The sequence below is a fragment of the Sorghum bicolor genome, chromosome 2 (assembly GCF_000003195.3).
Source record: "Sorghum bicolor cultivar BTx623 chromosome 2, Sorghum_bicolor_NCBIv3, whole genome shotgun sequence".
In the NCBI taxonomy this organism is placed as follows: Eukaryota; Viridiplantae; Streptophyta; class Magnoliopsida; order Poales; family Poaceae; genus Sorghum; species Sorghum bicolor.
Window position 1 is genome coordinate 18165886 of NC_012871.2, and position 72089 is coordinate 18237974.

At 42.5% G+C, this 72089-nt stretch overlaps 2 protein-coding genes and 2 long non-coding RNA genes across 4 annotated transcripts; 1 reads left to right on the top strand and 3 right to left on the bottom strand.

The window, feature by feature from the left end:
* LOC8059772 lies at positions 9693-11008 on the top strand. Its single transcript, XM_002459771.2, has 3 exons — positions 9693-10344; positions 10448-10513; positions 10614-11008. Exons 1-2 carry the CDS (start codon positions 9771-9773, stop codon positions 10510-10512), a joined length of 639 nt encoding a protein of 212 aa, XP_002459816.1. The 5' UTR covers positions 9693-9770; the 3' UTR covers position 10513; positions 10614-11008.
* On the bottom strand, positions 34093-52136 carry LOC110432384. The gene is made up of 3 exons (XR_002449823.1): positions 51843-52136; positions 34356-34577; positions 34093-34263 (listed from the first exon to the last, which is right to left on the bottom strand). It is a non-coding gene; the product is annotated as an uncharacterized LOC110432384 (long non-coding RNA).
* On the bottom strand, positions 55594-56433 carry LOC8061661. The gene is made up of 2 exons (XM_021453414.1): positions 55765-56433; positions 55594-55658 (listed from the first exon to the last, which is right to left on the bottom strand). Exons 1-2 carry the CDS (start codon positions 56363-56365, stop codon positions 55594-55596), a joined length of 666 nt encoding a protein of 221 aa, XP_021309089.1. The 5' UTR covers positions 56366-56433.
* Positions 64751-65394, bottom strand: LOC110432272. Its single transcript, XR_002449688.1, has 2 exons — positions 65109-65394; positions 64751-64965 (listed from the first exon to the last, which is right to left on the bottom strand). It is a non-coding gene; the product is annotated as an uncharacterized LOC110432272 (long non-coding RNA).

The window sequence follows — 72089 nt, forward strand, 5'->3', positions numbered from 1 at the left end:
GTGTAGTTGAAAGAAAGAATAGAACCTTGATTTACATGGCTAGATCAATGCTTAGTGAATACAATGTTAGTCATTCATTTTGGAGTGAAGCTATCAACACGGCTTGCTATTGTAGCAACCGTCTCTATTGCCATGGGAAGCTTGGGAAGACACCATATGAGCTATTGAATGGAAGAAAGCCCAACATTGCATACTTTAGAGTGTTTGGTTGAAAATGCTACATTCTCAAGAAAGGCACTAGATTGAGCAAGTTTGAGAAGAAATGTGATGAAGGGTTCTTACTTGGTTATTCCACCACAAGCAAGGCAGATAGAATTTGGAACTTGACAAGTGGGACATTGGAACAAGTCCATGATGTGGAGTTTGATGAAACTGAGGGATCTCAAAATGAAGCTCAAAATCTTGATGATGTGAGAGGAGATCAATTGGCAAATGCAATGAAGAACATGGATATAGGTGACATAAGGCCAAGGCAAGTTGATGATGATAATCGTGACATTCACATGATCAATCAAGAAGTGCAAATTGATTCAAACCAAGCTAGTACTAGTGGCTCTCATGATGATGATCAAATCAAAATCAAGCAAGTGGAGGCAATCAACTCCCAATACTCCAACCTACAAGCATAGCAAGGGATCATCCATTGGATCAAGTCATTGGTGGTATTCAAAGTGGTGTACAAACAAGATCAAGGCTAGCATCCTTTTGTGAGAACTATTCATTTGTGTCATTTGAAGAACCAAAGAGAATAGAAGATGCATTGAAGGATTCCGATTGGGTAAATGCCATGCATGAAGAATTGAACAACTTCACAAGAAATCAAGTGTGGGAGCTTGTTGAGAGGCCAAAGAACTACAATGTGATTGGTACCAAGTGGGTCTTTAGAAACAAGCAAGATCAAGATGGTATAGTTGTGAGAAACAAAGCAAGATTAGTAGCACAAGGTTACACTCAAGTTGAAGGTCTTGACTTTGGAGAAACTTATGCACCGGTTGCAAGATTGGAGGCAATTAGAATATTATTAGCCTATGCTTGTGCCCACAACATCAAGCTTTATCAAATGGATGTGAAGAGTGCATTTCTCAATGGATACATCAATGAGTTGGTATATGTTGAACAACCTCCCGGTTTTGAAGGTTACAAGAAACCCAACCATGTTTACAAGATCAAGAAGACATTGTATGGTTTGAAGCAAGAACCTAGAACATGGTATGAGAGATTGAGAGATTTCCTTCTCTCTAAAGGGTTCAAGATGGGAAAGGTTGACACTACCCTCTTCACCAAGAAGCTAGGCAATGACTTGTTTGTGTTGCAAATCTATGTTGATGATATCATCTTTGGATCAACCAATCAAGATTTTTGTGAAGAGTTTGGAAAAATGATGGCAAATGAGTTTGAGATGTCCATGATTGGAGAGCTTAGTTACTTCCTTGGTCTTCAAATTAAGCAAATGAAGGATGGAACTTTTGTAAGTCAAGGCAAGTACATCAAGGACATGATCAAGAAGTTTGGGTTGCAAGAAGCTAAACCAATGAGCACACCTATGGGCACAAATGATCAATTAGTAAGTGATGCAAGTGGCAACATGGTAGATCAAAAGCTATACCGATCTATGATTGGAAGTTTGCTCTATGTCATCACATCAAGGTCGGATGTGATGTTTAGTGTGTGCAAATGTGCAAGATACCAAGCTTAACTTAGAGAAAGTCACTTGAAGGCAACCAAAAGAATATTGAGGTATCTAAAGGGCACTCATGATGTCGGATTATAGTATCCCAAGGGGTCTAACTTTGAGTTGATTGGATATTTGGACTCTGATTATGGTGGATGCAAGATTGATAGAATGAGCACAAGTGGCACTTGTCAATTGCTAGGAAGGTCTCTAGTTTCATGGTCATAAAAGAAACAAAATAGTGTGGCACTATCAACCGCCGAGGCCGAATACATTAGTGCCGGTAGTTGTTGTGCACAATTGCTTTGGATGAGAGCTACCTTGAATGACTTTGGAATCAAATTCAAGAATGTGCCTTTGCTATGTGACAATGAGAGTGCAGACAAGATGACACAAAATTCGGTTCAACATTCAAGAACCAAGCACATTGACATAAGGCACCACTTCATAAGAGACCATCAACAAAAGGGTGATATTAGCATTGAAAGCATTGGCACCGAAGATCAACTAGCCGACATCTTCACAAAGCCACTTGATGAGAAAAGATTTTGCAAGTTGAGGAATGAATTGAACATACTTGACTTCTCCAACTTGAGATGAGTGCACCCCCACATGTACATATGACATGCCTCTCCTCCAACAAAGCAAGGTAAAGTTGGTTGACATAAGCATTCATACTTTGCTAAGGACATGGTTAGAACATATAGACATGTTTGCATGACAATAGGCTCATTCATGAAAATCAAAAGAATTTGATGTATGTATGGTACCACTATTGCTTCTTTGTTTGATTGATCTAGTGGTAGCATATGACATGTTTGTAAGCTTGCAAGCCTAGTGTTGAATCTAGAATATGAGCTTATGATGTGTAATTCAACATGGTCAAGATAACCCTTATACTTTATGAGGTGTGAAAAAGCTTGTCCTTGGATCAAACCGAATTACATGATCTAGGCAAGTGATCTAGATTGAACCATAATTTGACCCTCACATTGATTGACTTAATTCTCACTAAAAGTTGAACCCTTGTGTTCATTGATGACAAAGGGGGAGAGAAACAAAGATTAAGTCAAAAAGGGGGAGAGAAACAAAGATAGGGAGAAGAGAAAACTTTTAAACTTGAGCACACAAATAGGGGGGAGCAAGCTCATGAACCATTTGTTGCATTTGAATGTGCACTAACAAAATGAGGTGTTGCATTGCAAGTTTAAATTCACTACTCTTGTTTGATTGATGCTTGCTAGAGATAGAACTTGAATGATGTTTTAAATTCTAGCATAAAGTAATATTCACATGTGGTATCTAGATATATAATGTGATCTCATGAGGTATCTTGAGTTTTTGATGTATGTCTAGCTACATTGGTGCTAAGGATGGTATATTGGCAACTCCGATTGATATCACGCTTCAAAGGTCCATTCTATATACCTTAGCATCATTTTGGTAGTAATAAATCTCCCAAAAATTTAAATCCATGCATATGTGCAAGCTTGAAGCAAACTCATGGAAGCACATATGTAGGGGGAGCTAGTACTACCAAAACCAAAATTGAAGTGTTTGTCCAATCTCATTTCATGGTCAAAATGCCTTGGACAAGAAATTCAAGTTCACTATGGTTTCATTTCATATATTTGTGATGGTTGTCATCAATTACCAAAAGGGGGGAGATTGAAAGCCCAAGTTTGGTTTTGGTAATTAATGACACCAAGTTGCTAATTCTTTGTATTTAAGTGAATTGAGAAAGGCATAGCAACACATATGATAAAGGTGCAAGGTGGCATGGAAAGGTGGCCACATGATCACAAAGAGATGAAACATGAAGTGGACATCATGGTGATAAACAAAGAGTAAAGTGAACAAGGCAAAGGTATAAACATAGGGTTCTGCTTTTGCCGGTCTTAGTTGAGTAGAGAAGTGATTGATCGGATTTAGGATTGATAGCCGACTATTAAGAGGGGAAATCACGGTCATCTCTCGAATCAAGTGCTACTAGGTCCATATCTTGAGCATATGCATTAGGATCTACTAAACTGCTTACCTAACTCCTTTGGGAAAATGTTTGTGAAATGCTAACACACATGCACATTAGTGGTGGACACTTGGTAGTGTTAGCACATTTGTAAAGGAGGTGGAGTTCCTCGGGTTGAGAGGGGTTTGGGTTCCTCTCTCCCAAAATATTTGTGAAATTTTGGGAAGTCGCCGGACGCTTTTGAGAAAATTAAGTGTATATTTTCTATTGCGCCGGTGGGAAATTTGGGAAAGTCGTGGGAGTCACCGGACGCAGTGCGCGGAGGCACCGGACGCTGGCCTGAGCGTCCGGTATGCTGTCAGTGCTTGGCCCGATTAGGGTTAAGCATCGGACGCACTGCACCGGACGCAGGGTATTCCCTGTTCGCGCGTCCGGTGTGGCCTGTCTTATGCTGAGATTTTCTAACAAGACACCGGACGCACCAAAGTGAGTCCGGAGCTTAGCGTCTGGTGTTAGTGCGGTTTGCAGACCTCTCTGTGCACGAGTCCGGTGAGGTCATGAGTTTGACAGACTCTCTGCGTACGAGACCGGTGAGTACCGGACGCATCCGGTGCTCACTTGGTCGCGTCCGGTGGTCCGTAGGTGACCGTTAGAGTTCAACGCGCAGATTCAAAGTTTGACATGTGGCAAACTACCGAGCACCAGACACAGGGGGTCGAGCGTCCGGTGGTACCCTCCTGAGCGTCCGGTGCCCCCGATTTCAGCCCAGTGAAAGTGGCCAATGGCTCTTTTGTTGTGGGGCTTATAAATAGAAGGTGGCCAGCTTTGGGAGGTTCTCTCTTGCACATTTGATTACTTGAGGCATACATTGAGCTAGAGAACACTCCCTCCACTCATCTCCTTGCTTGATTGCTAATCCTAGTGAGATTGAGTGAGATTCAAGTGCATTGCATTGAGAGTTGCATCTAGTGGCACTTGATCCTTGAGTTTGTTGTAGATTTCTTGTTTCTCTTGGGTGTTTCTCGATGCCCTAGACTGCTTGGAGTAGTGGAGGTGTTGAGCTCGTGATTGGAGATTGTTTCGAGCCTCACCAAGTGATTTATGTGGGGTTCTTGAGCCTTCCCCGCGAGAGATCACAATTGGCTACTCTAGTGGATTGCTCGTGGCTTGGAGGATCCCCATCTTGTGAGTGGATGTGTGGCACGCGCTGAGGGTTTGGCTTTGAATTTCCAATTAGCTCGTGAACCATCAAGTGGGTGTATCGCCACAACAAGGACTAGCATGCCGGGAAGCAAGTGAACCTCGGTACAAAATCTTGTGTCATCTCTTGCCGAGGATTCTCTCGTGATTGTGATTAATTGATTGCTTATATATCTACTCTCCAACGTTGGTATAACAATCACTCTCCACTCTTTTATATACTTGCTTTTCTTGCTAGTTGTTTAGTTTGTATAGCTTAGTTCTTATTTAGAGTAGATTTGTTGTGTAGCCTTCTCTTGTTGTTGTGGTTTAGTGTTCAGCCTTGTGCTAGTTTGTATAGGTGGCTTGCATAGCTTAGTTGAGCTAGTGCTAGAATTGCTTTGTCATTTGTTTTACTAACTCACTTTCTTAGTAAAGTTTGTTGAACATTTAAATAGGCTATTCACCCCCCTCTAGCCATTTAGACATTTAAGGGTGTGCACCTAGGAGGCTCTGGTTGCGCCCACCTTGGACGCCCTGCTCCCAGCCGTCAGGGCTGGGGCCTTGCTGCCAGCCACCGCCTGAAGGAGCACTGCCTTGGGAGGCCCATGGGTTGTAGCACAACCATGGTCCCATGGGGCGGTTGCCCCGCCCTGGGCATTGTGGCCCTGCTGCTAGCCAGTGCTGCCGCTTCCCTGGCCATGCCAGCCTTCTTGCTTCTTGCCGCCCTTGCCTTTCTTGCTGCCTCCGCCCTCGGAGCCCTTGAGAGGAGCATCAGACGAGGAGGAGCGGCACCCTATGGAGGTGCAGGTGGAACCAGAAGCGGCCACCGTGGCGGATGCCGCCGTGGTCTTCTTGTCATTAGCGAGACGCAGCTCTTTGAGAGAGAGCATCTCACGGGCCCTGGAGAAGGAGGGCAGCACAATAGAATTGGCAATGTTGTTGGCGGTGCCGCTAAAGCGCGGGTTGTGGCCGCTAAAGCCGGGCATCCTCGATGGTTTCGCTGACGTCCCAAAGAGCGGCGGGCGTGAACTTGAGTTTCAGGCAGTACTCATCGATCGTCGAGTCACCCTGCTTCAAGGAGTGAAACTCCTCAATCAGGAAGACAGTCCGGGGTGCGCGGTTGGAGCAGAAGAGGCCTTCAATGGCCACCCACAGCTCGCGGGCGGTCTAGTTCTCATTGGTGAGGGCCAGGTCAAGAACGGAGTCATCGACAGTGTTCAAGATCCAACCGCGGACGGTGCACTCAGCAATGTCCCACGATGGATCAACAGGAGAAGGAGTAGACCTAGTGATGTGTGGGAGAAGACTGAATTTCCCACACAGGGACTTGAAGAACGAAGCCGACTTGGTGAAGTTGGGGGTTTTTCATCTCCAAGACCACCGGGATGTGGGTCTTCACATTGGCGGTGATGTAGGGGTGGATGACGACGGCCTGCTGTTGTGCAGGAGCGGGCACATTAGCGGCTGGTTCGGCAGCAGCCATCTTTGCCGTGAGAGGTGGATAAGAGAAGGAGGCGGAAGCAAAAGCAGAAGGCCAGGATCTAATTGATCGCTGATATCATGTAGAATGATAGAGGGAATGGGAAAACACCACACACCCAACATGTTGGGTGACCTTCATATATATATATATATGGCCAATATGGCTGAGTATACTGGTAATACATGGCAGGTGCTAATCACACTGATTGTGGACTTGCCTAATATAAACTTTCCTAATATACACTTGCTATATATATCTATATACTTGCTGTATATATCTATCACTTGATCTAAATCCTCAATAGGTTTGATGTAATTTTCATTTTCTAGATATTCTTCTGGAGCTTCTAATTCCTCTAATGTAGTGATAATATCCTCTTGAAGAAACTCTTCAATTACTCGTTGTGGAGGATCCCTGCATGTGATTTTACAACACAAAGCACTCTCTACTTATTACTAGGAGTGAGTGCTAAAGGTTGTCTAGAAGAGTGACTTTATGCTATGCTTGCATGAATAGAGGTTGTCTTATGAATTAACGATGATTTACAAAGCTTAAATAATAATATTCTCTTGTGATTAGTACAGCTACCTATATTGGATCTAACTTCAAGCTCTACCACTGGTCTTGAGGGATATGGGTGTTCATTGAAACACGTCAAAAGAGTTGTGTGTCGTCCATTATTAAGATAGAAAAAGATACAACAAGCCAAGTTTAGAAAGGACCCAGACTCGAGGTCCCCAACAAATACATAAAACAAACTATGCCGGTGACCAAGAGAAAGGAAAACACGAGCACCCAACCACATTGGTGATTAAACCGAGGTCAGTGACCTGTTAAGAGGTCACCGAGCTTTGAAGCGCCTGCCATGCACGAGAGATTATGTTCATCCCCCACGGTTTATAAAAGCTCTTGAATGTTTGGTGATGCTCCCTCAAACACATATGAGTGAAGTCAACCCCTTCTTGTGCTCTTTTGGCACCCTTCTTTCAATAAGTTGATGGTTTTAGGGTGTTGGCAGGCCGCTAGCTACCTGCTGGCCATCGTCTGCTTGGCAAATCTCGCACGCACGCGTCACCAACAAACTTACCCGTCGGTGGATCATAGGACGTACCTGGTGCCGGGAATGCGGTGCTTCAGGCTTCAGTTCGCATGATCACACTTCAACTCCAGCGACGGAGGCCATGCCCGTCTTCGTCCTGGTTGCGAGAGGTTTCGGTGCTTCAAGACGACACAACGCCTATTCGATAAGCTGGTGCCTGGTTTGCTGTGGTTGAATGGCCTGGTCTGGCGGCGTCTTGGCATGTGATGGAGGTGGCATGGAGTCGTCGCGCCGATGATGGAGGGTGATCGATGATGGAGAGGGGGTGCACGGAGGAGGGTTGGTGGTCACGGTGGTTCAACGGCCTAGTGCGGAGGCGGCCTGGCGAGGATGGCTTGGAGACGACGGCCTAGCGACGGTGGCTTGGAGGTCGCTCTGATCACGGGGGCTCACGTTACGGTGTCGTGCGAGAGCGGACTGCAGATCCGTACGTGTTTTTTTGTTTCCTTTTGGATCTGCGTCTTCGATTGGTGCAAGCGCGTGATTGTGGGTGATTGATTTTGTTTTCTTTTGGAGAGAGCGGAGTGCAGGTCCGTACATGTTTTTTTGAGTTGTGTCTTGCATGGCAGCACGTGATTGTGCATGATAGATTTTGTTTCTTTTTCGAGCCGCGTGTGGGATCAGAAGGTGAGATGACACCTAGGTTACACCAAACCAAAGTTGCACGAAAAAATATCTTCCTTTTGTTCTTTTGCGTCTTCGGTGCGAGCGCATGATTGTGCGTGATTAATTTTGTTTCCTTTTGGAGAGAGCGGAGTGCAGGTCCGTATGTGTTTTTTGGTTTCCTTTTGGAGCTGTGCGTGGGATCAGAAGAGGAGATGACACCTAGGTTACACCAAAGCAAAGTTATACGAAAAAAATATCTTCTTTTGTTCTTTTTAGTTGTAAGAGATTAGAACTTTATATTTTTATAGCATGTCAAAGGAAGTCACAAAACTCAATGTTTAATTGTAGCAATATATGCGTAATATGAAATTAAAATTACAATATATTTACATCTAAATATTTCTATGATTTTTTTGATTCGATACATGTTTAATAGGACACTATCGTATTATTGCAACTAGACGACTATTAACTTAGTAATATGGGTGTCTTAATACCATGAAATAAATTATAAAAAATTATAGAAAGGATAAATTATAAATAAACATGTACTATTTATGTCTTTGTTCTATCTGTTTTTACTCCTGTTGCAATAATTTTGCTAGTTTATCTATGTCTACCCAACAATCAGTTGTTTTAGCCTTTTTCGTCAACCAAATTTTTTCCATACACTTACACTTTTTTATAGATATATTTACACCGTATTATTATTATATTTACATTGATTTTTTAGTGTAATTTATTGGACACAGTGATGTAATTTAGGAATATAACACAAAAAACATGTCAAAATTTTTAAAAGATTTATAAATTATTTCTATGGATTCTAGACATCAGAGAAATATATGACAAATTATTCACAAATTCTTCAGACATTTCAAAAAAATAAAACAAAATCCACACAAGGAGGTGAGAGAGGAGAGATTGTCGTAGGGTGTTGCATGCTCGAGTTCGTGTATCAAGCAGGGAGTCAGGGAGACAGGGACGCACGCACAGGGCCGCATTACAAGAGTGCGTTGAAGCCGAGCACGCGCACGCACGCATGCATCAATATGAATCTGATCAGGGGGAGGGGGAGACCGTCTCTTCCGTTTCACACGGCCCAAAAATCCAGTGTTGATCACAACCAGCAAATCAATCTGTTGATCCTTAGCTTTTCTGTATCTAAATATCTACAATTAAACTCCACATGAACTCTTAACTCAAGTCTGTTGCAAAGCATTGACGATACTTTTACTAATTTATCATATCTACAATTAAACTCCACGTGAACTCTTAACTCAAGTCCAGCGCGTCTCCCGCACGGATGTTGAAGAATGGAACATATGTGCAAGGTTCATTTGTGATTATTATGATCCTACAGCTTGCATTGAATTTCATTCGTTGCATGCATGCATCGTGTCCTTCTCCGGATATATTAGCAGAGTCCTGCTCCACATTGATACCTTCTGTTGTTCAGATCGTGTGCATAATAACCGTGTAAATATACAGCAACAACAGAACGTAAGTTAGCTGCGAGTTGGATTAATTACAACTGCTGATATCTACACAAGATGCCGATATCTACAACAAACAATCTACTTACGAGAAGAATTAGAGAGATATCTCAACGGCATGCCAACCCCAAACCCCAGGCCACTCCTATAAGTTGACCCTTTCCTTTCGTTCAAGGCTCATCTCATACCACAGAAGCCAACCAAGCCTCTGTTGGTTTACGCGCCCATCCATCCATCCATCCAAAAGACCAAAGCATAGATCGATGGCGCCGTCCAGCAAGTACACGCTGATCGCGTTGCTCGTCGCCTTTGCTATCATTGCGCCCAGCCTGCTGCACCAATCTGCGGCCGTCAGAGACGGTGGAGCAACCAAGGCTCCTGCACCGTCATCTGCCAACGGCGAAGTCGTCTTGCACCCGACGGCGACGTACGAGATCCCTGACCTGCCATTGCCGGCAATTATACCATGCCCTCCCGCGTTCCCCAAGATCCCGTTCATCCCCTGCTACAACGAGACGCCGCCTGCCCCGCCGCCGCGGCCAATGGAGTGCGGGCCGAAGCTGGTGATGCTGATGCCTTCGTGCTCCGGTTTCCTCACCAACAGCAGCATCAGTGCACCGGGCAACAATTGCTGCGAAGCCGTCAATCGATTCATCAACGTCACGGACAGCGATCCGAACACCTATGATCTTCTTTGCCTCTGCCACATCATTAACGGGGACGTGAACCAGCTTCTGACGGCGCCGGTAGACCACGCGCACGCGCTCTCCCTCTTGCAAACGTGTTTAGGAATAGACCCAAACACAGCTTCCGGCATCTGCAACGACGACGAATTGAGTAAGTCGTATCGTATATACAGTTTATTTCCAAGAAACTATTAATCCTTGTAATAATGCAGCAACTAATTGAGTAAGTCGATATATACCATTACACTGAACAGGGGAACACATACCAGCGATGGATCTTCCCAAACCTCCAACACCGGCGCCAGGGAAGAAGGCCTAGGGTATTTGCCTTTTTACCCTTTCATTTTTTTCCAGTTACTGTTAGAGCCAATTGTTGTCACATAACAGGCTTTTATTTATTTATTTTTGGATTTTTTGCAGGTCGTTGATAACCATAAATACGTAGCAGCAAGAGGTTGATCCATTCTTTCGTCAGGAGCTGGATTTGGTGGATTCATCAGAAGCATCGAAGTGTCTTGGTGCATGCAACAACCGCGTCGTCATTAGATCAGTTTAGTTAGAGCGTCTTGGTTAAGATGTCACCGGGCCATGTATCATTAGAAACAACCGTTCTTGCTCCATGCATACTTCGATAATATATATGTCTGCAGTTTCTCTCTACTCGAACTCTGATTTTATTTGATTTTTTCTTGTTTAATAAAAATAACGATAGTACTGCTGCCATTCTTTAGACCCAATTTCTAGTAGTATGTAGTATACTACCTTTGCTTCTTTGTAATAAACAATAATATGATTTCAACAGGTCATTTAGGTCCCGTTTGGTTCCCCTTGCTAAATTTTAGCTAGCTAAAATTATTTTAGCTACTCTCGAGTGACTAATGGAACTAAACTATTTTATCTCCTTTTAGTCAATGTTTTTGGAACTTTAGCTACTAATAAAGTGACTAATGTTTAGCTAGCTAAAATTTAGCAAGGGAAACCAAACAGGGCATTAATCTAGTGCACAAGAGTTACACGCATCAATCGAACATCTACTTTTTCCAAATTGATGTATTACAATATATAAACTAATAATGCTCAAAGTAAGACTTTAAAATCCTAATATTTCTTAAAGGTAACTTTGAGATCGAGACATGAATTCTGGATAATATCTGCAGATGTGATTATTCTCTGTACTTGAGCGGCATCATTTTAATTTGCTTTTTCCAATTTATTGAAATATATAAAGATAGTAGATCTGCCGTTTATTAGGTCCAGTTTCTATGCAGTAGTGTGTATAATCTATCCCTAACATTAAAGAGGCAAAATTATTTCTACCACTAATTTTTTTCGTCCAACCCTTTCTTTCCTACTCTTTTACAATTACAATAATCTGAACTTGTGGCCTAAAGTGTACTCCCTCCATATCGCTAATAGAGGTCGTTTTGCAGTTTGAACAAAGTTGAACAAAAGATGTCGTTCTGCTACATAAACGCATCTTTGGACGCCGCTGCCCCTGCGCTTGGGCTCCCGCACCGTGAGGAGTTATTAGCGCCGCGCTCGTTGCATCCACGATTGGCCCTCCCATCCGTGTGAGTTATTAGCGCTGGCCGCTGGCGGCTCGCCGCTCGCCCTCGCACACCGCAAAACACAAGCAGCTAAGCCCCCCCAAAAAAACGAGTAATTGAACATGTAAAAAAAGACGAGTAATCGAACATGTATGCATGCAGCAACACCGCTCGCATGCCGCAAAATGCAAGTAGCTAAGCTAGAGAAAAGATGAGGAATCGATGAATATGTTGCATGAAGCAACAACGCTATGCATAAATTGCAAAAAAAAGTGAGGCTGTCGGCATTCGAACTGTGGACGACATCCACATCGCACGGTGAAGTAGCCACTTTAGCTATAAAAGGTTGTTGTCTACATAACATCCACATTTACATTTAATAAAGGTAAACAGGGAAAAATGTCCACTAATTAATGACTTCTTGGTAATCCTCCTCATGTCCTAAACGATCTCTATTAGCGATACGGAGGGAGTACAAAACTGCTTCGGTTTGCAACAGTCCATTATTATATCTATCGTCATGGATAAGAGTCTGTGTCACATAACACGTGCAGCCCATAGACGGCCTTCTGTCTGTAAGTTTTTGGAATATGAACATAGATAGTGAAAAAGATAGGTCATACAATGAATTGTCTATTTAGTTGTCTGCAAGCTATTTAATGATTGTATGTAGCTAAGATCAATTATAAAGACTATTTTATATATCTTTTTGTTGCTATTTGATGAACCCACATACGTCTGATCCACCTGGGAGTATCAGCCAAAGAAGTTTGTTACGTACAAGACAAGTCTATCACACATGTAGTTGTTGATTATAATGTTGTATACATGCCACACACACATACACTCCACCCGGTCTCGGATGCCACACTTAATCACGGTAAGCTGTCTCTCGCTCGCGCTGCGTACAACGGGAGAAGGTGCCGCGGTATAACCTTGGAGCACGGGCCACGCTCGGCGTCTCACCAGGCGACGCAGCAGCTCTCTCTCATCTTTAATGAAGGGTGTTTTTGCAAAACTCCAGTTATGCAGACGGCTTTGCAGACGGGGCTGTACATGCACTCCTTGGCGTACCCATGCCTCCTATAAAGCTAGGGGTCTATGATGGGAAGGATCCATCACATATAGATCTAACAGTGTGTAACACTCCAAATTTAGCTCTTTTAAATAGATGAATTTGATTTAATTAAATTATTATTGTGAAGCATTATAATATAGGAAAAATAATAAATTTTGGGGAAATTAAAATTTAATATAAGTTTAAAAAACATTTTTGATGCATGCATGCTGGTGTATTTTTATTGTGATGACTGATTCAAAAACCAAATGTCAAAATTATTTGAAATCCAATTTGAAAATGAGTTTGCAAAATGGAGTTGAAAAATAAAAAGACTGATGGAGTTTAAAAATCCAATTTTTGTGGAGGAAACTAGACTGATGTATCTCACATTTGCAACTGGGACCATGTCAAAACCAGCTCGGATCTGGGAGATATCCTTATTACAATCTGAGACTGTTGCACAGACTAGAACACAGAACAGATTCGCTTTACCTCTGTTTTTTATTAAGATAATGTCAGAATCTGTAAAAGTGATCTAAATAAAAGTTGTAAAAAATTTCATAAGCTTTCCGAATATTTATGGCATGCCTCTATTGGATCAAAGAAACTCGAGTTATGAGTTAAAAACTGTACCGCTGTTTTTGCATCTTGTCCAGAAAATTTCAGGAATGCTTATTTGATATTGTAACCAGTTTATAATTATGGAAAGGCCCCCAAAAGCTTATTCCTTTGTTGGAAACAGATGGATAATGAAGGAGGAAGAGGCCATGGTCGTGGTCGAGGCCGTGGCCGTGGACGTGGCCGTGGCGCACTGGTGGATCCACCGCCACCACCACCGATTCAGCCAGTGACAGTAGAGCAGCTCATGCTGATGCAAGCTCAATTGATGCAAACTATGATGGATCGTCTGGAGAGTTCACCACCTGTCTAGGTTCACGATAAGAGGGGAGAGTTCACGAAGGGACATCCCTTGTTTTTACACATGCTACTGACCCTTTAGAAGCTGGTGATTGGTTAAGAGCTGTGGAGAAGCAGCTGAACATTGCTTAGTGCAATGAAGTGGAGAAGGTGTTGTATGCCTCCGGACAACTACAAGGGGCTGCACAGGAATGGTGGGAGTCCTACCAATACGGACGCCCAAACAATGCACCACCTGTCACTTGGACGGAATTCATTGAGAGTTTCCGATCTTACCACATTCTGGAAGGGCTCATCGATCTCAAACAAGAGGAGTTCCATACTCTCAAGAAAGGCTCCTTGACTCTCGCGCGAGTACTGTGATAAGTTCACTCAATTGTCATGTTAAGCTCCAGGTGAAGTAGCGAAGGATTCTAACAAGCAGCGTCGTTTCCTAAAAGGACTGTATGATGGCCTGCAACTGCAGCTGATGTCCAATGTTTACCCCAGCTTCTAGGAACTTGTGAACCGCGCTATTGTGATTGACAATAAGCGCAAAGAGATGGATGCTAAGAAGAGTAAGATTCAGGGGTAGGCATCTAGCAGCAATACTCATCCGCGCGTCTTTTCTCAGCAGGGCTTTCCTCATAGGAATCAGAGCCCCCCTAGTTAGTGGAATCAGGGTCAGTACCCTTAGCGCAATTAAAACCAAAACCAGCAGCGTCCCCAGTACCAACAGCAGTTTGGTAATCAGCGACCCCAACAGCAAGCTAACCCTCAGGCACCATGTCCGGGTGTGCCCAACAATGCTCCGGTGAAGACTGCGGTGGCAAACAACCCCAATGCTTGCTACCATTGTGGTGAGGTGGGTCACTATGCCCATCAGCGCCCGAAGAAGCAGAACCCCTCAACCCCATAGAACCAAAACAACAATCAGAGGCCCAGTGCTCGACCACCCCACACTGGAAGGGTGAACCATGTGTCTACCAAATCAGCTCAGGAGGCACCCGAGGTCATGTTGGGTACGTTCAGTATCAACTCCATCCCTGCTACTGTACTTTTTGATTCCAGAGCTTCGCATTCTTTCATCTCGCAAGCTTTTGTTAGAGTACATAGCATAGCTTTGTGTGCCATGAAAAACTCCTAGTGAATTCACCGGGGGTACTATGCCACCTAACTATAGGAGTCCCTCCACTAGTGTTTCTCTAAGGGGGGTAGAGTTCAAAGTAAACCCCATTGTGCTAAGAACTTCTGGTATTGACCTTATTCTCGGGATAGATTGGATGAAGCAACATCGGGCAGTGATTCAGTGCCAGGAGAAGTTTGTGGTAGTGACATCACCAAAAGGGGATAGAATTTGTGTGGAGGTGGTCGTTCAAGCACCTCTGGCTGCTACCGTGAACCAGATGATTGATGAGGTCAATGAGGAGAACTAGGTGGTGAATGACTTCGCCGATGTGTTCCCTGATGAATTGCTAGGTATGCCACTTGACCGAGACATCGAATTCCTTATTGTACTTTTACCTGGAACTGCACCCATAGCTAAGAGACCCTATAGAATGGGAGTGAATGAACTAGAGGAACTTAAGAAACAAATCAAGGAGTTGTTAGAGAAAGGTTTTATTCGCCCTAGTTCATCATCTTGGGGAGCACCCATTATTTTTGTTGATAAGAAAGATAGTACCATGAGGATGTGTGTGGATTATCGGTCACTAAATGAAGTAACCATAAAAAACAAGTACTCTCTGCCTAGAATTGATGACCTATTTGATCAGTTAAAAGGTGCTTGTGTGCTCTTAAAAATAGACCTTCAATCCGGTTATCACCAACTAAAAATCCGTGCATTGGATGTACCTAAGACAACCTTCACTACTAGATATAGCCTGTATGAGTACACAGTTATGTCTTTTGGGCTGACCAATGCGCATATTTCATGTATCTCATAAACAAGGTGTTCATGGCGTTCTTGGATAAGTTTGTAGTTGTGTTCATTGATGACATACTCATCTTTTCCAAAACTAAAGAGGAACATGCTGAGCATGTGAGGCTAATCTTAGAAAAGCTTAGAGAACATATAAGCTATATGCCAAAAGAAGCAAGTGTGAGTTTTGGCTAAAGGAGGTCTCCTTTCCGGGACACGTGGTATCTAATGGAGGGATAGCCATGGACCCCAGCAAAGTGCAAGATGTGTGGAACTGGAAACCCCCAACCAATGTGAGAGAGATCTATAGTTTTTTAGGATTAGCCGAATATTATACACTGCCACACGTTCGGGCATTAGCACCGGTCGGGAAGGGCCTGTTGCCCCGGTTCCCGAGCCGGTGCTGCCCTTCCGGGACTAAAGGCCCACCCTTTAGTCCCGGTTCGGAGAACCGGGGCTAAAGCCCCCCCCCTTTAACACCGGTTGGTAATTAAAGGGTTTCTTTTTTTTATTCACTTCTTCGGTTCTGTTTATTGTTTTTATATAATAATAATAATAGGTTTTTCAATACATGTTTTTGCTGATACAATAATATATTTATATTACACGCATATTAAGCATATATAAATGAAAATTATAGGCTTAGCTTTATAATTAAGCTTTCCCTATAATAAAATGAATAGGCCAAATCAAAAATTAAATAGATATGTAAAAAGCTTTACATATATAGTTTTATATGTACAAAATTTGTGACACATATATACATAGAGTTTTTTCTCCCAATGTCTACAAACGATACAAATGATCATCGTTGTTTGGAATAAGAGTTTCGTTGCCGTTGAAGTGAAACTCGCCGTTTGGATTGATCACTTGCTCGCGGAGAAATCTTGCTATCGTCTCTTGGATAGCTTTGATTCGGTCTTTTTGTATGACCTTTTCCCTCAACCATTCCGTCTTTAATTTGAAATAAATAAAAAAGATATTAGTTATCTAAGTTATTCAATATAATTTAGGAGATAATGAAAAGAGACATGTAATGTACTCTGAGCGTCTCTGTGGGTGTTTGATTGACTTGTGCCATCATGAATTTGCACACGTAATATGCACATAGATTGTTCCCCCTTCTTGTCTTAAACACCACTGTACGATATATATATATATATATATAATATTCACGACCATGACAATAAGAAGACTACAAGTTAGCGAAAGTTTGCTAGCTAGTAAAATTTACTTGTGGATGAATTATGTTAAGCGGCGCTTTACATCCACTAAGATGTTCACGGTCAATAAATCTTTCTCAAACCCTACACACAGCCATTGTGGATCGTGAACTAATAATTACAGAGTCATATTATGATATTCTTCTAGCTGAGATCGACATTACGTACCTTTGAATAATGTTTACCATTTGTTGATAATTTTCTTGTGGTTTTCTCATTGAGTCAAAGATTATCAATTGGTTCTTGGGAATTTCAATGACCATGAGTATCCAGTGAAAGCTGTTTACACACATATATATAGTTAGGCCTATATATAACTATATAAAACTTGTCTCGAGTAATAATAAATAAAATAAAATATGCATGCACTTAATAACTATATAACTCACTCGAAGTTGAAGGGAAAGAGTATTTTTTGTTTTTGTTTTTGGTTCACAAAGAACATCATAAGATTGGTGCAGACTTCTGTCTCATGAGCTGCAGTCCACACTGCCTGCGGAGCCTTGAAAACAATATAAGGGTCAACGAACCCAATACTATTGTCATTTCTGATTCTGAGCTCTCTCATTTGGTGCCTGCATATATACATACAAATCCTAAGTGTGTAAGGATTATATACATGTAATTAAAGAAGTTAGAAGTATAATAAAAAGAAAGAAATACTTACAGACAAAAGCAGCTGATAAGAGATTTGTCGAGAGCGTCGAGGTGACATAATTGGTGCAATTCTTCGAACTGCACGTATATGAGGTCATCTCCACGGAAGTAGTGATGTTGTCTAATACGAACAGAAATCCAATTCTCTCCCCTTTTAGACGCCTCAATGCACTATTTGTTTATTGTAAACATTTGTGTGCTGAGCTCATGTAAACAATGAGGGTCGAATAGACTCTTGCCCGGTTCATATCTTGCCCTCCATGGATGAACTACCTCAACTTTTTCAAATGTTTGGCATCCAATAATGGCGGCAATTTCTTCCATATTTAAACTGCTCTGTCTAAAGTAACGCTCAAGCGAGTCTAGCTCAGACACTGCTAAGGATTTCTTTGGCATCAAGTCTTCATTTGAGTCGTATTGATTTGGCACAATCAAAGGGGGCACCGGTTTTGATACTTCTCCGAGCTGTGGGACCCCCTTTCCTACTCTCTTTCTAGGCTGTGAAGACTTGACCAGAGACCGCTCATAGTCCAAAAGTGCTGGCTTTTTCTGAGTTTCGCGTTGCTTCTTTTGCTGGTCCGCCACCTTCTGCCTCAGTTCCGATGGCTTTACATAAAAGTACGGCTTTTTTGGGTTTAGCCGCTTTTTTCTATCCTCCTTCAATTTATCAAAAAATTGTTTCACCTCAGCATTGGATGCAGCAATTACCTCCTCTTCACTCTTTTCGTAAGGTAATTTTTCTAGTGTCTTAGCTCTCTTTGCTGAGGCAGCCTTCTTTGGAGGTGGGACCGATGACTTCGGTCGTTCTTGGGCGGACCGCTTCTGACTACCTCACTTTGGAGGCGAGGGGACTGACCATGTACTCTTTGGAGAGGGCGGTGCAGGCGGTGGAGGTGGTGGGGCCAATCTTTTCGGTGTTGGAGAACACAGTGGAGGAGTTGGAGACCTCGGTGGAGGAGGTGGAGACCGTGGTGGAGGCGGTGGCGGGGTCAGTGTGGCCGCCGTAGGTGTTGGAGGAGATCCAGCATTGTCACCACCCGCAGCACTATGATGCGCTAGGGAGATAACTGGACTTAGGTTGGAGGAGTCCCTACAAAGAAAACAATTACAAGTTTTGTGAGCAAACTTTTTTTAAATTCAATACATAATAAATAATATAAGAACTAAAATCACGCACAAACCTATGGTGAGGAATAATTATGAAGCGCTTGCGCCAACAAATAAACGTCTTCTCAGCTTCACCTAAGGTCTTCTCTCCGTCTCCCCCTTCTATTTCTAGAAGCACATTGCCACAACCTTTCTCAACCCTATCAATCGAGACGCTAGCATATCCACCAGGTACTGCTCGATTATGGATTCTTGGAGTTCTCATTCGGTCGATAGGGTTGACAACAACAATAGCCACCTTTTTCGTTGCATTCCCATCTGGTACATGCAGCTCAAAGGTAGTAAAAGCCTCTGTGACATCATCCACGGGGAAGTGTAGCTTCGTGTCATCCTAAATGGTTGGTACTTCCATGGATGCGTAGCTGCTTTTCAATTGGCCTGGGGGGCTAACATTGACCTCAGGCTGTGACGTACCTTGCCCTTTCGTCATTTGACTAAGTGCTGCTTGCACTTGCCTTTGAATCTCCGCCTGCATCCATTCTTCACGAGCTTTCTCGCGCTCTTCTGACTGCAGAACAAAAGCTTCCAGGCGGCGGATCCGCTCTGCCTCCTCATCCTTCTTTCTCTAGCGGCTTCTGTAGGTATCTTTATCAGCTTGGAATGATTGCAGCCACGGAAGTGCCCCATAGCCTCTCGTACGCCCACCGTGCTCAGGATTTTCAAGCACATATGTGAGTTCATCCTTCTCCCAAACTAGCCTCTCGTAGGCCTGAACTCACCAGACTGAACCGCCTCTCGTGCACGGACCAGTCTCTCTACTGCTCTAGAGATTTCTTGGCACCAAACTAGAGCCCCGGTGTCTGGGTCCACGCTTCCCCCATGACTGTAGAACCAATGCTTGGAGCGCTCGCTCTAATTCTTTGCTATTGTCTCGGGTGTGACCCCCCTAGCAAGCATCTCCTGTTCCATTCGGTCCCACATGGGAACAACACTTTTTATAACCATCTGATCTCATATGATGGTGGTATGTCTTTTTACTTGCATTCTCTTTGTTTCTAATGGCTCGTTCCTCGCCCTCTTCTGATGTTTTGTACTGCACGAAGTCATCCCAGAAGGCCCTCAGCTTTACATATTGCTTGAGGTTGAAATTTGGAGTCTCGTTTTTCTTGACAAATTTATTGTACAAAAACTTCTTCCAATTCTGGAACAGTACCGCCATCTTCTTCATAGTCCAGTCATAAATTCGCACCTTCAACTCTTCATCGTTGGTGTCGAAGGTGAAAACGTCCGTGACTTTCCAAACTTACTCCTTGTCACGATCAGAGACAAAACTGATTTCAGGAGCTCCTCGCTTCTCTCTGCATTTACGAGCACTGATCGGTATTTGATCTCTCACAAGGTATCCACAGTGACTAACATATTTATTTGCATGTTCACCAAGTGGTCTGCCTGTAGCTATCTCAAACTCAGAGATTACATAGCGGCCCTCCAACGGCTTCTTTGGCCCTCGTGGAGGTACGTTTCTCCCTGTAGAGGTCGATCCAGAAGGCTACACGTAGATATAGAAACAAAAATACTAAATTAATAACCAAGTAAGTCTAAAACCTAATGTAAGAGATACATTATATATGTTTACATTTACATACCTCGCCGGTATTTCTTTCTTGTTGCACGACAAGTTGTTGCTCAAGCGCATTGCCCTGTTGCTCAGGGGCATTGCCCTCTTGTTGCTCAGTCGGATTGCCTTGCATGATCTCGTTGTAATCAATAAAGTACTGACTACCGTCGTCGATCATATTTTGAATGTCATCTTCCATATATTCAGGATCATCGTGAGGACGGTCGGCCATTTCTACGTCTGCAACCATACATATATATTCTATATAAGATAAGAAATACACTAGAATAATATAAGGGCTAGAGTGCTCCAAACTAAAAAATAATACTAAAAAAATAATACGAACAATAACACTAGAATAATATACTAGCACAATATATTTCATAACAATTCAAAACACTACAATTCATAATATACTAGAATAATATACTAAAAAGTCTTTTAAGCCAAGTAATATACTAGAATAATATACTAAAAATAATACTAAAAAATAATACTAGAATAATAGTATAAACAATAATAGTATATGTTTTAAGCCAAGTAATACACTTTCACCTAGAATAATGTACTAAAAAAATTAATACTACAAAATAATACAAGAATAATATAAGTGCTAGAGTGCTCCAGACTAAAAAATAATACTAAAAAAATAATACAGACAATTCATATATACAATTTTAGTCTATATATATAAATTGTTGGCATTCATATGCATATATGCATATATATAGATCGATGAATATACGTAGGATCGTGGCTACCGGAGTTCGTCGAAGGGAGATGGCCGGTGGCGGCCGGCTCTGGTGGAGATAGCCGCTGCGGCAGCGCTGGAGATGGCGGCGGCGGCGCTGGACGGCGGCGGCGGAGCTCTCTGCTCGACGAAGACGAAGACGAAGGCAACTGCTCAGATCCAGGGCGCCTGTGGTTTATATAGGGGCGGACCCTTTAGCAGCGGTCCGTGGCTGGAACTGGTGCTAAAGGGTCTTTAACACCGGCTGGTAACACGAGTCGGTATTAAAGGGTGACCCTTTAGTACCGGCGCGTGTTACCAGCCGGTGCTAAAGGGACCCTTTAGCACAGGTGCCAGACACAGACCGGTGCTAAAGGGTCCTGCGCGCGCTAGGGCGGGCTCCTGAAATTTTCAGGACCCTTTAGCACCGGTTCCCACTATGGGCCGGTACTAAAGTCCCTGTTTTTAGTTTAGGGTTTTTCAATTGTTTATATATAAAGTTTATATTATAAATTGTATAGTAAATTAAATATTTTGCATAATATTTTTTAAACAGTGACATATGTTGTAATTTTATTTAATGTACGTATGAAAAATTTTAACCTTAAATATCTTACTGTATTTTTATAATTTACAATGATTTTGTAAGAAATGTTTAGTATTTTGTTAATGCAAAAATATATTATTCCAATAAATTTACAAAAACTATATCCAATCAACTGGAAATCTATTTTCAGTTAAACTTTTTATTTTTGTTATTTATTACTCAGAATGCTAGTAGGGTATTGTTTTCATAAAAAAAAATCTATTTATCGTATAAAAATATAAATCTTGATGAACACACCCTTTGACCGAACCCTAGATTGTCCGAAATGGAAAAGTCATGAATACAAAGTTTGTTACACTCATCAAGTTCTATATTTTGTCTAATGGTCAACTTTTCTTTTGGAAAAGTTTGAACCACTGAATTTTGAATTTTAAGAGAATTCAGAGCCACGCAGCGGTTTTGGAACCTTAGATGGTCTCGAATGGAAAAGTCAGTGTTCCATTCATCAAAATCTACATTTAATATATAGACCATTTTTGCATTTGACAAAGTTTTGGGAAGGTGTAGTTGAAAATCCACAATTGACACATATAGTTTCATATAGTTTGTGTGAGATTCAAGATTTGGTGGGTATTGTTAACTTAAACTTTCTCAAATGGAAAAATTGTGTATATAAAAAGTTTAGATCTTGATGATATCTAACAACTTGGTATTCAAAAGTTTTTCATTTTAAGTAATTTAGTTTGTCATTTGACCAAGTTTGACCAAAACTCGTCTTGGATTTTATAGAAATGTGATTAGGATTGGCTAAAAATTATCCAAATGGAAAATATATCAAATGTAGATCTTGATGATCTCTAATAACTTTGTATTCAAAATTTTTTCATTTGAAGTCATCAAATGGGCCATTTGATCAAGTTTGACCAAAGTCAAAGCATTGGTTTTTACAAAAACACCCTTTGACCGAACCCTAGATGTTCCCAAATGGAAAAGTCATGAATACAAAGTTTGATACACTCATCAAAATTCACAATTCTCAAATATAGTTTCATACAATTCTCAGAATTCGTACATTTTACAACACATACTATTAAACATGACTTTATGTTAAGCCGACACAACAGTGAACTTCTTCTTGACGTATGACCCTTGGTTATGATCCTGCCGTAACCATGGAGTATCCTCATTGTTTAACAGAATGCTTGGGTCTTTGTTGACTATGAAGGGCGGAATTCGATCATTCCTTTCGTAATCGCTTGACATGTCTGACTTGTCCTCAATTCCGACAATGTTTCTTTTCCTAGAAAGGACAATGTGGCGCTTTGGCTCATTGATGATTGAGTGGTCATCATTTTTACCTCTCTTTGATTTCGTAGACATATCTCTGACATAGAACACCTGACTCATGTCTGCAGCAAGGACGAATGTTTCGTCTTTGAACCCACTATTGTTAAGGTCCAAGGTTGTCATCCCATACTCCTTGTCGACTGTTACCCCACCTCCAGTCATCTTCACCTATTGGCACCGGAACAAAGGAACTTTAAAATTAGCTGCATAGACTAGTTCCCATATGTCTTCTATGCGTCCATAATATGTTTGTCTGTTCCCATTTGGATCCGTGGCATCCACGCGTACACCACTATTTTGGTTGGTGCTCCTTTTATCTTGGCCAACTGTGTAAAATGTGTTACCATTTATCTCGTACCCTTTGTACGTGAGGACATGCCATGATGGTTGCCTGGCCAACAAATAAAGCTACTCATCAATGTTTTCATCACCTTGACATTTTTTGCGCAACCAATCGCCAAAAGTTTCCATGTGCTGATGCAATATCCAAGCTTCATTCTTCCCGGGCCACTAGGACCGTAGGAAATCTTTGTGTACCTCAACATATGGTTCCACCAATGAGGAGTTCTGGAGAACTGTGTAGTGTGCTTTATTGAAGTAATTGTCTCCCGTACCAATATATGTTTTCTTCCCAAGTGTTCCCTTTCCACTGAGTCTGCCCTCGTGTTGAGATTCAGAAATGCCAATTGGGCCAAGGTCTGGAATAAAGTCAACACAGAACTCTATGACCTCCTCTGTTCCGTAGCCCTTGGCAATGCTTCCTTCTGGCCGGGAACGACTATGGACATATTTCTTTAGGACACCCATGAATCTCTCGAAGGGGAACATGTTGTGTAGGAACACAGGACCGAGAATACGAATCTCTTTGATCAGATGAACTAGGAGGTGTGTCATGATATCGAAGAAGGATGGAGGGAACACCAACTCAAAGCTGACGAGACATTGAATGACATCATTCTGCAGAGTAGCTAGTTGCTCTGGATTGATTTCCTTCTGAGAAATTGCATTGAGGAATGCACATAGCTTTACGGTAGCTAGACGTACATGTGGAGGTAAAATTCATCTTAAAACCACCGGCAACAATTGCGTCATTAGAACGTGACAGTCATGGGACTTCAAGTTCGGGAATTTCTTCTCTGGCACATTAATTATTCCCTTGATATTGGAGAAGAATCCAGATGGGACCTTGATGCTGCTAAGACATTCAAACATGCTTTCCTTCTCTTCTTTGCTCAGAGTGTAGCTATCAGGGCTTAAGTAATGACGTCCATCATCTGTCCTTTCTGGATGCAGGTTGTCTCATTCTTTCATGCGCTGCAAGTCTTGTCGTGCTTCAAGTGAATCCTTAGACTTCCCGTAGACACCCATGAATCCGAGCAAGTTCACACAAAGATTCTTTGTCAGATGCATCACGTCGATCGCGTTGCGGACCTCTAGGACATTCCAATAAGGTAGCTCCCAAAATATAGATTTCTTCTTCCACATGGGTACGTGTCCCTTAGCATCCTTGGGAATAGATTCGCTGCCTCGTCCCTTTCCAAATACCACTTTTATATCCTTGACCATTTCGAGTACATCATCCCCGGTTCGATTGAGAGGTTTGGTCCGGTGGTCTGCCTTGCCATTAAAATGCTTGCCTTTCTTTCGTACTGGGTGGTTCATAGGAAGAAACCGACGGTGGCCAAGGTACACGACCTTTCAACATTTTTTCAAAAATACACAGTCAAGGTCTTCATAACAATGTTTGCATGCATTATATCCCTTGTTTGACTGGCCTGAAAGATTACTCAGAGCTGGTCAATCATTGATTGTTACAAACAGCAATGCTCGCAGGTCAAAGTGCTCTTGTTTGTACTCATCCCACACGCGAACTCCTGGTTTGCTCCATAAAAGTTGAAGTTCCTCAACTAATGACCTCAGGTAGACATCTATGTCATTGCCAGGTTGCTTCGGTCCTTGGATAAGCACCGACATCATAATAAACTTCCGCTTCATGCATAGCCATGGAGGAAGGTTGTAGATACATAGAGTAACTGGCCAAGTGCTGTGACTACTGCTCTGCTCACCGAAAGGATTCATACCATCTGTACTTAAGGCGAACCGCAAGTTTCTATCATCATCTATAAAATCTAGGAATTCTTTGTCTATCGCTCTCCACTGGGATCCATCGGTAGGGTGTCTCAGCATATTGTCTATCTTACGGTCTTCTTTATTCCACCGCAACAACTTTGCATTGTCCTTATTTCTGAATAGATGTTTTAATCGTGGTATTATAGGAGCATACCACATAACCTTGGCAGGAATTTTCTTCCTATGACGTTCTTCACCCTCAACATCGCCAGGATCATCTCGTCTAATCTTATGCCGTGATGCCTTACATACTGGACATGCATCCAAATTCTGGTATTCCTCCCCACGGTAGAGGATGCAGCCATTAGGACATGCGTGTATCTTCTGGATTTCTAATCCCAAAGGGCAGACAACCTATTTTGCTTCATACGTAGTGGTGGGCAATTCGTTGCCTTTCGAAAGCATCTTTTTTATGATCTTCAATAACTGCCCAAATGCCTTGTCAGATGTACCATTCTTTGCCTTCCATTGCAACAATTCCAGTGTGGTACCTAGCTTTTTTTGCCCCTCTTCAACGGTGGGATATAGCGATTTACTGTGGTCCTCTAGCATGCGCTCGAACTTGGTTTTCTCTTTATCACTTTCACATTCTCTTTGTGCATCACGGATGGCATCGCCAAAAGCATCATCGCCCCGATCATCTTCTGCCACTACCTCTTCTTCATTATCTCCCCCCATTGCAACATCATTGAAGCCACCGTACTGAGCAATAATATTGGCATGGTCCAATTCTTCTTCTTCTTCTTCTTCTTCTTCTTCTTCACCTTCATCCATTATAATCCCGCTTTCTCCATGTTTGGTCCAACAAATATAGTTTGGTACGAAACCAGACTTTAATAAGTGCGAATGAAGAGTTCTTGAGTTAGAATATCCCGTCAAATTCTTACACACGGCACATGGACAGCACATGAAACCGTCCCTCTTATTTATCTCAGCCACACTTAAGAAATAGTGCACGCCATTAATGAACTCTTCGGAGCGCCGATCGGCATTATACATCCAATTACGTGTTACCATCAGCATTAAATATAACATATATATTATGAAAACCATGCACACATATAGTTTCTCATCTTATTGCACAACATGTCTAAGATACATAGTTGATTAATTCAAGAAAGCTTGGCTACAACAAATACAATCGCAACTAGCACTTAAAAAACCAAAACTAAAATGCACTTAAGCAACAAAATTAGTTCGCATCCGATCTCAACTATAATAGATAGATCATTCGCTTGATCAACATCATTGAACTCCTTTCGTCGGCTCACTGCCTCACCACATTCAGCCTCAACCACCTGTGCAAAGGATTTCTTAATGTGTTCAATGTATTCTTCCTCCCAATACCAACCTGTACATCCGCCGATACCGTCCCACTAAAATTAAAAGAGAGAATCAAAAGTTTAATTAATATCATTTAAAAAAATAAGCACATATATAAGCAAATGTCTAGAAATAACTCACATTATGATCCGGACACTTGTAGAATATACGACCCTTGTTTACTCCCTCTTTCGACACTTTGTACTCCATCACAATCTTCTGCCCACACTTGCCACAAGTAATGAGAGAGAGTTCCAGCCGGTATCGCTTTTGAACCCGTTCAGAGACCGAAGACCCGGTCACAGTTGCCATCTACTATCCATACTCAATTTTTAAACAATTATAAATTCCACATTTACTAGTAAACATGTATGATTAAAGAAGAACCTAATAATATCTTTTGTTTGTCTAGTTACTTCAACAAATCTTCTAAATTATACAATGGACATTATGTAGTAATAAAAATAAATCAAGTGATATTAACAAACCAATTAATTTGAACTATCCTACTTTCTAAGATCATAAAAAGATACTATAATTCATTTTTGCAAACTACATTAATACTAGGTCAACTATGAAATATGATATATATATATATGGATACTAATTCATGTGAATGATTCAAAATAACAAAGTGGATTTGAGCTAAAAATAATGGGAACATCACAAGCCAAAAACAACATGAAAAAGACAAGAAATACTAAAGTTAGTCACCTCCAAGCACGAAGAAACGATGACGGAGTCGAAGAAGATCAACGATGGGCGTCCGAGATGAAGAACAAAGAAGAAGAAGCTCCAAGAACAACAATGGTGCTCTCGGTTTCAAATGGGCAGAGGGGAGGAGAAGGCGAGCCTATAAACCAGAGCTTTAGCACCGGTTCAGGGCAAAAGCCGGTGCTAAAGGGTCACCCTTTAGCACCGGTTTTTGCCTTGAACCGGTGCTAAAGGCTTTGCCTCGGCTCGTGGCACTGGCCGGTGCTAAAGGGGACCCATTAGCACCGGTTGGTAACATGAACGGGTGCTAAAGGGTCCCTGCCTCGACAGCACCTGTCAGTAGCCGTTGGGCTGGACCCTTTAGCACCGGTTCGTGTTATGAACCGGTGTTAAAGGGGCCTTTAACCCCGGGCCACAAAAGGGCTGAGGTTTTTGGCCATTTTGGGCATCGACCAATGCCTCATTCTGTAGTAGTGATAGAAGATTCATTGAAGGATTCTCTAAACTTGCTAAGCCCATGACAGCTTTATTAGAGAAGAGTGCTAAGTTTGTCTGGTCAGACAAATACCAATCTAACTTTGAGGAGTTAAAGAAAAGGTTGACCATAGCTTCAGTGTTGACCTTACCTGACTTAAGCAAGACCTTCTCCATCTACTGTGATGCTTCACGCTTATGCTTAGGTTGTGTGGTCATGCAAGAAGGAAGAGTAGTGGCCTATGCATCTAGGAAGTTGAGAAAACATGAGTTGAATTACCCTACTCATGATCTAGAGCTAGCCGCAGTGGTCCATGCCCTGAAAATCTGGACACATTACTTGATTAGGCATAAGTGTGATATTTACACAGACCACAAGAGCCTAAAGTATATCTTCACCCAGTCAGACTTGAATCTGAGGCAACGCCGTTGGTTAGAGCTGATCAAGAATTACGACTTGGAAGTGCATTACCACCCTGGGAAGGAAAATGTAGTTGCAAATGCACTTAGTAGGAAGAGCTATGTCAATGGACTTCAGCTGACATTTTGTTCCAGCTGAGTTGCAAGCAGAAATAGAACACCTCAACATAGGCTTTGTGAATCATACGATGGGTCTAGAGATAGAGCCTACATTAGAACACGAAATACGTAAGAATCAGATGGAGGATGAGAAATTAAAAGAGATAGCAGATAATGTTGCGCTTGGAAAAGCACCATGCTTCAGGATAGATGAAATTGGTACCCTATGGTTTGGGAAAAGGATATGTGTGCCTGAAGTGAAGACTATCCGAGACACAATTCTGCATGAGGTGCATGACTCTGCTGATTCAATACACCCTGGGAGTACCAAGATATATTTGGACCTAAAGGAGAGATATTGGTGGTATGGGTTGAAAAGGGATGTGGCAGAATATGTTGATTTTTGTGACACATGTCAGAGGATGAAAGCTGAGCACCAACGGCCTATAGGGTTGTTGCAAGCAATACAGATACCTGAATGGAAGTGGGAAGAAGTTGGAATAGACTTTATTACCGGATTGCCACGTACTCAACGTGGATATGATTCGATTTGGGTAATAGTAGACCAACTCACTAAGGTTGCACATTTTGTACCAGTCAAAACCAACTACAATGGGGCAAGGTTAGCTAAGCTGTACATGGAAAGGATCGTGTGCTTACATGGGGTTCCAAAGAAGGTCGTGTCCGATCGAGGTACTCAGTTTACATCACACTTTTGGCACAAGGTACATAGATCCTTGGGAACCAAGCTGAACTTTAGTTCTGCTTATCATCCCCAGACTGATGGACAGATAGAAAGAATTAATCAGATCTTGGAGGATATGCTGAGAGCTTGTGCTTTGCAGTATGATACTAGTTGGGAGAAAAGTCTATCGTATGCTGAGTTTTCCTATAACAAGAGCCACCAAAAGAGTCTCAAGATGGCACCATTTGAAGCTTTGTATGGTCACAAGTGTAGAACACCTTTATTCTAGAATTAGACCGGTGAAACATAGGTGTTTGGACCAGATGTCCTAATAAGTGTTGAAGAACAAGTGAGGATGATTAGGGACAATCTAAGAGTGGCACAGTCTAGGCAGAAGAGTTATGCTGACACCCGAAGAAGGGATTTGAGCTTCAAAGAGGGTGATTATGTGTATTTGAATGTGTCTCTGATGAGGAGTGTGAAAAGATTTAATTTGAAGGGTAAGCTAGCATCGAGATATGTTGGACCTTTTAGAATTCTTGCAGGACATGGAGAAGTAGCCTATCAATTAGAACTCCCTGAGAGCTTGTCGGGTGTACATGATGTATTCCATGTTTCTCAGTTGAAGAAGTGTTTGCGAGTACCAGAAGAGCATATTCCTATAGAAGAGTTGACCGTTAAAGAAGATCTCACTTATGAAGAGTATCCGATAAAGATCTTGGAAACTGTTGACATAGTTACAAGAAGCAGAACCATAAACATGTGTATAGTGCAATGGAACTGCTATACCAAAGATGAAGCCACCTGGGAAAGAGAAGAGGAATTGAGAAAGTCATACCCACAACTGTTTGAGTAAGCCATCACCCAATCTCGAGGATGAGATTATTTTTAAAGGTGTAGAATTGTAACACCCAAAATTTAGCTCTTTTAAATTGATGAATTTGATTTAATTAAATGATTATTGTGAAGCATTATAATATAGGAAAAATAATAAATTTTGGGGAATATAAAATTTAATATAAGTTTAGAAAACATTTTTGATGCATGCATGCTGGTGCATTTTTATTGTGATGATTGATTCAAAAACCAAACGTCAAAATTATTTAAAATCCAATTTGAAAATGAGTTTGGAAAATGGAGTTGAAAAATAAAAAGAAAATAATGTTCCCCTCTTCTCCCTGGTTTTGGCCTCCTAGGCCCATCCTTTCCCCCACGGCCCACTCCCTCTCCTCTCACTCTTCCAGCCTTTCGGCCCAATCCAACCGCAACCGGCAGCCCCCATTCCCCTTCCTCTCTCTCTTGTTATCAGGCGGGGCCTCCTTGTAAGGCTCTCCCTAACCTCTGGCCGCGCTTGCAGCAACTGCTACTGAGCCCTGCGCCCATGTTCGCGTCGTGGGAGAGTCTTGCCTGCTCCCCGACCCCCTCCTTAGCCGCGCCCATGACCGAGCCGCATTTCCCCGCTCCCATTTCGCTCTCGCTCGCAGTGCGCAAAAAACCGATGCCGGAAACCACCGCGACCGCCGCACGCCGTCCCGTCGATTGAGCCATCTCTGCCCCCGATTGTTCGCCGTGGTGAGCGCGCCTCATTCTCCCCTCCCTCCCCGTCCATTTTGCGATCGATTTCGTGACCTCTAGCGTCATCCGACGAGCTCTAACGAACTCCAAGGCTGCTGGCCATGGCGCGGGCCGCGCGGGTTCATCCTCGGCCGCGCAAAGGCCGGGAACGGACTCACCATCTCCTCATATTTCTCCCAGTTCAAATGGAATAGAAAACCATGCACCATAGTGGCCGGACGGACCAGGCCGGCGACCTCCACGCCGCCGGCCATGGTGGCGCTGCCACCTTCCTCTTCCCCTCCGGTCGGCCAGCTCTTCCTCTCCCTCTCTCTTCACTTTCATTTAATCTGATCCATCTATCTCGAATCCGACGGCCGACAATGGTTCGTACCCCTTCGAGGGCAGATTTGCTTAAGAGCCCCCCAAGAACTTCTTAATCCTGCCCACAATCCTCGGCCGGGGATTTTCTTTATTTGTTTTAAATCGTTTATTCTCTGCATTATTCATAGAACTGCAACTGCATTGTTTTAGCTATAAATCGTTGTATCAACTCTGAATCAATTCGTTCAAGTTGCGTTAGTTTCGTAATTTTATAAGCTTCGTGTTGGTATCACTTTGGTATAGGTTTACCCCCTCTTAGATTTCCTAGATAATTACAAGTCCGTAGATTGCTTTTGAAGTCCCGTTTAATCCGTAACTTTCGTGTCGTAAGTCCATTTTTCGTGAATTTCGCATTGACGTGATCGTAGCAGCACGTAGATGATTTTGGAAAACTTTTATTTAAATTTATTTACTGCTGGTGTACTGTTCTAACTTTAGGAATTGTTCTCTTGCATGACTATCTTGGTATGCGTGATGATTGTGATGTGTTGATCGACCCAGACGGTGAGGAGTATTTCGGGAGCTCTTTGAGGACCAGTAGGAGTTCGTGAACCAAGGCAAGTATAGCATGGGCTTACCTCGATGTCCTACTCATTTAAAGCATTTCACATTGCATGTGTATGATATTGCAAACTATAAGAACATCCTAGTTGTTGATGATAATTACCTTGTTTCCTAAGGGTTTTGTTGCATCTGGGTAGAAGTGCTAGTGCTCTAACTCTAATTACATATATGATCTGAAATTAGTTATGGAACCATGGTTAATTGATTAAACATGATTATGGTAAATGGAACATCAATCTTGTGTATTACTACAGTTTAATGAAATAAATTTTGATTTGAGCTATTCGCTTCTTGTACAACAATAAATAAAAATAATACATGTGTATGAAATAAGAACAAAGAAAATCATATGCATATATAAATAAGAAAAGCAACGGTACGTAAACTTTCCCTAGGAACATGTAACCGTAGGGGAAGAACCTTTCCCCGTGGGATACGAGTGCCATGTCATTGGGTTTCTCTAGGGCTCAAAAATCCTAGGGAAACATTCTTACCCTAGAGTTTTTGTCAGAAACCGTAGGGCACACTTGCTTTCACGTTGAAATAGTCCCTAGAAAGATTTCTCCATGAAAATTCCATAGGGAAACCATTTCCCTACCATTTTTTTACTCTTTCCCTAGGGTTTTGGCTCTAGGGAAATTGGTGGATTAATTTGGAGTGGACACCCAAATCTCCCCTACAGACCCCATTCCTATTGGTCCAACACCCGAACCCCCATCCAACATGGTATTACCTCCCCACACCGTATAGACACAGCCTCGTCCAGCTCCCTCCAGCGCTGATCTCCACTACAGCGCTCGCTCCCTCCACCCCCGACCTCCACCGCCGGGCCTCACCCTCATCCCCTCCGATGAGAGTGGCCCCTCCCACTAGTACAGAAGTGCTCAAAGCCCGCGGTGGAACATAATTTTTACAGGCGGTTTTAATTAAAGGACGCATGTGGAAAAGCTTATCAGACTATAAAACTGCCTGTAAAAATCAATTTTTACAGGAGGTTTTCCTAACAAAACCGCCTGTAGAAATCATGGATTTCTACAGGCGGATTTCTTAAGAAACCACCTGTAGAAATCATATTTCTACAGGCAGTCCTGTAGAAATAATTTAAACTTGAATTTTTTAAGCTTTTCAAATGACCTTGTTTGAAAAAACTGTCAAAATGAAAGTTGTAGATCTTGAAAAGTTATAAAACTTTGTAGTTGATAATTTTTTCATTTGAAATCATCTTGTCATCGAAAACTACGTTTGAATTTCTCAAATTTGAAATTCAAATTTTGTAAATGACCTCGGATGAAGGAACTACCAATATAAAAGTTGGAGATCTTAAAAAGTTGTTAAACTTTATAGTTGATGACTTTTCCATTTGAATCCGTTTAGGGCCTCAAATAATCAATTTATGCTTGGTTGATGATAGTATGTGGGGAACTAAACTCTAATACAAACACAAGTGAGTGATAGATGGAGTGGTAGAAGAGGGTACGCGTGAGGGTGAGGTCTCAGGTTCGAATCCCACCGACCGCGTAGCACGCAATTTTACGCGAAAATATATACGAATAGCCAGTGGGCCTTGCGAGTATTAAAATCTTTTTTTCTCTATTTTAAAAAAAACGATTTCATATTTTCTACAAAAAGATTTCTACAAGCGGTTGGCATAACTGAACCGTCTGAAGAAATGCATTTCTACAAGCGGTTGTGTAAAAAGGGGTTACGAACCGCCTGTATAGTACCTCTGTGTACTAGTGTCCTCGATGAGCGGGAGCAGCCTCAGCCATGGTCGTCGCGAGCGTCGAACCTCTCCTTCCTGTGGCCATGCGGTAGCGACACTGCTCCTCCCTTCCCCGCGTCCAAATGAACATGGGTGGATCTGTCGGTGTGCAACTCCGGCACGGCCCCTTCCCCGCGACGTGGGCGCTGCCTCGATGCGCCGCGAGCTCTCATCTCCTTTGCGTCCTGGCCTGTGTGGAGGATGTGAGGAAGAAAGGTAGGGGACCTTGTCTATCAATTTAGATTTGGGGGCCTTCATTTGGGTGGTGCTGTTGGAGTGGAATCAAAAATTTTGGATACCAAAAAGTAGGGGAGCACCCAAATAAAAAGTAGGCCCTGTTTTTGAGGCTACTGCTGGAGTTGCTCTAACACGAAGGAAAAAAATTACCATTTTACCACTAGCAAAAAATGATTAAAGTTTTGAGTGAATGTTGTTTGGTTTTGACTGTATTTGTAAATATCGTTTCCCTCCTTTAGAGCCATCATTATTGAGAACATCCCCTCCACCAAGCTCTTCACTTGTTTTCTTTGGCGTACTCTCTCTATACAGGATTTAGATGTCGTTTTAGACAAGATTTGGGTTAAACATTGAGAGCATCTCTAAGAGACTAGGTAAAATTATATTCTAAACTACAAGATTTAGCCATTGTGTAAAATAAAAAACTCACTCAAAGCATAGAGTTCCACAACAGCTTTTGTATAGGATAGCTAGTGAGAATGATATGCTATATATGACAAGCGAAAGTTTAGGAATAACAAACTTGCTATTTTAGCAAACCAGATAGCACACCTGTTGGACTTTAATTTTTACTTTGAAAATATAAAAATAGGCTAGATAACATGGATATATAGCATATCTGTTGGAGTTGCTCAGAGAATATAAATCATCAACGACTTTAAAATAGTTGAGTTTACAAATGTAAAAATTATATGAATAGATTTGCCTTGAAAAATACATATATCATTTTCTTCTAAATATTTTTATAAAAATAAGTAGTTAAAGTTGTGTTTTGATGATCGTGTCGCTGTCCTATATGACAGATCTAATTCCTATACGGGAGTATTTGGTAGTGTCTGACTGTTTGTCTGTTGGTGCTTTGGTGGTAAAGCAGGCTATGTTTATTGTGGTGGTTCTCATTTTTTTTTCGAACCGAGGGTTAACCCCATTTCCATTACCAAGATAACGGAAATACAATGAAGATTATCCCAGATACAAGAGAAAAGCAGAAGCTAGGCAACCAAGAACTAAAAGCGAACTGTATCAAACTTAACCAAGCACTCACACAGCTCCGCTTCGCCACCTTAACCCTACAGAAAAGCAAAGGAGCTAGACTCAGGCCACAGTACCAACAATCCAGAAACAAAGCCTAGGACAGTAACCGTAAAGAAAGGCCCATTACAAAAGAACGATCAACAACGAATGCCATCAAACTTCTTTCATCCAAATCTTCAAGTCTTCTTAGTATCTGACCATCAATCTTCATTCTGCTGATCCTCCTCGGTGTCCTTCAACAACAAACAGCCTTCCTTCCTAGATCTTTTGTTCAACAGATCTGTCGCAATCCTCAGCATAGTGGTAACTCCGTCTTCCCGCGCCTCTTTATCCATACCTTCATATAAACCTGCCCAGTAACTCATAAGGGCACACGCATGACATATAATCGAGATGGGATTAAGAATCACTTTGTTTTCAAAACAAATTTTATTTCTTGCTTTCCAAATCACCCAACAAATGGCCGCTATACCAGTAGTATGAAATTTTTTCCCAGTTGGTATCCAACTCTCACACCAAACCCAGCATTGCTCCAAAGTTTTAGGAACATTAGTAGCCCCAAAACAGATAGCTATTGTAGACCAAATCACCTTAGCAGTGCTACATTGAAATAACAGATGATTAACAGTCTCAGGATGAGGACAAAAGTAACAAGTAGGATCTCCTTTACATTTCCGTTTAATCATGTTATCTTTTGTGAGAATTGCATTGTTAAGAGCCAACCATAGAAAATTTTTTATTTTCTCAGGGATTTTCCCTTTCCAAACTTGTTTATAGTAGCGGCCAGACTCATTCAAAGTTAAAGCATTATATAATGATTTAACAGAAAAAACTCCTTTTTTCCCAAATTTCCATGAAACCTTATCATCTCTCATACTGAAACAAAACATCGAGACATCATGTAAGATCTTTGACCAGTCTATCCGCCATTTATCAACCAGCCATCTATTAAAAGTCACAACATTATGATTTTGTTTTACTTTGTCAACAGAAATATTTTTTTGAAGGCACATATCAAAAAGATCAGGAAAAAGGACTTCTAGAGAGTTATTATACAGCCATTTATCTTTCCAAAACAAAGTCTTTTGACCGTTTTCAACATTCATATTCCTACCTTGAAGATATATATCACGGACCTTCAGAAGATCAGACCAAATGGCTGAGTATGTTTGTCTGTGTTTCACAGTATAGATAGAATCGTTTTTGAGATATTTGTACTTAATGATTTGTTGCCAAATTCCATTATCAGTTTCAAGTTTCCAAAGCCATTTACAAAGTAAGCTAATATTCATTTTTCTAATACTTTTGATCCCTAAACCCCCTTTCTTTTTACTCTTACAAATTTTAGTCCATTTGATAAGATGATATTTCTTTTTTGTGCCTCCTTGCCAAAAAAAGGTTCTATGGATCTTGTCCAATTTGTATGTTATTGTTTTTGGGAGTGTAACACCCTAAAATTTGCTCTTTTCAAAATAGATGAAAATTTATTTAATTTTGTATTTTTGTGCTCATAAAAATATAGGAAAAATAATATTTTTCATTAAATTAAAATTTATCATAAGGCTTAGCAATATTATTATGCATACATGCTGGTGCATATGTTTTGATGTGATGCTTGTTGCTCTTTTATGTGTTGAGTGAGCAATGTTATTTTTTTTTTAAAAAAATGTGTTTAATAGATCGATCTTCCTTGACTGGTACGTCGTTATCTTTTTCTACAATTAAATTCTTTGTCTCTCAGCTCAAGATTTCATTCAGAGTCTCTCAGTATCGCTTCTTTCAAACCTAAGTCACTCCTTTCAGTTTCTCGTCCATCAGAAGATCTCTATAAAAGTTCTCGGGAATTTCTTTTTTCGGCCTTCTCCGTGAGCATGATCTAATTTTGAGATCGTCCAAATTATCTTATCATGAGCTCTAAATAATTTGTTTAGGTTTCTCATGTTTCATAATATCTCTGATAATGTTTTCTAAATTTTTGAGCTTTTGGAGTATTTTTCGTGGATCAAGTAATAATTCTAGACTTTTCTGGAATTATTTTATCTAAAAAACAATTAATTTCGAAAATAATAAATCCTATGTCTATTCCAACTCAGCCCAAACCCTACGGTATATATACGCCTCCTTCTTTGATGCATCTAAAAACCACATCCGCCGCCGCCGCCGCCTTGGTTGAAACGCAGCGGGAAAGGACCGGAGCCACCGTAGCTGTGCATGCCATCCGCTGTCGTGCCACCGTTTGGAGCAGTCGCTAGTCTTCACCTTGCGGATGCTGCTGCAGCCATCGACCACCGCGTCGTCTCCGATCCCTTCTTGCCGACCAAAAGAATAACAAGGTGAGATAGCCATACCTTAGTTTCTAGGCCATTGCCGCGTGCATCTACGAACTCTTCATTGCCGAAGCCTTCCTATGCGCCGTGCGTGCTCTGCTTCAACTCCTGTTTGCCGGCTGTTGCTAGCTTGGTGAAGTCATGATGATGTCATGATGACGTAGATGGATTTTGTTGTCGTTTTTCTTTAGAAAAACAAATCTAGAAATACCAAGAATATACACTAGTTTGTTTAGGCCGTATCTTCTCCGCTTAAACTCCGTTTTGTTCCATTCAAATTTCGTTAGATTTGTATTTACGAGCTCTACATGTTAGGAGTATTATTTCTCATTTTTGAAACTTTAAATTTCGCAGCAGCATTTAATTAATTATTTATCTATAGGAAATCTTAGAAAAATCATAACTTCTCCGTTTTAATTCTGATTTTCGTGATCTTTACGTTTATGTGATCGTAGCGCTGCGTAGAATATTTTGATAAACTTTTATATTTGTTTTACCACTGTTGGTGTATTGTTCTAATTATAGCTTTTTTGCTTCGTGTGTGATTGTCTACATTGGAATGCGTGTTGTTGAGTGATGATCGAGTTTAGTCGGTGAGCTTTGCGTTGGTGATCAAGGCCAAGCTTTTGACGACCAGCAGCAGGCTCAGGAGAGCTTTGATCAAGGCAAGTATAACTTGGGATCATCCTTGTTACCTATACACAATTAATACAACATTTATCATATGCATGTGTCCATCTTGATGACCTTATCAAAATTATAGATGATTGTTATCCTGAATTCCTTGTTACCTATTTGGATATGCATTTGGGTAGTTCTTGCTAGTGCTTGAATATAATCCATGATCATGTAACACGAATGTTGGGATATACAATAAACAATAAAATAAGCTTTCTAGCAACTTGAACATAAAGGGTGGAAAGAACTCTGGTTTTTGCTGGATTGATCTTGACCCTCCATAAGGACTTATCCCTTGGCAAAAGCTGGGACAACTCGTACAACCATGAGGGCTATATGGCTCTGGCTTTAGTCAAGTATGAGTAAGCTTTTCTAGCTTGTTAGAGGTTACCCGAAAGGGCGGAGGGGCTGAACCGTTTTGGGTATAGTGCGAGCCCCTGTCCCTATGTGTATAGGCTGCGCGTCATTGTGCCATTCGGAAGGGGGGTATCTATATCTGCGCGCAAAGGAAACCAAGCGGCCCTAACTTGTTAGACGAACCTTTGAAAGACTTCATAGTGATCCGTGCCGACCTTCCTTGGTAGTGGGTTAAGAGGTCGACGGGCCTTGGGCGAAAGGGTAAATCATGACTCATGGGTAAAGATGTACAACCTCTGCAGAGTGTTAAATCTGGTATACTAGCCGTGCCCACGGATACGGGCGGCCTAGAAAACTGACGGAATAGATGGACACTGATGAACATGATTAATGATAATAAATGATGGTTTATTATGTTGTTTATATGTGTTATTCTTAATTCTTGTATACAATTGATCATGTGGTTATGGGATTTAAGTTATGCTACCTTGATATTTGCTATCTAAATATAAATATGCTATCTACATATAAAAGCTAAATACAGTCAAACCAGTGTCAGCTATTTGAGTCTCATGAACCCTGGTTATACTTGTTGAGTACGATATGTGCTCACTCTTGCAATTTCCCCCACACCTCAGGAGAAGTTTTGGGCTTGTGATCAACCAGTCAGTTGGATCCTGTGGAGAGAAGTTAATACCAAAAGTTTAGAGTTGTCTATCCGCTGTTTGATACTAAAGGTTATCTCTTTTATACTAAGTACGTTATATATTTATGCATTGTCTTTTGATATTACCCCTTATTTGTAGCTATATGTGAGATTTGCCTTCTAAAACTCGCATATGGTGCATATCTGGTTTTGTCCTTAAAATCGGGTATTACAAAGTGGTATCAGAGCAATGCTGACTGTAGGACGCAAGCCTAGTTAGAACTGGACGTTTCAACATGCTTCTATCTTTGCTGACTTCTTGCTTTCACCTTGATAGTTGCTAAAAGTTATGTTTACTTCTTGCCCAGTTCTTTTAAAAATCTTGTCTCTATTCTAAATCCTCCCTCTTTGTCTCTTTAGATGGATCATAACGAGGAGACCTTTGGCAAGAAGGAACAAAAGCACCCAGATATGCCAACCGTAAAAGCATTCAACAAGGAGAAGCTTCTAGCCATGCAAACACAAGTAGTGGAAGGAATAACTCAGAATAAGAACTCTCAACAACGCATCTCAGGACCAGTGAGGAGACAAGTAGTAGAAGCTTGGAAAAATATGAGAAATCATGGAAGCGTTGGGAGTAATACATCAGGATATCAGGATCAATGCCACTGTTGTGAGCATTATGGTCTTCCTTGTCTTCGAAATATGTCATTTAAAAAGGAAGTTAAGACAAAACCAACTTGTGTGACTAATGAGGATAAGAAGAGGAAGGCAAAAGCACTAGAGCCGGCATTGGGAAGTGATCAACACCCAAATGCTAAGATGTCACATGTAGCTTCGAATTCTTGTTAGGAAAACCCAAACCTTGGAGATGAACAAATCCCCCAAGCTAATCCCACTGCTCATGAGGTATGCATAGATGGATGGACAATCACTTATAAAGAGTTTCAACCTCAAAGGATCAAGCAATATAGGAAGAAATCTAATCATACAAAGATAAACCATCAGAGTCAGCGAGTTGGTGACACACCGAACAACACTTCAGTGGAAAATAACATCACAAAGGATCCAGCTAAGAGATGGTGTTATCACTGCCAACAAGAAGGACATTATATAAGCTCTTGTCCACAAAAGAAGCAACAGATGCATCGTGAAAATAACCACACTAAGTCTAAGATATAGGTGTTTGTGTCCCCTGGTGTAATAAAAACGCTAGTTACGAAAGTTGAGTTTGTGAACCTTTAATGCTTAATTGCTTGTTATTATGTTTATGTTTGATTTGGATCTTTGTAATGAGTGTAATGATTTTGTGAGTTTCTTCACAATTTTATTTAGTTTATAGAACTAAGGCATAAGGAGTAATGACATAAGTAGTTGGGTTTGGCTATCTCTTGTTTCTATCCCTTGCTGATTCTGGAGCAGTCTGCAATGAATCTGGTACATCTCAAGATCTAATCGTGCAAAGTTTACCAAATTTTTCTGGGAACAACTAGACTTCAAGATCTTTCTCTGACCACAAGAATCACTCTGATAGCTATTATGGTTTGGAAGCTACAAAGATCACAAGATGATACATATGTGCTGTCAAGAAATCTGGACCAGTTTCGGTTACTTACTGTTTGAGACAAATATAACTATAGAATTTGGAAAAGTGTTCTATAGAAAAGTTATAGATAATTTTCTAAGCTTTCCAACAGTATAAGCTGGAACTTATTTGGCTAAGTAGAACCTGAGATATGATATTTACAAATGGATGTTTCTGTTCTGTATCAAAGTTTGGACAATTTTGGTATTCCCTATTTTCAGCCAAGTTAAATTTAGAATCTGGGAAAAAGTTGTATACGAAAGTTGTAGAGGATTTCCTAAGCTTTTAAAAAATGTAAGGATGATCTCCAGATGAATTAAGAAGCTCAAGATATAACTTTTGGAAGTTACTGCACCTTTGCTGAGACATTGTCAGGATGGATAATATGTTTGGCTGTTTTACCTAAGTTTAAAGACAGAACCTAAGGAAGTCTTCTATATGAAAGTGGTGGTGAACTTCATAAGTTTTCTAACGATATAAGCCACTACTCTATTGGAATAACAGAATAAGAGTTATATGTGTTTTACTACACTGGTGTTTTTCAAATCATGAGAAAGTTTCAGGATATTTGTTCTTCCCTTACACATAAGTTCTTTGGGATGCCAGAAGTTCTCGATGTTAGTTCACTTGCCGAGAAAACATGCAAGCTACCTTTCTTGTGCCCCTAGTTGACTTTTCTTAAGGGGGTAGTACCTTGATGTCACAAGCTTATGCTTTTTTAAAAAACTATGTAGAAGTGATAATTGTCTTCTGAGATATTCTATGGATATGATCATCTATCCTTGCCGTGTTATTGACGTTGGTCACTTGATGACAGGGAGTGTAGTGTCCCATGAATCCAGAGCACAATATGATGCCTCTCATGGATAGGTGGGAAGATTATGATCATCTTGCCTTTGAAGAAAGATGCTATGAGTATGACAAAGCTGAGTGTTATCAAAATAATAATATGGAAGAGCAAGTTGACATTGAATCAAATCAGAATCCACAACGACGGAAGCGAAAAAGGAAAGCCCGTAAGAAGCATGCTCACGGAAATAAAGTACAGCAAAATTATATCAATGGAAGACTGAACAATGTGGATATGAATAACATTCAAGGAGTCACCAAAGTGGTGGGTGGTTATGTTCAAGTGGACTCAGTGTTGGTTTTTGCTCTGTTTGACCGAAGTGCTTCCCATTCTTTCATTTCTGCCAACTTGGTAATTGAGCGGGTGAAATGTCCAACAAGGAAGCCTTTGTTAGTTCAAACTCCAGAGGGAGAAATACAGGCAGACCAGGTTTGCTCGAATATTAATCTGGTCATAAGCAAGGAGAACTTCACAGTAAACCTCATTGTGCTAGAGTCACTCAATATTCCTTTGGTTCTTGGCAATGGATGGTTATGTGCACACAAGGAAGTGATCTTATGCTACGCAGTGGAAACTTTTCTTAACCGCACCATGAGGGAAAAGAGTTGAGTATCAAGGTGGCCCACTCCTACCTGAGGAGGCATATCCATGCTAAGCTACCATGTCTTGGAGATGTATAAGTCAAAAAGTTGGTAGTCAAAATGGATTTTAATCAGTTATGAATAATGGACATTCTATGGAACAGTTGAGTTTATCTTTGGTATGCAAGATGTAAGGCTGAAAGAGTTATCAAGATCTTTATCCTGTGTTCTCTCAGAGGATCCGTGTCTCTTCCGAATCTCGAGGACGAGATTCATTTTAAGGGGGATAGATTTGTAGCACCCAAAATTTGCTTTTGAATTAATAGGAATTAATTTGATTTAATTAAGTATTTTTTTGTGAGCATTTAAATTAGTGAATAAATAAAATTTTGTGGAAATTAAAACCAACATAGGGATAGAAATATGTTTATTCATTCATGCTGGAGCATATTCAATTTCGTGTTGTTGACTTTTGGTTTGAATTTAATTGCATTAAAATTCTCTTCAAAAGAAAGCTTTAGAAAATAAAATGGAAAAGGAAAGAATAAAAAGAAAAAAAAGAAAGGAAGCTCCCTTTACTTCCCCTCTCGGCCCAGCCTCGTTTCTTTCCCCGCGACCCAGCTTTCCCCCGCCCCGGCCCAATTCGCTTCGGCCCAGCAGCGCAGGCGCCTTTCTCTCCCCTTTCTCTCTTCTCTCGCTGACACCGGGGCCCGCCTGGCAGTGACCCCGGCTTTCTTCTTCCTCGCGTATCCAACCGGGACACCAAATCAAATCCCGGTCATCTCGGAATTTAGGGATCAAACCGATTTATTTCTCCCTATAAAGACCAGGTACCTTCCCCGCACGCCCATTTCCCCTCTATTTCACGCAGGAAGCGCCCTAGGACGACAGGGCCGTCGCTTTGGATCTCTTCAAGCACAAAGAGGAGCCGGCGTCGCCATTATCGGTCCTCGCTGCTCTCCGGTTGATTAAAGCCCCTTGCCGAGCTTCGCGGCGCCTTTGCGAAGCTACTGAGCCCTATCTTTCGTGATTTCATGCTCTGTACCACTCTCCACAGGTCGCCAAAGTGTGCGGGATACTCACCGTCCGCCGTTCCACGACGAGAGCCGTCCACAAGCTTTTCCCGCCCACCTTTTCGACATTGGTGAGTTCGCGGTGATCCCCTCGTGCTTCCCACGTTCTCATATCTGAGTTTGGTGCACTCTAGCGCGTTTCCCCGTGGTCTCCGGCAAGCTTCTAGCGCCGGCAATGGAGAACCACCGCGCTGGTCACTGTTCCGGCCGGCCATCCCCTCTCCCTCTCCCTAGATCGAATCTCAGTCATTGGATCATGGATCAACGATCCAGATTAGAAGATACCCCTTCGCTGGTTTTTATCTTAAAGAGCCCCTGTGTTATCTCATAATAAACCCGCGGTCCAAAGCGCCTCGCAGGAATATGCTTTCTCAGTTTTAAAAACGTATTCCGCGCCGGTTTGAATTAAAATACGTTTTCAGTATTTACTAAATTACCACTGATTTTGTTTTGGCTATAAAATATTCATTTTAATTCCGTTTTTACCGATTTAAATTGCGTTGGATTAGTATTAATGAGCTCTACATGTTAGTAAAATTATTTACTCAGTTTGAAACTTTTAAATTTTGTGATCCTATTTAATTACTTTTCTATATAAAAATCTTAGAAAAATTCATATCTTTTCCGTTTTAATTCCGATTTTCGTGAACTTTACGTTTGTGTGATCATAGCACTGCGTAGAATATTTTAATAAACTTTTATATTTGTTTTACCACTGTTTGGTGTATTGTTCTAATTATAGCTTGTTTGCTTCGTGTATGATTGTCTCCATTGGATTGCGTGTTGTTGATTGATGATCGAGTTTAGTCGGTGAGCTTTACGTTGGTGATCAAGGTCAATCTTTTGAAGACCAGCAGCAGGCTCAGGAGAGCTTTGATCGAGGCAAGTATAACTTGGGATCATCCTTGTTACCTATACACAATTAATATAATATTTATCATATGTATGTGTCCACCTTGATGACCTTAGCAAAATCATAGATGATTGTTATCCTGAATTCCTTGTTGCCTATTTGGATATGAATTTGGGTAGTTCTTGCTAGTGCTTGATTATAATCCATGATCTTGTAACATGAATGTTTGGATATACAATAAACAATAAAATAAGCTTTCTAGCAATTTGAACATTAAGGGTGGAAAGAACTCTGGCTTTTGCTGGATTGATCTTGACCCTCCATAAGGACTTATCCCTTGGCAAAAGCTGGGACAACTCGTACAACCATGGGGGCTATATGGCTCTGGCTTTAGTCAAGTATGAGTAACTTTTCTAGCTCGTTAGCGGCTACCCGTTGTGGTGCAATTGGGGAATAGCAGACCGTGGATTCCTACGGGTGAATCACATGGACTGACTAATGAAACCAAGCAGCCCTAACTTGTTAGACGAACCTTTGAAAGACTTCATAGTGATCCCTGCCGACCTTCCTTGATAGTGGGTTAAGAGGTCGACGGGCCTCGAGCGAAAGGGTAAATCATGACTCAAGGGTAAAGATGTACAACCTCTGCAGAGTGTTAAATCTGGTATACTAGCCGTGCCCACGGATACGGGCGGCCCGGAAAACTGACGGAATAGATGGACACTGATGAACATGATTAGTGATAATAAATGATGGTTTATTATGTTGTTTATATGTGTTATTCTTAATTCTTGTATACAATTGATCATGTGGTTATGGGATTTAAGTTATGCTACCTTGACATGCTATCTAAATATACATATGCTATCTACATATAAAAGTTAAATGCAGTCAAACCAGTGTCAGCTATTTGAGCCTCATGAACCCCTGGTTATACTTGTTGAGTACGATATGTGCTCACTCTTGCAATTTCCCCCACACCTCAGGAGAAGTTTTAGGCTTGTGATCAACGAGTCAGTTGGATCCTGTGGAGAATACCCGAAGTTTAGAGTTGTCTATCCGTTGTTTGATACTAAAAGTTATCTCTTTTATACTAAGTACGTTATATATTTATGCATTGTCTTTTGATATTACCCCTTATTTGTAGCTATATGTGAGATTTGCCTTTTAAAACTCGCATATGGTGCATATCTGGTTTTGTCCTTAAGATCGGGTATTACAGTTGGGAAAAATATCCTCCCATTCTCTAGAGATTAAGATTCTATCAAGCTTTTCTAAAATTGGGTCTTCTTGATTATTAGACCAAGTATATACACCTCCTGTCATAACAATCTCATGCAAATCATGGAAATTTATCAATGTATTAAACATGTCAGAGAATCTCTGTACATGACCTGGCTTATTCTTCTCAAAAGCATACCTTATAATGTTAAAATCACCACCAACTAAGATAGGTTCCTGGTTTCTACTACAAAGAGCAGATAATTCAGATAAGAAACTCAGTTTCATTTCATCATGTGCAGCACCATATACTATCAAAAGATCCCATTTGATTCTATTGATTTTATCCCACAAATTTAACTGCAACATGAATTCTCCTTGATGAAATGCACCAACATCATACCATTCTTTTCTTACCCCAACAAGAATACCACCAGATTTCCCTTTAGCTGGGACATTTAGCCATAAGTAATCTTGCTGATTATCAAATCTTTTGAGAATCTTATCATCACAGTTTTGAATTAAAGTTTCTTGTAAGCCAATGAAATGAAACTGATACTGGCTGATGAGATTTTTCAAGAAGGAAGCAACACCTTTTTTTCTCAGACCTCTACAGTTCCACACCAACCCTTGTATCATTGTTATTCTTTTTTTTATCCCTTCTTTTCCCTCTTTTAACCTAAGCTGCACGGATACTTCAGGGTAGGCGCGTATCCCGTATCGGATACGTATCCGATACGGATACGTCGCGGATACATGACTAGTACGTACTGGAGGAGTATCGGTTTTTTTTTTTTACATAATAGGATACGGTTGGCTGATACGTATCAAGCAACGGATACACGTATCAGATACGGCCCAGCCCATTACGAAACCTTTCTCTCGCCCTAACTGCGGACGCGCGACGCCCCGACCCCGACTCCGCAGTCGCGACGCCCGCCCGACCGTGAAGCGCAGCCGCGACGCCCGCCCGACGCCCGCCGCCCGCCAGCGCCGTTCCTGCTCGCCGGCGACGAGCACGGCCCCTGCTCAGCCCGAAGCCACCTGTGGAGCCTGCGCGGGCGCGCCTGCTCTTCCGCGACGGCTGAAGCCGCGAGGCTACGACGCCCGGCCGCCCGCTCGACGCCCGCCGGCCGCTGGCACTGTCCCTGCTCGCCGGCGACGAGCACGGCCCCTGCTCAGTCGTGGAACCACTCTGGTCAGCCGCGGAGGCGCCCTGCTCAGCCTGCTCCTCTTCTTCAGCCCGATCCAGATCCCGTGAGTAAATCCCATCAATCTCTCCTTCTTCAGTAGTTCAGTTCGTAGGATGGCAGTGTAGTGAGTTCTTGTTGCTTGATTTCCTATATGCAGTAGATGGCGTCTCCCAATTTGAGTGGTGCTAGTGGTAGTGCAAGTGCTAGTGTGGGATCTGCAGCCACAAACACAACAGACATCAAGGCTCCACTTTGGGATCATGTCACCATTTTGGAGAAGCCTAAACCTGGTGGAGGAAACACTTACTGGCGCTGCAAGTACTGTCCACTGGAAAAACTGAGTAGTTACACTAGAGTTGAAGCTCATTTGCTGCAGATTTCGGGAAAGGGAATAAGTAAATGTCCTAAAGTTACATATGAAATGCTTTCTGCCATGAGAAAGGAAGTTGAAAGGTGCAAGAATCTGGTGGAAAGATCCAAGTCAAGAACTGTTTCTCTGCCTACTGATCCTTCACAGAGCAATACTGCTGACACCAGCAAGAGGTCTAAGAGGGGGCCTACTTCTGCATTGGAAAAATCTTGGAGACTAGAAGATCGTAATCACTTGGATGCTTTGATCAGTAGAGCAATTTATTCTGGAGGGGTTTCTTTCAATTTTTTGAGAAATCCGTATCTTCGAGAAGCCTTTGCTTTTGCTGCCAGCCGCAACATGCAAGGTTATGTGAGTCCTGGTTACAACAGAGTTAGAGAGGGACTTCTGAAGCAAGAAAGGAGGCACATAGAGCGTTTGTTGGAGAGCACAAAGAGCACATGGCCAGAGAAGGGAGTCTCCATCTGCACTGATGGTTGGTCAGATCCTCAGAGGCGACCAATTATAAATTTTGTTGCTGTTTGTGACAAGTCACCTATGTTCTTGAGGGCTGATAACTGTGAAGGTGAGGTCAAAAGCATGGAATACATTGCAGAAAAGTTGAGGGGAATAATTGAAGAAGTAGGTCGAGATAATGTGGTACAAATCATTACAGACAATGCTGCAAATTGCAAAGGTGCTGGTCTAATAATTGAGGCTGAGTATAAAAACATATTTTGGACACCTTGTGTTGTGCATACCCTCAACCTTGCCTTGAAAAGTATATGTGAGCCTAAAATAGGAAGGAATCCTTCTGATGATGAGATATTTGTTTGGAATCAACTTGAATTTATAGATTCTGTGAAGACTGAGGCTGCTATGATAAAGAATTTCATAATGAATCATGGCATGCGGCTTTCCATGTTCAATGAGTTCAGCCGTTTGAAGTTACTTTCTATTGCTGAAACTAGATTTGCCTCTGTTGTATGTATGTTAAAGAGGTTTGTTGAGGTAAAATCAGCCCTCCAGCAAATGGTGATTAGTGACAAATGGAGCATCTACAAAGAAGCCAGAGATGATTCTCCAATTCCAACAGCCCAACTTGTTAGGGACTTGACACTTAATGAAGTATGGTGGGACAAGGTGGACTTCATTCTTAAGATTACCACTCCTATATATGAGATGATTCGTATAACAGACACCGACACACCATGCCTTCACTTAGTTTATGAGATGTGGGATTCAATGATAGAGAATGTGAAGAAAGCCATATATCGGTACGAGGGCAAGCAAGAAGATGAGCATTCGGACTTGTACTCTGTTATTTATGACATTCTGATTGCTAGGTGGACAAAAGGAAACAATCCACTTCATTGTTTAGCTCATTCACTTAATCCAAGGTACAAATTGTCATTCCATTTTTTTTATTTAGTTCATATTTGTTCCATTCACTAAACCAGTAAACCATAAAGCCAAATTGACAAATGACAATTACAGATATTATAGCCAAAAGTGGCTTGAAGAAGGTGTTGGCCGTGTACCACCCCACAAGGATAAAGAGGTGTCCAAAATGAGAATGACTTGCTTCAAGAGGTTTTTTCCCAATCCAGAAGACTTAGCAAAAGTAAAAGAAGAGTACGCAAGGTTCTCTAGTTGTTCAGAAGAATTTAATGATCCTGACTCAATCCAGGATAGATGGTCTCTATCTCCTATGACCTGGTGGACAAATCATGGACAATATGCTCCCTTGTTGATGAGTTTGGCCATGAAATTGCTTAGCCAACCAGCCTCATCTTCTTGTTGTGAAAGAAACTGGAGTACCTATAGCTTTATCCATAGTGTGAGCAGAAATGCCTTAACTCCAGAGCGTGCTGAAGATCTGGTCTTTGTGCACACAAATCTGAGGCTTCTATCTAGAAGAAGTGACGCGTACAAGGCAGGAGAGACAAGGATGTGGGATGTAGGAGGGGATTCTTTTGATTCACTCGGTGGTATTGGCATTCTTGAAGTGGCCAACCTGTCCGTTGATGAACCTGAATTGCAAGCTGTGACTTTTGGTTTGGATGCTCAAGAGGTTGATGTTGCGGATGACAATGAGCCAGATGAGGAATAGCAAGTTGCTGCTGCATGAATTGCGCCTGAATGCCTTTTAGTTTTAGTACTTTCCTAAATATGAGAGTGTCTTGAGAATTGCGATTACTTTATTTGAATTTGAGACCTTTGGACCTGCTGTTATGTAATAAGTAGTTGAGTACACTTAAGTAGTTATTTGTGATGTTTTTATTGTTATCAGATTTAAATATAGACTTCCATAATTTTATTATTTTTTATTTTATTTTTAATATTAAACGTATCCGCATATCTGGTTTTTTGGGAAATCGGCGTATCCGCGTATCCGTATCCTTCCGATACCGATACGCGTATCCGTATCCGTGCAACTTAGCTTTTAACAAAGTGGCTTTACAAGGCCTACCTCGCTTCCTTTTGCAAGCAGGAACTTCCTGATCTTGCATTTGCCCCTTTCTCATTGGTGAAATCTTAAGACTCTTTCTTTTATCTCTTCTTTTTTTCTAGATTCTACCAATACAAAATCTTCAATATCAGAATTCTCATCATTCAACCATTCTAATTCTAAAGAATTAACATTGTTTGAAACATTTTCTACCAATTCAGGTTGAGAAATGAGTTTTGATTGACATTGTTTACTGTATAAATCACCCCTAGCTTGTTCTAGGTTCTTAAGCAAATCAAAAGTCTCAAAATCTTCATGATTAATAGCAACACCCATATCAGCAGAAATAGTAACAATTTCCTCTATTGGAAGTAATGAGAAAGCATTGTGGTTTTTTGAATTACCTTCAAGATTACGTTTCTTCGCCATCTTGGACACCTTCTCCATAGTATGAATATTGGTAGTTTCTTTCAGCCTTTCACTCCTCCTTCTTTCATCCACTTTCTTGACTTCCATCACCACAGGATCCTCAATAGAACAACTGTTGGTCATCTTAGAACACCCCTCCTTATCTTGACAAGCCACAGTTGGTAACTGGGTATCCTCTTTAGATTCAATAGCCCTCACATAATCAATCATCAATTCCTGGATATGCCCAACATTTTCCACTTCCCTTGGCATAGAATTATCTTTCACAATTCCAAAAAATATTTCATTTAAGCTTTCTGAAGTTACACTTGTATCTTTTTCCTCCACCACTGAGACTAAACCCTCAAGTTGTGTTTCTTTTGCACTTGTATCCATCTCCACACTCTCTTGTGTATGAACTATATTGTCATCAGTAATAATCTCTTCTGGAGCTTGTTCAGCCTGATTAATTGTGACTTGCTCTATAGTTGTCACACTTTCATGACAAGGTATGCCAATTGCTGTCTCTGCAAACAATGCTTTGTAATCAACATTTTCCTGATTATTTTCCACCAACCAAGCATGTTTGAGCGAACTATCCACACTACCATCTCCAACTTTGCTAGATTCACCAACTCCAGTTAGCTTCTGAATCTTGATAGTGAAAGAGTCACTGTCAGAGTCTGAATCTTCCAATGTATCAGGAATATGTACCTTGCCACCAATATCCTCATCATCTGCACTAACATTACCTTTTTGAGCATCACTCTTGATCTTGCTTTGACTTTTGCGTTTGAAATTGATATTTGGAGGAGCAGACTAGTAACACTGCACATTCTTGCCTAAATCTGCATCACCATTCTTTCTATCATTCACCTCTTCATTAGCATTCTCATTGCCTGAATCCGAGTTTATAAATGGTAATTCAGCCCTAGACTTTTTTGCTGGTGGGGCAGCATCATCAGTAATCTTAATACCACTCTTGAGAATTCTTTCACTTTTTTCTTCAGGTATTTCTCTTTCAAACTTGAAGTCAATGATATATAAGCCTAGAGTTGCTTCAGCAGTTCTTGGGACCCTAGCAATATCCCTACAAGCAATTCTCATTCTAACATAGTCATATCTGTATCTGGTTCCCTCATCAATTTCCAAGACTTTCCCCACTAAACCACCAATCTTGGCAAGAGTTCTCATAGATCTCTGATCATTTGGAATACAACTAACTCTGAACCAAGCTGTTTGCAAAACACCTTTTGCCTCAGCAGCAGGAGACCATTGATCTATCTGAGTCATAGCACCACTCCTCATAGTCAAATGCTTTAACCTACACCATTCAGTTACCATTTTCACAGAAGGGAATCTCCACAGAAATTTTCCTTCAGCAACAGGACGAACTTTCCACTTCCAAGTATCAGCACCTATGAGATTCATAAATTCTAGCTCAATCTGTTTAGCATTCACTGACCCCTGCTTCACAGAAATGACTGCAGTGCTAGCTTTCTCTTTAACAACTCTTGGGTCAATACATTCATCAATGAAAAAGAAGCTTTGGTCCTCAACTTGAGCAGCACAAAGCTCAGGACCTAAGTTCCAAGGTAAACATCTTTTACAATTATAAGTTGAATGATTGTTAAATCCACATATTTCACAGACATTTCTTCTACATTCTCTAGTTGAATGATTGAACATACCACAATTCTCACATGGAAGTTTCTGCTCAGGATCAACAGATCTAATTGGATTTTGAGAGGTTTGAGACAAGTCATTACCTCCCCCTCGATTTTGAACAGCCATGTCCTTGGTAGAAGATTCACCTTCCCCTTTGCCCCATTGACCTTGAGTGCTTTGTTTGTCTTCATTTCCCTCCCACTTAGAATTCTCCATCTCTTGTTCTTTACTTTGCTTCTCAGTGACTCCAGCTTCACCAGTTACAATCTGATCAACACTAGGACCACCTGTTTCCTCCTTCCTTTTCCAGATATTAGCACGACCTCTACCATCAGCGGCCTCATCTCTCTGTCCTCCCCACCCATCCCGGGTATTTCCAGCACCAGCCCGATTCCTATCAAATCCATCCCGGCCACCCCCAAAACCACTCCGACCACCACCAAAGCCACCACGACCAACTCCGAAACCACCCCGACCGCGATCGTGTCTTCCTCCACGATCATAGCCAAAACCACCATGGCGACCATCACCTCTTGACTGCATTCCTACCCGTACTGTGGGGGCCGGATCTGCACTAGCAGCAGCTGCGTAGGATCTGGGATAAACACCTCTCCAAAAATGTTGAACGAATTTGGCTAGAGATTTCTTGGTGTTATTGGGTTAAGAGGGGGGAGCGAAGAGAAAGTTTCCCGATCGGATCGATCTAGGGCATGACTTGAGGTAGAATGAAGACCAAATCCCCAACCGAATCGATTTGGGGTATCCTTATCAGACTTTCGGTGCTCGGACTCCGAGTCACCTTTCACCTCTCGGTCACCACCCACTGGATAAATGCCACTTGTCCTCGCAGAGGGATGTGGCCCTAGGATTCCCGGTACAATGCGTACCTTTGGTGGTGCGCGGAACCACCGGGAATCTCGAAAATACCCATGGTGGAAAGCTTTTGGATATTCAATTTTTCCCTCTGTAAGCTCTCCGTCATCCAGGTGTTGATAACAGAGCCAATTCAGCTGAATCGGAACAGATTTGAGCTTCACCCAATCGTTAGCAACAACCTCGAACGGGAAATCCTTCCGTTTAACTGTGTATTTGAAATTCCAATTCACCGAATCAAATGGCGGACCATATTTTCTCTGTTTCGATTGCACTCGCAATCCATTCTCCAAACTCGGAAAATCATCAGAACGAAACAGGAATGACGGAGATTGTTCATGAACCTTAGATTCATGAATCTCAGTTTCATGAATCTTATCCAGTTTACGAATCCCCTGACCCAAATTGACCCAAAAACGCTTATGCATTCCTTTACTACGAGAATAATTGTTCAGCAAAACATCAGAATTCTTCGTATCTGAGATCTCGGATAGGAATACCTTCGTCTCGCATGGAGATACCCGATGCGATGACCAAGCGTCCTCAGCACCCCTGACATCGCAGCCGACCGTTGTGGATGCCATCAGGAACGCTCGGTGGAGCTCGCACAGGAAGCGCAATGACGCTCGCGCAGGATGCACGGCAGCGCTCGCGCAGGACGCGCGGCGGCGCTCGCTCAGGAAGCTCAGTGACGCTCGCGCAGGATGCGCGGCAGCGCTCGCTCAGCTGTGGATGTTAACAAATTTTGGGGCAACTCTTTACACACTTTGGCCAAATCACATGTGTTTTAGGTTCCTACTTTTTACTCGGACTAACTTTGGCAGAAGTTAATGGTTCAGCAATTAACAAGAAAAAAAATTATTGCTAGTTTGGGGCAACCAGCTGTTGTTGTGGTTCTCATGCCGTCACTTCTTCACTTGTCTTCTCTATTAGCATATTACTCACATTTTATTGCATGTGACTTTTTGAAAAAAAACATATTATATCTATTAATCTGACTATTTTTTAGAAATATAAGATACGTATGATATAAAGTTGGAGCTTGAGATTGGTATATGTATAGCCAAGTGTCACGCACAACATATGATTGAGTTGGTATACTGGTATACGTATCCAAGTCTCACGCACAATATATGACTGAGTTGGTATACGTAGCCAAGGCTCACGCACAACATATGATAGAGTAGTGCGCGCTGGTTGGAGCGCAGGTAACTGCCGGATTCACTAGTACTATACAGGGTTCCTAACCCTTTTTTTACAGTCGGTGTGGAAATAAATTTTTCCACAGGCGGGTAACTGTGAACCGACAGGCGGTTCAGTTATGCCAACCGTCTGTAGAAATCTTTTTCGATTTTAATACAGTACGCGGTCGGTGGGATTTTAATACACAAGTCGCGCATTTTTTTCGCGTAAAATCACGTGCTACGCGGTCGGTGGGATTCGAACCTGAGACCTCACCCTCGCGCGTACCCTCCTCTACCACTCCACCTATCACTCACTTGTGTTTGTAATAGAGTTTAGTTCCCCCACATACTATCATAAACCAAGCATAAATTGATTAGTTGATGTCCTAAACGGATTCAAATGGAAAAGTCGTCAACTACAAAGTTTTACAACTTTTTAAGACCTACAACTTTTATATTGGTAGTTCCTTCATCCGAGGTCATTTACAAAATTTGAATTTCAAATTTTAGAAATTCAAACGTAGTTTTCGATGACAAGATGATTTCAAATGAAAAAATTATCAACTACAAAGTTTCATAACTTTTCAAGATTTACAACTTTAATTTTGACGGTTTTTTCAAACGAGGTCATTTGAAAAGCTTAAAAAATTTAAGTTCAAATTATTTCTACAGGCGGATTTCTCAAGAAACCGCCTGTAGAAATCATATTTCTACAGGCGGTTTCTTAAGAAATCCGCCTGTAGAAATACATTTTTTTTAGATAATAGATAAAATATCCGGCTTCATCTACCAAAAGGTAGAATCAGACCAATTATTACAAAGTCCAAATTTGAGCACACACCGCTCACACGACTATGGAGACAAAAGAAACTTCTTGACTAAGCAAAACCGACAAATCTATGTGACAGCCAACTATTGGAGCCAAAGAAATCTAAAGCCGATGTCTCTAGGTGTTGCGCTGCATAGATCATTTGATCTTTCAAATCATGCCGCTGCAAGTTCGCCCACTGACACAGCCAGTGCGTGCCCTGAAACAGTACCTGAAAAAAAGATTTTGGTTTGCATTTGTCAAAAACTATTTCATTTTTTGTTATCCATATTGCCCAAAAGAGTGCTGCAGCTGCCATTAATAACAATGTATTATACTTCTTATTTCCCCGTTTTGACCAGTTAACAAATAAATCATCTATATTCAAAGGAGGTACAATCCCAAAAAGTATGTGTATAGAGCGCCACAAAAATTTAGCATAGACACAATCAAAAAAGAGGTGTTGTAACGATTTCCAAGGAATGGCACACACAACAAGTTTTGTCTCCATGCCAATTCCTCCTTGCCAAGTTATCCTTGGTTAGAATCACTCCTCTTTTCAAATACCACATGAAAATCTTTATTTTCATTGGAAGTTTTGTTTGCCAAATACATGATTTCTATAGGCGGTTTTGTTAGAAAAACCGCCTGTAAAAATTAATTTTCACAGGCGGTTTTGTAGTCGGGTAACCCAATTTCTTTCCACAAGCGTTTTTTTCATTAAAACCGCCTATAAAAATTATGTTGCACCACTGGCTTTGAGCACTTTTGTACTAGTGATTTCTAGTAATATATTATAATATAGTGTTTTGCCATGAAAACGTAGCTAAGGATTAAAAAGTTTTACTTCGAGCCTTGGTTTATGTTATAATACATCATCAATTGTAAGAAAATAGGTGTTCTATTATTACTGATGCAAGCAACTTTTGTACAATAGATTAAATATAACCTACTGAAATGACCGTATTATGACATATACTATATTATATAGGAAGAAACAATGGGAGTGTACTGCACACAACATAGAAATTTATCTAAAAAGGGGCAGTGGTATTATATATCTCAGTTTCAATAAATCAAGAATAACAACAAAAAGCAAATTAAAAAGGTACAACTTAAGTAGAGAGAATAATCATGTATGCTAAGATATTCCGATTTATATATATATAAAGAAATCATATGTTAATAAATATTTTGATAATGATTGACTCGCGGAAGGGTATAGGGTGGATAGGATACACTCGGAGATCACTCAACAAGATCAACTAGCACTAGAGATTACTTTGTCGATTTCTTAAAGAGGAGCTATGCTCAATTCTCACAAAGTATCAATATCATCTCCTTATACGATGGATTGCATGGTTTATTTATACTTGGAATATCCCTCCTAGTTGGTGTGAAGATAGGCATTGTAAAAGTGGTAGATCACCTTGGTGGAGAAATTGAAGAGTCCTCGATTTCTCCTGGAGCCACAAAACATCATGTGTAGCTTCCAATAAAATGGTAATAACTCTCACATTGGAAACCAAACTCATATCTTTCTAATAATATAGAACATGAATGGTAATACGTTCGAATTTGATGCTAACAAGCCACGAAATATAACACTAATTATGTATGCTTCCCATGGCCTTATCATATTCGTATAATGTTCTCACAAGTTAATTTTATTGGAAGTATTAGGATTTAAATATCTTACTTGACCATAAGTTTATCTTATAATACATGAATTGTGACAAAATAGATGTTGCATTGACGCATGCAACGATTGTGCACTAGATTAGATGACGAGCCTGTTGACATCATATTATATTTTTTCAAAAAGAAACAATGGTATTATACTAGAAATTGGATCTAAAAGAAACGAAAACTTGAGTAGAGAGAATATATGATCATGTCTGCAGATATTATATCCAAGTATGCATAGAGCAATGGTACATGGCATGGATTCTCGATTAAAACCAGATATTGGATCTTAACGAACTTTAACTAAACTATTTTTTTTAGAATTACACATTATAACACAGACGCTCACACACACTCAATAACGTGCAGTGGCTGACTATGACACCATAGTCCACAGCTCTGACTTATTGTTTCTGCTGACGAGATAATCGAGAACGATCGACCTCTTGCTACTGATCTGGATCTGCCAAAAGTTCCAAAAAAGATCATGTTATATATATGACACCAATTCGATCGCTTGCTGATAAACTAATAGTAACTGGAAAAAATATGAAAGGAAAAAATGCAATACTCCTAAGCCGTGTTCCCTGTCGCCGGTGGTGGAGGTTCAGGAAGGTCCATCGGTGGCATTTCGTCCTCTGTTGCATTTGCATATTAATTATATAGTTGCATATTATTACAAGCGCTACGCTATTTATACATACAAGGATTATTAGTTTCTCGGAAACAAACTCTATGACTTACTTATTGATTGGTCGTTGTTGCAGAGGTCGGAAAATGGCTGTGGGTTTACTCCGTCTAAACACGCTTGCACGAGGGCGAGCGCGCACGTGTGGTTGACGGCCGCCGGCAGAAGCTGGCTGACGTCGCCGTTCATGACGTGGCAGAGGCAAAGAGGATCATAAACGCTTCGATCGCCGCTTAGGAATAGTTTGACGCCGTCGCAGCACTTCCTGCTCGGAGCCTCCGATTCGCATGCACCGCCGTTGTTGGTGAGGAAACCGGAGCACGGAGGCACCAGCGACTTCACCAGCGTTGTCCAGCACTCCTTTGGCCGCGGCGGCGGTGGCGGCGGCGGCGGCGCCACGTTGTAACAAGGGATGAACGGAATCTTTGGAAACAAGGGAGGGCATGGTATAATTCGCGGCAGTGGCAGGTCAGGGATCTCATACGAGGCCGTCGGGTGCAAAACGACGACTTCACCGTTAGCCGACGGTGCAGGAGCCGTCACAAGCTTGGCTACTCCTCCGTCTCTGGCCGCCGCAGATTGGTGCTGCAGGCTGGGAGCGACCACGGCGAAGGCCACGAGCAACGCGATCAGCGTGTAGTTGCTGGACGGCGCCATCGATCTCTTTGGTCTTTGGAGATGGAGGCGTAAACTAATTAACTTTGGCTTTTAGGTGTGGTTTCTGTGGTATGAGCCCTGAACGAAAGGAAAGGATCAATTTATAGGAGTGTTCTGGTGTTTAAGGTTGGCATGCCGTTGTGATATCTCTCTCTGATTCTTGTCTTAGACTAGATTGTCTGTTTTATGTATTTATTAAGCTAGACTAGAGTATATCTACAGATGTCAACTGTAACAAGTAGAATGCACCTAGATCTTGTAGATATTGATATTAGCAGCGACCTTTCACTCTGTTGTTGCTGACTTGCTGTATATTAGATTAGCGTTATTATGCATGATCTTCACAACATAAAGAAACAAGGAAACATAATCAAGATCATAACATAGAACTGCTAATATGTCTGTTGCAGGACACACATCCAACGATTATATTCAACGTAAGCTGTTGGCAGTGGCGGAGGGAAGGGGGGGCTGAGGGGGCCTGGCACCCCCCAACCTTCTCATAACTCCCTTAATACATACTATAAATTAGGTGCTTAATTATCTAATTAACTAGTTATAATGATATTATATGTACTAAGATTTTTATTCTTATTTCATATTGATCTCTAATAGTTTCTTATATAAATAAAATCTAGATCTTTCTAATATTTTCTTCATATTTTTTATTTTTATTATTGCCTATCAAACATTAGTTTGTCCCCTACCACACACTCTAATTAGCTAGTTAATTGGAAATCAGCGTTTTTCTTGTTGAATCCTTTTGAATTGATCTCCAACAATGGGATCTATATTATTTAGCATTAGTCTTCCTATTATCTTTCTTATCTCCTATATTTCTATCATTATTCGTCTAAACTCTAAATGGTCATTAAGCACATGTACTCAACTTTTAAACACTAACAGTGGTATGGTGTTTTGGTTTAACCTTCTATTTAAATGACCATTTTACCCGTTTAAGTGATCGCCTTGTCTGAGGCTAAAAGATATGTAACTGATTGTTTGTCATTTGATGTTAGGATCTAGTACTAATTAATTTTGCCTCCGTTTAACTACTTGTTTTACTGTGATTCTTTTCCTGGCCAAAGAAATAGATTGATCAGGTAAAGGTTAGGGGCTTGAGAATAATTAATTTCTCTTTATTTTTTTCTGGTTTTTTTGTCGTAAATGTTTATTTTGGTGCTACGTACACCTTTGTCATATAATATTTTGACACACATGATTGTTTTTGATTTGCATGCCCCCCTATGTTTAAATCCTGGCTCCGCCCTGGCTGTTGGATCACAATAATCACGTGAACCTTTGCACATGTCTCATCCCATTATATTGTTTGACATTCCTGTGGGCTTAAGGTTTTGTTCGGTTGTGGAATAAGAGATGGGGACACGTGTTCCTGCTCTATATTTGGTTGGAAGGACGAAAATGAAGAGGCACCATTATTTGTGATCCATTAAACATCTGTTAATTAATAAGTGCGCCACATGTCATTCATCCACATCATCCTCTTCTTCTTTTTTTTCACATGGTCAGCCAACTGTACTCAATCGTCCCGTCCTACCTACAGCTGTAGGGCACGACTGAGCTCAGACCGGGGGCAGTGGCGGAGGGAGGAATAATTTTCAGGTGTCACTACGTGAAAAAAGCACTATGAGAACGCCACCCCCCTCCACTCTAAATGGTCATTAAGCACGTGTACTCAACTTTTAAACACTAACAGTGGTATGGTGTTTTGGTTTAACCTTCTATTTAAATGACCATTTTACCCGTTTAAGTGATCGCCTTGTCTGAGGCTAAAAGATATGTAACTGATTGTTTGTCATTTGATGTTAGGATCTAGTACTAATTAATTTTGCCCCCGTTTAACTACTTGTTTTACTGTGATTCTTTTCCTGGCCAAAGAAATAGATTGATCAGGTAAAGGTTAGGGGCTTGAGAATAATTAATTTCTCTTTATTTTTTTCTGGTTTTTTTGTCACAAATGTTTATTTTGGTGCTATGTACACCTTTGTCATGGAATATTTTGACACACATGATTGTTTTTGATTTGCACGCCCTCCTATGTTTAAATCCTGGCTCCGCCCCTGGCTGTTGGATCACAATAATCACGTGAACCTTTGCACATGTCTCATCCCATTATATTGTTTGACATTCCTGTGGGCTTAAGGTTTTGTTCGGTTGTGGAATAAGAGATGGGGACACGTGTTCCTGCTCTATATTTGGTTGGAAGGACGAAAATGAAGAGGCACCATTATTTGTGATCCATTAAACATCTGTTAATTAATAAGTGCGCCACATGTCATTCATCCACATCATCCTCTTCTTCTTTTTTTTCCACATGGTCAGCCAACTGTACTCAATCGTCCCGTCCTACCTACAGCTGTAGGGCACGACTGAGCTCACACCGGGGGCAGTGGCGGAGGGAGGAATAATTTTCAGGTGTCACTACGTGAAAAAAGCACTATGAGAACGCCACCCCCCTCCACTGTAGAGGCAGCTATCTTTGGAGCCGCCCTTACAGTGGCTCGAGTGGGCCTCAGCTTGTCAGCCGCCCCTATAGTGGCCACTATAAGAGCGGCTGGTGTTACCAGCCCCCTTACAGTGGTGGGTCACAGTAAGGGCGGTTGGATCACCGGCCGCCCTTATAGTTAACCACTGTAGGGGCGGCTCAATTATCAGCGTCCTTAGAGTGGTTTTGGACAAAATTGGTCAAATAAGACACTAAATAGCCTCAAATAAAAAACTTTTGAATACTAAGATTGTACAACTCATCAAGATCTACATTTGTTACATAGTTTATTTTTGCATTCGAGAAAGTGTTAGTAGACACTAGGCACAGGGTGGCTCAATCAGTAGCGCCCCTACACTTTTTGGACAAAATTGGTCAAATGAGGCACTAAATAACCTCAAATGAAAAAAATGAATACAAGATCTACATTTTATATATAGTTCATTTTCCTATTTGGAAAATTTTTAGTAAACTCTAGTCACATGTTTTTTAAAAAATTAGATATGACTTGGTCAAACTTGGTCAAATGAGGCACTTGTTGATTTAGAACTACACTTTCCTAACACTTTGGCAAATGCAAAAATGACCTATGTATCAAATGTAGATCTTGATGAGTGGACCAATCTTGGTATTCATGACTTTTCGAGTTGAGACCATCTAGGGTTTCGAAAACTGGCATGTAGATGTGAAAATTTTAAAATTCAAAATTTGAGTGGCTCAAACTTTGTCAAATGAGAAGTTGGCCATTGCACCAAATGTAGATCTTGATGATTTTTACATTCCTTGTATTCATTATTTTTGTAATTGAGACCATCTAGGGTTCAGTCAAAGTGTCTTTTTGTTAAAATTCAATATTTGACTTGTTAAAATGAAAAACTTGGTCAAATGAGACACTAAAGATCCATTTTGGATCTTTTCTGGTGTAGCCTTAGTTCAAAATCTAATTACTTTGTACTATCATGCAGAAAATAATTTAAACTATAGAAAATATCAAACTATCTTCAAAAAATCTGAAACTTATTGTGTTATTAACCTGTGGCACACATAAGGTTGAGAAAAAGTTTAAGACTCATACGACATCAAAATGGTATAAAAATGTTGATTATTAAACAAGACAAAAGAAAATATAAAACTAATTTGAAAATACCATTGAAAAAAACCTTAACCAAGCTGTGCAACTGGGCCGGGGCCTAAAATGCACCAACAAGTCACTTCATTCCGCCGGCCCATCTTAGGTCGAGCGTTCCTAACCGTCCATTTGAGATGGATGGCCGAGATCTTGCCGGCTGAAAATGAACTCATATAAAATCCGGCCAAACCCTAACAGCCTCCCTCTCTGGCCCCAATACCGCCTCCACCTTTGGTCCTTGCTCGTGCCTCCAACTCCTCCCCCTCCCACACGCGCAGCCGCAATAGCAGCGCCCCGCGTAGCGCTGCCCAGATCTTCGTCGGCGGCGCCGAGGAGGTCTGGCGCCTCCATGAGTCCGGATTGCTCTGGCGCATCATCGCCTCTGTTGGGGCTGAACGTCGATCAATCTCAGACGAACGTCCCTCACAGCTCCGGTGGTGATCGCGGCGACTTTGACAAGGTTTAGTAGATGGAAACAAGAACACAAAACAATATTGTGCTGCGCAATTGCCGCAGCTTCGATCGGAGTTTATTCATGTTTATATAGATGTGCCTACAAGGATCCATGATCCCCACGCCAAGTTACAAATCGTGCGTGACACCGATTCTTATGCCGGAGTCCGCCCCGTGCGCGACAAGCTCCTGGCGTGCGCACCTTCCTAAGACCGGACTGCATTGCAAGCCGAGCACGGCATCGCTTACATGCTTTCCCAACTAGTCTAGCTAATGTAATCTAACTAACCAAATATGATTACAAGAAACGATATGCAATATCTTAGCTAACAAATCACCCCCTAAGATTATTGCACCTTGACGACACCCAGCGCTTCCCTGAGCTCCTGAAACCTCACTCTCCCGAGGGCCTTGGTAAAGATGTCTGCTAGCTGATTATCTGTCCCAACATGATCAACTTCAACCTTCCCCTCCTCAATGCACTCACGAATGAAGTGATATTTTGTATCAATATGCTTGCTTCGATTGTGATGCACCGGATTCTTGCTGAGAGCAATGGCTGACATATTATCCATCAAGAGCCTCACTGGTGTCTCCTTGGTTTCCATTAGATCTCCGATTAGCCGACTAAGCCATACTCCTTGACACGCTGCAGACGGTGCTGCCACATATTCTGCCTCACATGAAGATAGAGCCACAACCTTTTGTTTTTGTGAAGCCCAAGTCACCAGGTTCTTCCCTAGGAAGTATACCACTCCTGTTGTGCTCTTTCTGTCTTCTGTGTCCCCGGCAAAATCACTATCACTGAACCCGATCAGAAAGGGTTTCAGTTCAGTGTCTCTCTTGTACACACACCCATAATCCATGGTGCCCTTCTGGTATCTTAGCACATGCTTGACTGCAGTCTAGTGTACCTTGTTTGGAGCCTCCATATATCTGCTGATCACGCCAACAGCAAATGCCAAATCTGGCCTTGTGTTGACAATATATCTGAGACTTCCAACAATACTACGATATGAGGTTGGTTCTACAATATCATCCCCTTCCTTTGTCTTGCAGAGCTTGAGTCTAGATTCCATTGGAGTTGGGCTTGAATTGCAGTTCCGCATCCCCACTGTCTCCAATACCTTCTTTACATAAGAACTCTGACTCAGCGTGATCTGATCATCTTCCTGCTTCACCTCGATGCCTAGGTAATAACTCAGAAGACCCAGATCACTCATGCTGAATTTCATCATCATCTCTTGCTTGAACTGAACAATGTCACTGACACTCGGCCCAGAGATGACTAGATCATCAACATACACCCCCACAAGCAGAAAAGAGTTACTGCCACCTCTTCTATATACTGCATGTTCAAGCTTGCTTCTCACAAAGCCCAGTGCTATTAACTCCTTGTCCAGCTTTGAATTCCAGGCCCTAGGTGCCTACCTCAGCCCATAGAGTGCTTTTCTCAGCTTCAGTACTTTGTCACCTTGCCCGATGATGAACCCAGGAGGTTGCTTCACAAAGACAGTATCTGAAAGATCTCCATTCAAGAATGCAGACTTTACATCCATATGGTGTACCTCCGATCCTCCTTGTGCTGCCAAAGCAAGTAATACTCTCACTGTTTCAATTCTGGCTACAGGTGCAAATACCTCATCAAAATCAACTCCTTGCTGCTGAGCATAACCCTTTACCACTAGTCTGGCCTTGTGCTTTACAATTTTGCCTTCTGGGTCTTTCTTGATCTTGAAGACCCACTTTAGGCCTATGGCTTTGTGTGTTGTGGGAAGCTCACTAACTTCCCACGTTCTGTTGGCTTCAATGGCTTGCATCTCTGCTTGCATAGCTTCTCGCCAACAACTTTCCTTTAGAGCCTCATCAACAGATCTCGGTTCTTCAGCTGCCACAAGGCAAACCCCATTGTATTCAAAACCCTGTACCTCTTCTGTATCTTCCAGCAGACTTGCAATTGTTCTGAATCTCTGAGGTACTCCTTCTGAATCAACCGATTCACCAGTAGGGGGAGTAGCCCACTGGATCTGATTATGTGTCGACCCTGTTGATGCTTGAGGTGTGTGTGGTGATCCCACCGAACCTCCTCCTGGTGATGGAATTGAGGGTGCAGGCGATGAAGGAGGCTGTTGGTCAGAGCCCGAACTCGACTCTATTGTCGGATTTTCGTCAGTATCCTCTGGCCAACAAACAGTGAAGCCCTCGGGTACTCCTGCTGCACTACGCTCCTCCTCCTCCCAATTCCATCCCTGTTTCTCATCAAATATCACATCCCGAGACACGATCAACTTGTTATGTATAGGATCATACACCCGATACGCCTTGGTGCCTGGCTCATAGCCCAAAAACACACCTGGGACTGATCTATCGGCCAATTTGGTTAGGCCAGGTCCAACTACCTTTGCATACGCCTTGCAGCCGAAAGTTCTCAGGTGCTGAACCCCAGGCTTTCTCCCAAACCATGCTTCAAACGGTGTCTTCTGATCCAAGCTTTTTGTAGGTGATCTGTTCAGGATGTGTACTGCTACCTTGACTGCTTCCCCCCAAAACTTAGCTGGTACTTTCATACTCTTTAGCAGGCAGCGAGCCATCTCCACTATGGTCTGATTACGTCGCTCCACTACGCCGTTTTGCTGAGGGGTATAGGGTGCCGTTGTATTACGCTTAATGCCTTGTTTACTACAAAAAGCTGTAAAAACGGTGGAGTTGAACTCCCCTCCCCTATCAGTCCTGAATACCTTCAATTGTCTACCAGATTCCGGTTCTGCAATAGACTTTATTTTCCTGAAACACTGAAACGCCTCTGCTTTCGTTGTCAGTAACTCCAGCCACATATAGCGGCTATAATCATCAACTATAAGCAAAAAGAATGACTTGCCTCCTGGTGTGGGTGGCGATATGTGTCCACACAAGTCCCCATGAACTAGATCAAGTCTTTCTGAAGCTCGATATGTTGATGCTCGTGGAAAGGGTGCTCGATGATGCTTCCCAAGAGCACACCCATCGCAGACCTGATCTTCATGCTGTATCCGAGGTATCCCTATCACCATCTTCTTAGAACCCAGATCACGCAATGATCTAAAGTTCTGGTGCCCGTATCGAGCGTGCCAGAGCCAAGCTTCTTCAGAGATCTTGCTCACTAGACAGATCGGCGTAGTTAGATTCACCTTCATCACATATAGACGATTTCTCCTTTCTGCCTTGATCAGTGCTCTCTCCTGAATCACGCCCTGTCGGCGTTCAAAAACCTGCAGCACACCTCTATCTATCTCAACACGGCATCCATTCTCCTCCAACTGCCCCAAGCTAACAATGTTGCATTGCAGAGAAGGAATATAGTACACCTCTGTCAGCACACGATGATCATGATTCTTTCCAGCTATGGTCACGGCACCGATCCTTCTGATCTGGACTGTAGACCCGTCACCAAATCGCACCGCTCCTCCGACTATTTCATCAAGTTCTGTCAGTGATACACGACACCCTGTCATGTGATTCGTCGCACCAGTGTCCAGAACCCACGAGCCTTCATTGTAGTCTGCTGGAAACACCCGATCCTGATTCAAAAACACCTGTTGCACGGAAGTTGGATTTCTTCGCACCACATCGCAGACCTGAGCCACCAGCAAGGCTGAATCGTTCTCTCCAAGAACAGCGTGTGCAGCCTCTTGCCGTTCCTCCTTTGCTGGTGTCTTGCACTCTTTTGCCCAGTGCCCATAGATGCCGCACTTCTTGCACTTCCCTCTACGCCGTGGCGTCCCCATGGACGTGAGTCTCGGCCGAGAGTCACGCGCTCCTGTCTTCTCCTTCTTGGCATAGTGCTTACCACCACCGCCCTTCCCACCGGAAGACGATGATTGGTCCACCATCCGCGCCTTATTCTTCGCTATCCACTCTTCTTCAAAGAGCAACAGCTTGGGCATCTTCTCCGACAGCTGATCTGCCGATGGATCAAATCGATCCTCAGCAGCCCGCAGCCGTCCAACCAACTCCTCCAGTGTGAGCTCCTTGAGATTGCAGAACATCTCAATCGTTACTGCCACCTGATTGTACCGTGGCAGCACGACCCTGAGGAACTTCTTCACGACGCGTGCATCATCTACGCTCTTCTCCCCTAGCCCACGCCAATGTTTTAAATAGCGGGCTAAGCCCCTTAGCGGCTGCCTTTCCCAAAGGCTAAGACAGGCTATAGCGGGCTAAATAGCGGGCTAAGGCATTTAGCGGCTGTGAGAAAATATGCAAATCATCAAGTAATTTTACACATAATAAACATCGAAGATGAAGACATTGCAAATTCTAATTACCAACTAACAGATACTTCAAAGCTAGACTGATAGTCTGATATATATCACACATGTATTTCAGCATTTGAATAGTTATCTGTACTCATCTAACCATCTTCAGTATGAGAAGATTTCATATGCACTCGAGTGTTAGCATCTTGATTATCCTCTGAATCAGAAGAAGAGGCTGCAGGCTCACGCTGCATCAGAGTTCAGAGATGCCACAGTCCTGATGGGAAAAGAAACCAGAAACTAAACCAATCAGCAATTCAGCATGAGCGGCATAGAATCTGTAACACATACGAGATCCAGGCATCAACACTACCAATACCAAATCTAATGTGAGAAGAGTACGAGGAAGAAGTAGCTTACCTGTCTGCTCCAATTGGGATAAGGCGACATGGTCACTAGCTTGCCACGCGCCAATCAAAGTTGGTCATCACCCCCGGTCGTAGATCGAAGACGGTTGTCGCTTGGATGTCAGTATGTCACAGCTGCTCGTCGCCGCCAGTCAACAGAAGCAAGCAGCCGCCGCCGCCGCAAAGAGATACTCGCGTCGAGACTGCCGCCGGCGCAAGAGATACTCGCGTCGAGACTGCCACCACCGGTCGAAGCAGCAACAGCAGCAGCCGCCGCCGCCGCCGTCACCATGGCAAGTGCTCTCTGCGTCGAGACTCAGAATGGGCAAATGACTAGGGTTATGCTCTCCAATTGCAAGTATATTGACTCAACCTGGGCTAGCGCACGAGTTGGGCCAAAGGTTGTTGAAAGCCCATTGAGTTTTGGCCTGATACGATGCTAAGAGCACTGCTATTTAGCGACTTTAGCGTGTTTTTAGCCGCTATTTAGCGGCAAAACTCATTTAGCGCAAAACCCGTCAAAGCCTAGCGGCAGACCTTCCCAAACGCTATAGCCCGCTAAATCGGCCGCTAAATCCCGCTATTTAGAACTTTGGCCCACGCAGATCCGTGGCCAGACGTGAGATGCGTACTGCGAATTCATCGATCGTTTCCCCCGCCTTGAACGTGATTGCCTCGAACTCGCCCAGCAGCTTCTCAGCGTTCACCTCCTTGACGCGCTCCGCGCCGAGTCGCATAGCCTTGATCCCTTCCCATGCCTCTTTGGCTGTTTTCTTGTTCAACAACATGGAGTGCATCTCGGTAGGGACTCCCTTCATCATGGCTCCCAGGGCAAGACGATCTCGACGCCGTTCAACCTTCGTGACATCCTCCGGCTCCACTGCATCCCATAGATACATAGCTTCGAGGTTGCACTTGACGTGCGCGGACCACTCCTGGTAATTGGTGCGCGTCAGCATCGGCCAGAGCAAATTCCCTGCGGCCTGATTCCACGCGCGCTCCAAGGCTTCGGAGTCCTTCCCACTGGATCCCATGGCGACGCAGATTCGTTCTCACGTCCTTGACGAATTAAACGATCTGCCTTCCTCTACACCTCTCCCTCTTGTCGCGGAACACCGGTAACGTGAACCCTTCGGCTCCGATACCACTTGTTGGGGCTGAACGTCGATCAATCTCAGACGAACGTCCCTCACAGCTCCGGTGGTGATCGCGGCGACTTTGACAAGGTTTAGTAGATGGAAACAAGAACACAAAACAATATTGTGCTGCGCAATTGCCGCAGCTTCGATCGGAGTTTATTCATGTTTATATAGATGTGCCTACAAGGATCCATGATCCCCACGCCAAGTTACAAATCGTGCGTGACACCGATTCTTATGCCGGAGTCCGTGCGCGACAAGCTCCCTGGCGTGCGCATCTTCCTAAGACCGGACTGCATTGCAAGCCGAGCACGGCATCGCTTACATGCTTTCCCAACTAGTCTAGCTAATGTAATCTAACCAACCAAATATGATTACAAGAAACGATATGCAATATCTTAGCTAACAGCCTCTGCTAACTCCGTGTTCCTCGGCAACTGTGCCCACTGCGGCGGTGAGCGCTACATGCTCTGCAGCTCCTACAAGGTACATCCTCAAGGGCGACGGCGGGTTCCGCACCTGCGCCGATGCAACTGCCACTCGAATCCCCCATCACCCTACTCCCCCCGCACGCAGCAGGATTCCCCCTCTGTCGCTCGATTCCCCTCACGTCGTGAGACTCCCTGCTAGCAAAAGCAGCAGCAGTGTGCCGACTAAGAACAACAGAAGCGACTGTACCCTTTTGTGCCCCTGTTCATCCTTGAAGCAGTACGTAGCAGGGCCTGAAGAAGGAGCAACAAGCCCCCATCGTCTAGCAGGAGGTCTCCTATCGTGCCCCTGTGTATCGAGAAGCAGAATCAATATCTCCTCCATCAAAGATCCGTGGCTGTGGCAGTGGTGCCATGGAATCTTCTACCATCGCCACAAGGTGAGATATTTCTCCATACAATTTGTCCATGTCATATCTGTAGGAAAGAAATGATGTAGCTGTCTTACTTTCTGTATTTTCTTGGGTAATTATTTAGTAATTATTATGATACTAGGATCAATGTTTTCCTAAACGCTAAACGGTAAACAGTCGGTCACCTGCCGTTTAGCCATTATTCGGGCTAAACAGTCCATTAAACGGGCTAAACGGTCAATTAAACGGACTAAACAGATGATTAAACGGAAACGGTGTACCATTGTGTAGCGTTTACACGGCGTTTAAACGGTCTAAACGGCCGTTTAGGCGAACAGTGACTAGGATACCTTTGCAGATTAAAGTTTGTAGGCATATCAAAATATCAGATTCCCTGAAGATGAAGGAAGCTTGCTTATCTTGGTATTACCTTTTTTTATAACTGGTTGTTGATGCAAAAGCTGGATCTGCAAACACAAAGGGCTAATACCCGATTTAAACGTTAAGGCGTGCCAGCCGATTTGACCTTATTATCGGCAAAGGTGGTAACTCGAATACTTTGGTCCTGACAACAGCGATGCGCCCGGATGTCACGGCCAAGAGGTATTCACGCGGAACTTGAGAATACGCCGAGCTTAAGTCGACGAATTCCTAAGAACTCGTAATAAAAAGGAAAAGTATGACGAAGTCGTCGAAAAAGTAGATGCTGGAATATGAGTAAAAACTTGTGTTTGATTGATTGATTCTATATCTTATTACAAGGCCCTAGGGTCTACATTTATACCCTGCTCAAAGAGCTACAATCAGACATGACTAGGACTCGAATTCCAAATTAAACAGAATCCGTATACAAAACGAATTTAAACAACTAAGGAAAACATAAAACTATCCCCTTGTAACCGACCAGGACACCGCCACGGGTCAATCGGCAACTCCCGCAGAGCCATCGGCAATCTTCCTGCTATCGCCATCGGCAGACATTGATATCGGTCATCAGTTAGGAACGCGCCACCACTCCTGGACTTAGTCATACTCAATCGTCCCAGCAACCTTCTTCATCGGCAACCCTTCTGCAGTCTAGTTACCGTTGCTCCACCTACCGATCTTGTATTTCTACTGGTCTCTGTGCACGTGTCCAAAAACGGTATCAACACATGCACCCCAGTTTCAGAGTATGAAATCCTTAATGCTCCGAAATTCTCTGCATTAATGACGCCCTTCCGTAGTTAACTCTCTCAATTTGGCAACTGACCATTAAAGCCGAACAACCCCGGCTCGATTCTCTCGCAGATTCCAAGAATTTCTCAACCTCCCAAACCAGACAGCTGACACCCCCACTTTATTTGCCCATCGGCAATATGACCGTCGGAAGGATCTGCCGATGGACCGACCAGGAGATCTCGCACAATGTCATATCTCCAAAATCATGACCGCTTGTTGTTAAATCACCTGCACAATCCCTTGATTATCGTGCGAACAGTTACCATGTCCACCTGAGCACCCTCGGGTTTCACAGATACGGCAAGGCGATAAGTCAGATTTGCCCCTGCCTTTTTTGTCCTATAAATACTTCCTTCTCGGGTACTCCTTCTCCATCGCACCATTCTACATCCCCAACTCTGCTTTTCCAGCGGCGGCACTGCTTGAGAGCCCCAAGAACTCCACCGAAGGCCTTTCTCCACCAACCCCAAAGTCTTCGATCATCTTCCCTGCGAGGAGATGGCCATCAACTTTGCTGTTTCTGAGGTCAGTTCATCACCCCATCTCTCGTACTTTTACCATACCCTTGTTCATCCGCAATTCATTTTACTGAACATTCTTTTCCTTTTTCTCTTGTTCTTCTTTTTATCCTTAAAAACTTCTAGGATTTGTCCAATAAAATTGTCACCCCTACCGATCAGCCACACCTCCAATGCCTCGGCCCACTAGAGAACCCAGATCCTACCGATCTGATCAACGCAGAGACAAACAGGATCCCTTTTAGAGCCGAGAACTTCTCTCTAGATCTGTGGAAAGACGCCTTCCGTTCCTTGCCCAGTCCTACCAAGGGATGGAAGGATTGGTTCTTGAGAGTCAGCCATTCAAACGAGGTTCAGTGGGGTGAACGAAAACTAGATCAATGCATCAGGTTGTCCCTTGCCGATATGCATAGGAATGAATCACTACTGATTGCGGCGTCCTATTTCTGGTCAGACACACTCAATGCTTTTGTTTTCGGACATGACCCTCCTTCTCCCACTCTTGCCGATGTGCTTATGCTCACCGGCCAAGATGTATCCACTCCCGATAGTAGTCACATATTTGACACCACACCTAGTGCTAAGGTGGAAACCCGCTCTATCGGCGGCTGGTCTAGATACATTCAGAAGTACCGTAGAACAGGGCCCGTTAACATAAAGGAACAAACCACCTTTCTGAACATATGGCTGGACAAATTTGTGTTCTGCGGTCGATCGGTAGGACCAACCTCTGTCTACCTATCGGCAGCAGAGAGGTTAGCTAATGGTGGCCGATTTCCCCTCGGCCGATATCTGCTTGGCTCTGCCTATCATCTTCTCCACCAAGTAGCCAGGAAACTTCTGCTCGGCCAAACCATCGACAACTTAGGGGGTCCCTGGTGGTTCATCAATATGTGGCTCAGCCTCCATAGGCACAAGCGTCTCAAGTTCGACCTCTTTGCACAACGTTTCCCCAGGGATATAGCCGAGGATCATGAATTGGGTGAAGAAGAATCGGCAACTCGTCCTCCTCTAAACTTTGGTGAGGTTGCCATAGTCTTGCCTGGCACAGGGGCTAACGCAGATCAGGTGAGCCGATTCTTTCAGACTCTATACGAGGGCCTGACCAGAGAACAACGAGCATGGATGCCTTATGAAGACCCAAACACCAGATTTCCTTTGGTCTTTCATCCTTTCAACGATGCTCTCAATAAGGATCATGATGTGATGATGGCACTTATCACCCCGAGGGCCATACCAGTAAACTTTTTCGGCAGTGGGAAGGCCTCCAACCAGTCCTATGAATTCTACAACCCATCGGTGCTAGCCCGTCAACTGGCTTTCGGTCAGCTATTGATTGCACTTTGTTATGCCGATGTGATAAAACCTAGGGAAACCATCACTAGTCTTCTTGAGTGGACCAGAATAGCTCAACTGCCACCAAATGCCGATACAGATGCCGATTTATCAGATTGGATCCCGGCTCTCTTCATCACTCAGGCATACAAACAATGGTGGGAAGAATGGAAAGAGCATCTGTTCTGCAGATCGGCTCTTACGTACCATGGCATGATTGACCCTCAATACAAGGTTCCTGACAATACTATAAGTATTCTTAAACCGATGTTTCAATTCCTTCACTGTCCTTTTCAATCAGTAATCCCCCTCTCTTCATTTTACACAGGTTGATGATACACCACCATCGGTTAGCAGGAGTGGCAAGCCGATTGAGCTCCTTCCATCGGGCCCGATCTCCTCAATCGGCAACAATGCTCCCACCTTGGCTGCTATAATGCATCGAGGTGTGCGCCTCAAGAAAGTCACCACCAAGCAGACGAAGGCATCTCCATCGGTGGCCGCCTCTACTTTAGCACAGGCCTTCAAGGTAAATTTTTAAACTCTTTCATCCATATCGATTCCATCCCTGCATCTGTTACACTTATACTCATAAATCTTCATTGTTGTATCAGCACACCGGCGCATCGGCAAGGACCAGAAGTACAAGTGCCGATGCCTCCCAGTCCAGTCAACCGAAGAGGAAAGGTTCCAAGAGCACCAGATCACAAGCAAAGTGCCAAAGAATAGCAACGCCTTCTCCTCCTCCAGTATCTCCAATCCCAGTAGAATCATCCCCTTCTTCTCCAGAAGCCCAGACACAGCAAATTCCTTCTCCTCCTCAGCCACAAGGAGAACCTCAAGTGGAAGAACCCCAGCCAGAGGTACCTCAGCCAGAAGAAACACCGGCCGATGTACACGAGCAGACCACCGATTCAGCAAGCCTAATCATAGCATCAGTAGTCTCCTCGGTCCAAACAATTACTGCACCCCCTCAAGGTAATATATTTCCCATTTATCGCCGATGAACCTACTTCTCCATTTTACTTAGTCACTTTTGCCGATCTTTTCAGTTAACATAATTTCATCGGCGATTCCAGCCGATCAGCCTATGATTCCATCGGCTCCAACCAGCCGAATGCGAGAGATAGCTCTGAAACAAGTAAGTTACTTGATTTCTACCCGTATTGTTTAGTAGTGCTTGATCATAGAATAACTCATTCTGTTTTTTCTTTTTCAGGAACAGGACTCTCCTGACAGCTTGTTCTCCTTTGCCATCGACATCTCTGAAGATGAAGGTGAGGAGGCAAGTTCCTCCCGAGCAGTCGGAATCACATCGGCAGAGATCAGGGCAAAGTTAGAAGAATTGTCGGCCCTCCTTCATCAAGACACAGCCCAACTGGTTGATGACTCTGATCCAACCAAGGCCCTATTCAAGACCCTCAGAGGCCAAATTCCTGCCGATGCCGAAGAAATTCTTTTTCAAGCTGCACATTTAGAGAGCCGTCAACTACAGTATCAAAAGGCTGCCCAGCGTCTTGCCGATAGAGCTGCTCACGCTCAACTTTCTGAGGAGATGATGAAAGTGAAGCTCCTTGCCGATGAGAAGCACAAGAGTATCGGCATCTTGAAGTCCTCAGGAGATGCGCTGAAGCACAAGATCACTGATCTATCGGCAAAGAGAGAAGCCCTGTTGGCAGAACTCAAACAAGTAGAAGAAGCCTTATCCCAAGCTCAACAAGAGGAAAGCCAGCTGCCTGAGGCGATCAAACTTCTTGAACAAGAGTGAAATATCCATGGCCGTAAAGCGCTGCAGATGAAGAAGAAGCTGAAGCCAATGGAGGGCTCTGCCGATGATGACGTGAAGGAGATAGAAGAAGCCAACCAGGTCCGTCTGCGCGCCATATCGACGATCCAGGCACTGTTGAACATGTGAACTCTTCATCGGCGGCGTTCTTTGC

Coding starts and splice junctions, on each gene's coding strand:
- LOC8059772 (XM_002459771.2), top strand. CDS start 9,771: ATGGCGCCGTCCAGCAAGTACACGCTGATCGCGTTGCTCGTCGCCTTT. Junction 10,345..10,447: donor CTGCAACGACGACGAATTGA/GTAAGTCGTATC, acceptor TACACTGAACAG/GGGAACACATACCAGCGATG.
- LOC8061661 (XM_021453414.1), bottom strand. CDS start 56,365: ATGGCGCCGTCCAGCAACTACACGCTGATCGCGTTGCTCGTGGCCTTC. Junction 55,659..55,764: donor CAACAACGACCAATCAATAA/GTAAGTCATAGA, acceptor CAAATGCAACAG/AGGACGAAATGCCACCGATG.